This window comes from Phaethon aethereus, assembly GCF_964289735.1.
Source record: "Phaethon aethereus genome assembly, chromosome: 5".
Classification (NCBI taxonomy): domain Eukaryota; kingdom Metazoa; phylum Chordata; class Aves; order Phaethontiformes; family Phaethontidae; genus Phaethon; species Phaethon aethereus.
In genome coordinates, this window is record NC_138579.1 from 66665144 (window position 1) to 66726091 (window position 60948).

A 60948-nucleotide genomic window follows, 5' to 3' on the forward strand; every position below is an offset into this window, starting at 1 on the left:
GAATATACTGGTCTTTGGGGGTTTTTTTTGTGTAGCACCTTTACTCCAAAAGATGTACAGAAAATTAGATGGAAAACTTCTTTATCTTCTATATAACTTATGATCACAACTGAGTGGATTCACCTGAAGATTTTAGTCTTTTTTTCCCAACTGTTCCAGTTCTACACAGTCTTTTGAGTAAAGGGAAATGTCAGTAGTCTGTTCTTAAAAAAATGCAGAGCCGTCTATTCTCCTTCCCCCAGTTACATGACTACAAGGGTACCTGTTATGTGACCAAATGCAGACAGGCACCAGCAACGCAATGCACGTACACCGGGGTGTGCAATAGCAAACACAGTATTGCTTTCATGAATACATGTGTAAAAATGTTCTCATCCGACGATGCTATAAGCACCTGTTCTGGTCAAGGATGTGGCACTTCAGGATCCTGGAGGCCAGATAGGTTGTGTGGTACGTTGTTCCTGGGAAGAAGGAATTGGAGAGCAGGCATTGAATTACATTGGTGAGTCAGAGCCAGCCCACAGCCGGAGATTGGACATCCATTTACTCTTAAATGTTGTACTTCTCATTTAAGTAAAGTTATGCAAAGATATGTCTGAGCAGTCATATTATTTTTGTTGTTTTCTACAGTGGTCAACATCTAACAGTTTTATTTTCTTAAGTAAACATTTTAATAACCAGTGTCTCCTACAACTCCTAATTCTGTCTACAAAATCATGTTCATTTCAAATTCACAAGGAATTCATTTTTGGAGCTTCTGGATGCACAGACCATCAGAATTTTTGGCCCCTACTCTGTTAAATAGGCCCAGTTGGGCAAAAGCAGAGAAGCAATCATGCATGGATACACAATCAGATTTTTAAAGTATTGGCCAGGATATGCTTAACAGAAATACCATAAACCTGTAAAAGAGTTACAGCTATTCCTGGTAGCGACAGTAAAACTTCAAAAGCCGTTAGTCTACCCTTGTCCTATAATTTCATCTTCTGTTTTTCCTTTCTGTATATTTCTCAGACAAAATGCTAACAGCAAAATCATTCCAGACATGTGTCTTCTATTAACTTGTTGAACTCAAGAAACTTGTAACACTCCATTAGAATGATTTCCCCTCTCCCTAAGATGCCCTGCCACAAATCATAGAGCAACTTTAAGCATTACTTGCTTGTACCTGAAAATACTGTAGTCTTGAAAAAAAAATCACTCTCCCTTTCAAAAAAGGGAAGTTTAATTCTGAACTGTGGCCCAGAGGCAGTGCAGGCTTCTGCTCCGAATTATCATAGATGAATTTGATAGCCTGAGGTTGTGTTAGTTGAGATTGATTGAAACATCAGTTGGGCTTAATCCTGCTGCTTGGGAGAAAGGAATATAAATTGCAAGCAGAATGGTAGCCCTGAATGAGATGATCAATAAATAAACTCTCCCAGAAATCTGAGGTATTACATTTCACATGAACTATGAACTTATTTAATAGAAGCTGTGCAAAAATTACTATGATCCATATCAGGAGGGAATGATTAATATTTTATGACATTTTATTATAGTAAGTTTAAGTTCATTTTTCAAAACCATGATCACACTTGCTATTTTTATATGGCTCCTTGAAAGTATTTCCTCGGAATGAATCCCATGAATTTTCTTTTGTGTGAATGGAATTGAGCCTTCTAGTTAAAAAATGATGAACAGTAATTAGGACATAAATTATTTAAAGGTCTTGTAGTTTAAGCAGACATAAAAACTGGCAGGCAATTAAATTCATGGTAAACTCTAGGGGATGCTGGTGGAAACAGGTGGAAGCAAGTATTTTATGAGACCTGAGGACAAGCTTGACGGCTCAGGAGATGGTGGCGTGTGGATGAAAACTGGCATTTTTCAATCTAATGCTGGCTTAACAAGATGTATAGGAAACCTTATTGCACTGGTGTGCGTGTCCCCAGTGGGGCAGAGTGAGGCTAAAGCTCCTCATTTAGAGCTCCAGATGGGAACAGCCAGCCCCCTCTTTGAAAGCTTTCTCTTGCTTCCATCCCTTTATATGCATAAATATCTGTGGTGTGCGCAGGCTTTGGAGACCGGTTTCACAGCTACTGTGAAACCAAGCAGAGCAAAGAGCATTCTGACAAATGAGCAAAGCTTGCCAGCATCTATGAATTTCGTTAGAAGCGTAAATGCTAAGGGCTCTAATACATTGCATTTACCCTGCCCCCATAGAAGTAGGAAACTTAGGATAAGTAAATATTGCCCAAATCTCTCTGCCTAATGGAAAAAACCTACATTTTTAAGTTTCAACCAAAACCAAAGTTTTGTTTTGGTTTATATTCATTCAGTTTAATATTCATTTGCCTTTTTATGCTAGCATTATTCCAGTTACTAAACAGCTTACCTAGAAAGGGATATGTGGTGGAAAACCTGCAATTATTTATAAATTTTTAGATTATGCTTGTAGAATAATCTACATATATTTTTAAGAAATGTGTGGCAATTATGTTGAACCACAAATCTCTTTTTATTACCTGTAGCACCATGCAGTGTGTATAAATCTACACGTCTATTCTCCTTACATATGTTTTACATTTCTAGTAAGTAGCATGAACTCATAGGTGTGGTCAAACAAGCTGGTTTCATAAATATATATGTAATCAGTATTTTCTTTGTACATTGAGAAAAAGATTTGCTTTCATCACCTTATGCTACCTGCCTTTAATTATGTGAGCAAACTGAAAACACACAAGAACTAACTACAAGACTACCGTGAGGCTATACAATGATTTTCTTCAGGTTGCTGAGTCTGACTTGGTATTTTAATATAGCTCAAGACATTATTGGTTGGTTGGTTGGTTTGTATTCTCTAAGACTGGGCCTGCCAAACAAGAAGACAGTCATCTAATATAACATAGCACAGATCTTACGGCTACCCTACATGACAGCGTTTTTGAAAGCATTATCAAGACTCTTCTTGTGTGAAGATGAGTCGTACCATGGATGTGTTACTGCCTTGATGTGGCGCTCTGGTTTTTTCATTCTCCCAGGAGAGTGGAACTTGCAGGACAATAGTACAGGTTTTTAATTGCTTCTCAGCACACCAGTCCAATGAGGGTGTAGACCAAAAATGGTTGCTCTTTTCTGAGGAGGTGGAACACGTTGAATGCTACACAGAAGACAGAAAATCTAGCCTGTGGAAGACTTAAGATTTCAGTAGTTATTCCTATTCCATTTAGGGGAAAACCATCTAAGTTTTGGAATATCTAAAATATATTCGAAATGAAATTTTAACTCATGAAAATTCTGGAAAAAAATTTAAGATGCTTTAAAACATTCTGTTTTGCTTCCACTCTGTGAGTAAGAAAAACTACAGACTTTCAGTTCAGAAGTGCCAAAACAGGATGCTTTATTCTTCACACCTCTTCTCATTTTTCAAGTAAATGATATTTCAATGAAATCAGAGTGTTTCAGCTTTTGGGAGAGCAGTGCATTGTTATGCAAAATATTTCAATTAAATATTTTCTAAACAACAGTTTAATTTTCATTTAGTTTAGTTCTCCTTACCAAAAACTGCCTTCTCTTTAATGTCAGAACTCTGCTATTGGAAGCAAGCTGAAAAGCCTTTGGCTCCGATTCCACAGAAAGGCTCCATGGAAGGGTTTCTTCAAGGGACAGCATAAATTTCTCTGTATTGTTTATGCTTCCCTGCATACACAAAGCTGTAGTCCTGAAGCATCTGTGTATAACTCTTTGCAAATAGTGAAATGCCAGTCCTAGCATTTCTATAGATGACAGTATATCAGATGTCCACACTGGTGGCAGACTTGATAATACATCCCAGTCTTTAGACTCAGCTCTATCAACAATTAAACTGGACGGGGTTCAGTTCTGTTCTCAGGGTAACTGAGAAGGGGTGGAACCCTAATGTACGTAGTCGATATGGCCTGAGCACATCCTCCTTGGGAAACTGCACCGCTGAGGTGACTATCTTTAATTGAACTGTCAGCATTTTAGCAAAGGTGTAAACAAGCTTAGCAGTTTTGCTCGAGAGCTAGCCTCTTAATTCAGACAGTCCAGTGGGAATCACAAATTTTCATTTGAAAAAAAAAGAGCCACTTTCAAGTCCTCATACATACAGAAGCTGGACAGCACGATGTAATGACATTGTCATGATCCAGAAAGCCATAAGAAAAAAAACCACATGGGCAAACAGCTGATTAAACGAAATTTTAACTCATGAAAATGATTATTTTTGTCCCCTAAACCCTCTACACCTTTGGAGCCAGGGATAGACTTGGCCCATGTGAAAACTCTGCTGTGTTGCACAGAATATGCTAATACTATACATGTCATTACAGTAAACTCTGTTACAGCCTAAAATTTTTTACAATAGCTTTCTTTCTGTTTTGAACAATTTAAATAATGTTAAAATCAATGGGGATGCATAGAAGGGCAGATTTTGGCCCTGTGTTATGGAGTGTACACATCGAATTGTACAATTTTGTGGTGTAACATAATACTATACGCTTTTAGGGCACTGTTTTCTTTTTATAATCCACATCAGATTTCTGTACTGCAGAAACATACTTAAAAGTTCCAGAACCCCCTAAAAAATTGATTGTTTTTAGGTCTTTGGAGGGTTTGTGCCCTTTAAATCCAGCCTTATTTCTTTAACTAACCCTGGTTGTATGTAACTGTTAATAAAAATAAACTATTTTGCATACCTGAGAAAAGCTTTCAGCTTGCATTGCAGCTTAGCACAGAATGCAAAGTGCACAGCTGAGCAAAAGTAGTTTTGCCACTAATGAAAACAATCCTGTATTTTCCAGGAATACTAAAAAATAAAATCAGTAGGCTTACCAATATTTTCTTCTTTGCTGAAGAATGAAAATACAGCTAAATACGGAGATCATATATTATCGCTGGGGGAAAGAATTTTGGTTTTAGCTGTTTAGACATCGTCATAAATCTTAAGATACGGTTTTCAGAATTGCACAGGGTATTTGACTATTCCCTTTTTGTTTCAATGGGAAATGAACATAAAAATCCCATAGGCCCAGATTTTCAAAGCACCTTGAGGGACTGCTGATTTTATTCAAGTTTCTTCTTCACATTTAGGGAAGAAAATATTCTGAATGAGTATGCCAGAAGTGGTGTCCACAAATACCACCATTTTGAAAGTATTTTTCTCTCTTACAGAGAGAAAGACATTATAAAAGTAGATAGTGGTGATTAAAAAGGCTCATATATAAATGAAACAGGTGGTCACTGTATTGGCAGAGTTACTGTAGCCCATAACTGTGATTAGGACCCTACTACTTTAGGTACTGTACGTGCAGTATAAAATAATCTGTATCCCCAGAAAAGCATAAAATCCACATGGAAATGAAGCGTGAATGAAAGCATTACCATACTAACCTTACATGTGGGAAATGGAATGAACTGACGTGGAGGCTCTTAAAGTGCTGTATATTAAAAATATCTTACTATGGCTTCATCCTTTGTTTCAATATATACTTCATTTGGGAATTTAAGTGTCATGTTAAAAATATTATTTACTCCAAGATCTTAAAAAATAATTAGCCATTTTATTTCTGTTTAATAGGAGTCTATTAACTTTGAAGATCAGACTTTAGACTCTGTTGAACCAAAATCCATTTGATTAGACTACAGTGGCAATCTTAAAACACCTTCACCCCACCCCTCCCTTCTTCCCGGGCTCAACTTCACTCCCGATTCTCTCCCTCCTCCCCCCGAGTGGCGCAGGGGGACGGGGAATGGGGGTTGGGGTCAGCTCATCACACCTGGTCTTTGCCACTCCTTCCTCCTCAGGGGGAGGACTCCTCACCCTCTGCCCTGCTCCAGCCTGGGGTGCCTCCCACGGGAGACAGTCCTCCACGGACTTCTCCAGCGTGAGTCCTTCCCACGGGCTGCAGTTCTCCATGAGCTGCTCCAGCCTGGGCCCCGCCATGGGTGCTGTCCTTCAGGAACAGGCTGCTCCAGCCTGGGCCCCCCACAGGGTCACAGGTCCTGCCAGCAAACCTGCTCCAGCCTGGGCTTCTCTCTCCACAAGTCCATAGGTCCTGCCAGGAGCTGGCTCCAGCGCGGGTTCCCTGCGGAGTCACAGCCGCCTTCAAAATCATGAGTAGCATGGTGAGCACCCATTTGTCTTTTCCAGCACAAGAAATCAGGACCATCAAATTAGGGTAATAAGGGCTGACAAAAAAAAACCCAATCAAACACCACCCCCCCCCCCAAAACCCCCCAAAATTCCAAAACAAAACAAGAAGGAAGTTGTGTTAGACCTGTGAAATTCTTTGCTTTAGGACATTTTGGATGACAAAACGTATTGTGTCAAGAGGGGCCTAATAAGTATCTGGAAGAGAGATTCACTGGGAATTACTTAATAGAAAAATACCAGCAGGCTTTGGGAATTTTACAAGTTGAAAATTGTTGGAGGCTGGGAGATTATTAACAGGGGAAATACTGGATGTGCCTGCCTTGTTTGTACTCTTCCACAGGCGCTCACCTTTGTTTATTGTTGGAGTCAAAGCAGTAAGCTGCGGTCTGAAGAAGTATAGCTATTCTTGTGTTCTGTAATCCTTCCTTGCATGTGGCACTGCTTCAGCAGTAAAGGTGGGTTAAAAGATTGTGCCCAAACCAAACCTTATCCCGTGATGACTACATAACTGTTCTGAGAGAATGGGAAACAAATCCCCTCATACAAAGGAGAAAGCATAGATTTTCTGCATCATGTTTGAATGATCTTAGTAACATGCACGAGAACATGCAGGAAGCCTATATTCTAACATAGGACTCAGTTTAAATCTTCCAAATCTCAGAATAATTTAGTCATCTCCTGGCAGATTTTGTTAGGGAAGATTCTGTGACATCAATGACATAATTTTGATACCTGATAATTCTGTAGCCTGAAAGTTAACAGCAGTAAGAGTAAAAAATTCTGATGTCCACCCACATGTTCATTGAAATATGTGTGTGTCAAATGATTCATCTTGATCCTCACAGACTTTTTGATATTCTTGAAAGTTAGAAGATGCATTTGGTTATTTAGAGGATAAAAACTTTTTTCACGACCAGAAAACATACGGGGGGGGAAAGAGAACAGATACTGTTGTACCTGTCAGCCTGAAACAGCAGTTATGGAAAACTGCCTGGTATTGCCATACTTGGTCTAGACCTGAAAGCCAAAGAGAGACGTCTATGTTAGCTCCAAAGCACTAGCAGGAGGTAGTTAACAGCATTGTAAGAATCACTTGGTCAGTAACATTTGGAGCAACCCTTATTCAGCCTAATGACTAATTCTTAGCAGTTCTGCCCTAGGAATTCACTGTAAAAGAAAAACAAAGACTATTATCTCTATAACAGAATCCATCTTACTAAAAAAAAAAATAAATGATAGCATCATGTTGTGGATGTGAAGTGATGTTGAGAGGCCTGCATTAAGAATAGTTCCCACAGGTGCTTTTTGATCCTTTAAAAATAATCCTTCATGTTGCAAAGACTTGAGATAAACTTGTGAATCCTCATATGTACTCTGCTGCTATTCAGACAACCACATTGCATACACTTTTCCATTAAATGATCAGGCTTCATCTTAAAAGTATTAAGTTTTCTTCTCCTCAACATCTATGCAGAAAGGTGTTCCAGGATCTCCTTGGTCAGATGATTAAACAATTTATATTCTAATTTTTAGAAATTATAAATAAGTTTATACTTCAGTCTTTATCTTACACTGTCCCAGGCTTCAGCCACTCTCCAGATGCCTGTTACCACTAAAGGATATTGAGATAAATCAGATTTACAGATTTCTGCAACTACAAAATAAATTCATAAACATCAGGAAGTGATTGACGGAGGGTCCAATTTACCCTCATTTTTAACAGGAATATTTCATCACTTTGTCCCCAAAGGCATTAGTACCTTAATGTTCACTGTGGCTCATTTTAAAGTCTCAGTATGATAGTTATAATCTTAAGTGTCTTTGGAATCTCTGTGGAGATTCTCAGATATATCTGTGTAGGGGTTTGGCTGATAGGTGTTTTTTCCATTCTTTTAAGAATTAATTTTGCTCTAGGTGTAAACCAATTGCTGCCAACATAGAGAATCAACAGGCAACTTAACAAAGAATATTTTAAACTTTCTGACATGCCTTCTGTTATTTTTTATCACGTGCCTACTAGCTCCTGGTAAGTTGTGGCACTCTATCTTTCCAAGAGCTAGAGCAAAGTCCATTGTACTGATTATATCTAACTGACGAATCCATGGCATTCCCTCTTTCTTCAGCATTCTCAGTGTTGGAGTTCATATTAGAGGACCTCAAAACGTTCCTTTCTAGCCTCTAGTCAGGCTTTGGATCCATCATATATTCTAATATTCTCAAAATTATCCTTGAACATCACTTTACAATAATAAATAGTTTATTCTTCATCAACATCATTACACTCCATTTCTTTCACAATCTGCTTCACGGTAAAGAAAGAAAAGGGATAAACTCCCAGTGGTTCATTTTTGGTGTTTTTCAAGAGTAAAGCTGTTTTTCCACCTTGTCAACCAGCATTGACTTTATGCAGTGCTTTAGGAGGTGTTCTTTTTATGGACAATACTCTGGTGACACAAACCAGAGCAGCAATGGCAGCAGCAGAAGCAGCTGAGGTGGTAGCATGTTTTTTAGTAGGTGAAACAGAAGAACTTGCCGAACCTGTGAGAATGTGACCCATAGGAGAACTTGTTGCCAACTTTCTCTCTTCTATAACTTTTCCTCTTTCTTTTTCATTATATTTGACATTTTCCTGAGACTAAGTTTTGTTAACTGTAAGTAGCTTATGGCAATGAACAGGAGAAATACGGTTTGCTCTGATATGGAAAGTAGACAAAGAAAATATGCAGAAAAAAACTTTCAAAAGTTGGAAAAAGTATTTGTGAAGTGCTTATGATCCCTCCTTGTCTTCAGATTCTGGTAGAACCTGAAGTTCTCAATTCGTTGCACAGTTGCTTATACACAGAATCAAATGTCATTAATTTCTATCCCTAATTAGAGCTGGTTTATTTTTCTCTGTCTGCCTTCACATGACAAAGAGTACCAGTCTTGGCTTTCAGGATAGAAATTACCCACATTCTCTCAGCTGGACTCCACTATTATCTCTACAATACATTTTGTAACCTTTTTTCCCTGAAAATTAACTAAAAATTGAGGAAAAGTGAAAAAAGGAGTTGTTCAGCAGTGCTTTCACACTAAACCTGTTACATCTGTGTTCATCACACGTGCTGGCTTAAATCCAGATGCTAACTTTCACTTATGTGGCCTTGAGGAGTCAAAAGCAGGGTGTCTAGCAGACTACTTATGCAATACTGTTTCCACTTAGAGAGAAAAAGAAAATTTTCCTAGGCTTTTATGGTGATGGAATCTCATCACTGTTGTTCTTAACCAGGTGACGTGGGGTGAGTACTGCCAACAGCAGTATATTCATGTGGACAGCACAAATGCTGTGTATAGTGTTGTGATTGACTATGCAAGGTTTTAGTAGCTTTTAAGATACTTTTAATAATTTTCCTTTTTAAAATACATTCAAAATTGCTATAGAGATGCTACTAGACCTTGAAAGGTCTAGGATGCAGGTTTCAGAGATGGAATCAAACATCAGTTGTAGACATGAGGTAAATTTAGTTAATTTGGCTGAGGAGCCAATGTCTTTGGGATTAAAAGTCAACCATGGGATCATCAAGAGAAATCTACCAGATTACTTCCGTTTTCAGTAATTTTAAATTTGTGATAAATCCTGATGGTAAACAGTAGTGATAATACCACTTTAGCTTTTTTGTATTGAGTTGTTTCTGTGTGGTAGGCAAGAGAGGAGAGGCCAGGCTGTTGTACCAAGCCCATCTTTCTACACTTTATTGTAAGTCTGGCCCAATTGCAGAAAGATTCCATGAAAAATCACTGTCACAGGTTGTAATTGATGTGAAACAGAAAAAGAAGCAGCCCTATTTGCCTCTATTGTGCAGAGAACAGCAACAAGGCTGCCTAATGGGCTTTGCTGCTCTACATGGTGTGAGCCGTCAGTAGTTGCATTAGCGAAATGGGAAAAATGATGAGATAGAGATACTACCTCCTCCATCTCCTCTCCCTGCTACCCCGCATACATAAGCAAACACCTTGTAATGAAGCGTTTTGTATTTTGTCCATCCTTTCATGTCCTTCCCTAGTCACACACCAGGCATTGCTTTAGGTCAACCTAAATGAGAACTAGAGAGAGAGAGTTTTCTGACAAGAGGGAGAGACTGCTTCACAGTTGAAGACAAGCTGGTCCAAAAGCAAAAAGAGCTCTGTTCTCAGATGTAGAAGCTAAGGCAAGGGCATACTCCTAAACTTAAAATGCTTTTTTTCTGTTTGAGTAACTGGGATATTTTCTTCATTTTACTCTGTTTAGGTTGTGACCAAAAACTAAAACACATGCTGAAGTAATGGAAGCTATTACTTCCATATTTGAAAAAACCCACAGAATTTCAAAATCAGATGCATTCTGCTGTTTCTGTGTGACTGCACGAGTTTAATTTAATGCATACAGACACCTTCTTAGCATATCTATCAAGTGCTCTCAGGATTATTTTACGAAGGAAATAATCAGTTATTTTTGTTATGATTATTTACAAAGTACATGCAATACTGCTTGCACTGTACAAGACAGTAATGCAACTTCTGTCCTAAGATTTTAAAATCTAATCAATCATTTGTGCCCACTGATCTAGTTACAAGCAAATGTGTTTTCACTCCTACAGTTGTCTGGCTTGGGAATTCTTGACATGATCTTTTCTGTGCTAATGTTTTCACACCTGATCTAATTTAAGATGTACCGAACAAGGAAGTTTATCTAAAATTTATTATCTGTTATCTATACGCATCTATGCATGCTTCTTTAAGAAGATGCTCTATATCTCTGCAACAGCTTATGATTATCATGTGATGCAAGAATTACCATGGTAACTACCTGTATGCATTTTTTATTGAACAACACAATGAGAAGGTAAGAAAAACTGCGTAAGTTGTTGGCAACACAAATTACAGCTGCCCTTGGGTTGTGTAGCTCGGTCACTCACTGTGATAAAAGCATTGTCATTGTCTTAGGATAGAATGTTCATATTTTATACATTGAATCCAAAGGAGGTATATTTTATTGGAAAATTAGTTGGACTTCTTCTATATTTGTGATTTATGGCACAAAGGAATATACTTGGTTACGCTTAGGAGTAAGGAAGAAAAGAGCTCTTTTGCTCATTTATCTCAATGATAAACTATTAGGCATTCTGTATTCTTCTGTAACATTTGTGCAGTAATGAACATATTTCTCAAAGGAAGGAATTCACAGGCTGATATTCTTTAAGTAAAATATATCATCAGTGTTTAAAGCTTTTTCAGAAATATGAATGCAGAAAATTCAGTAAAATTGAATTTCCTCACATAGGATTACTGTGCTTGCTCATGCATTTTTCTTTGCAATGCTACATTTTGAGAAGTGTAGAACCTGACATGTAGGTATTGGTTTGTAGGAGATAATAGTTGTATTTAGAAATGCATATGCCCCTAGTAATATAATTCTAATATCTTCCTCTAGAGCTCCTATGTGTGAGTGCTGCCAGGATAGACAGCAGCAGGATGTAGCATGTAATCACATTCACTGGCAATTGCTCTGATCCTTCGAGGAGCCTTTATTGCTCACTCATTGCATGTCTGCAAAGCCAAGAAGCTCAAAGTGGTTTATTGAAATGCCCAGTAAAATTTTGTTTCTTGCAATTCACTGCTTAAAGGAGAACAATAGGATTTTTATAAGTGGAAAAACCAGTCTGTGCCCTTGAAGGGAGCCTCCAAAAGGAGATGAATATTTTTCCCCATCAAATTATTTAGAGCTTAACATGATGGCTTAGTTTTAAATCCTGTGAGTTGCTGAACATCTTCAGTGCCCACAGCCTGATGTTACAGAAGTCCCATTTACAGAAATGAGAGGAAAGAATTAAGTGTCATTCACAGCAGTTCAGCCACAATTTCCAGAGTCTGATGAGTCAGTGCTCTGTCAGAATCAAGAATTAAGTTGTGCTGAAATTAATCAAAATCCTATCCAATTCCAAGTATATCTGTATGTGTCTATTTTTTTTTTCACCAAAGAAGGTAGCATAGTTCAATCTTGCATTAGAGCTGGAAACTGGGTTCTGTTCCTAGCTCTGCCAGTAGCCTACTGGGTAAACATGTCCTGGTCCTTTCAGTTTGCTGTTCTTGGATTTTCCTACCTGTAAGAGAGCATAATGCTTTCTTTTCTCTGTGATGGTCTCTTTGAGGTCACTCAAATGACATATAAACAATCAGTAGCTCTGCTATCATCATCATGAAACAAAATATTAGATCAGTTGTACTGAAGCCACATCTTTCTTCCTTGCTATCTGCTCTTCCCACCATCATGGACCCAGACAAGTGAATCAGCCCTTCTGCATGGTCACAGCAGTGAGATCGCTGGACCGGTACCTTTGCTGGTCTCTCAGCCTGGCACGTTCCGTACGCTATCTCCAAAAGGCGTGCCAAGCGACCGACCATTTTACATAACACAGCAGCTTGCATAATGGAAAGGATCCCCAAGGAACATTTTCAAAAGCAGTGTAAAGAAATAAGGACTACTTACATTTTTCTCAAATATTCCTTTGAGGAAAAACATTATGATAAATGCTGCATTCACAGTGATTTGTGCTTGTATTAGTGTTTTGTATCAGGATGATCACAATTTCATATCTGCAACCTGAAAGAAATTATAATAATAAAATGCCTGGGTTCCAGAGTTGCCACACTTGAGCCTAGAACAATTGCCTCCATGTAAATTCCAAACTGGCAGAGGGCAAAGGAAAATGAAAAAAATATTACCTCTCTCCCAACTTTGAACAGAGAATTCTGACTTTAAAAATAAAATAGCTCTTGCTTCTAGCCTTTCTCCTTGTCAACATCACAGTCTGCCAGCTGCCAGATTTAAAAGCCCCACAAGGCTGCATTATTTTCCAGTACTGAGACACGGACTGACGTCACTCCTTATATAAGACCACAATTAACTGAGTTTTTTCTTGAGTTAGTTCCAGTAATTAAATTGGTTACATTGACAGTGCCTGCTGTACACAGTAACTGGCTCTACTCAAGTGTCTCTAATACTTACCAATGTATATCTCCTTTTCCAAACTTGCACTGAATTTTATTTAGAGAATAAGATACTACTATTAATCTACTAATATTTATCTTCTCCTCCCACTCAAGTAGCCTTTCATGTAGCTTTTGAAAGTTGCCAGATATGATACTGAATTGTCAGGGGTCATGACATGTGAAGTTTTTGAGCATCGAGTTACATACGCTACGTGCTAATGCTTTAAGGAGAAAAAGGGAGTCGGATGTGTCTGCTGTTTTCTACAGTATTGATCATTCTCTGAGTGCTGCAGGGACCTCTTGGCAGGTTCAGAGTAATAGAAGAATGTTTCTCTGGATGTAAAAGCTTTTACCAAATTTCAGTACAAAATACTGCAAAAACTCATGCAAAAATGTATTTTAAAATGTGTTTAAGTAGCAAATAAGTTAGGACTTCGAATATTTGAAGAAGCAAAACTGAAAATAGCTTTAGAACTCTCAGTCATGTTGTCCTTGTGTACGTTGTCTGTGCAAAATGAGTGCAAAGTGTGTCAAATGATCCTTGAAAAATGTTATTGTACACGTACAGAAAGATACACAAATGGAAATTTCAGAAACATCTATAATTCATATATTTCACAAGTGTCAAGTGCTTAATCAAAATGTTCTTTTAAGAACAATTTTGTGTATATTTACTCAGTATCAGGTGTTTTAAAAGGAAAAAGTAAAACTAATATTATATTGTGTGAGATTTTAGCCGACTTCTCCTTGTACGGTGTCAACGGTGTGTGAATCCTTAGACAGTACATAGCTGCCACTAAATATTATATGGTAGCATATACTATATGTTGTCATCCTAAAAGGGGCTCAGCCCGAACAAAAAGGTGCTCAGCTTTCTTTTTCTCTTAGTAAAGGAACTGTGTTCTGCTAGTCTAGGTAAGAAATGGGCTGCTTTGCATATGTGATACATCAGACAATGAAACAATAGAAGTGTTTCTTGATGATCTCATACCATATCCTATTTCCCAGTCTTGATAGCTGCTTCCCAGCAGTTTCCACAGGTTCTCTGTACAATGTCAGATGCTGCTGGGACGATAGTGCGTATCTATTCTTAGACTGTTCATGTAGTAAAATTAGTTGGCTAATTATTATTGGTAGTTGTCAGTATTTGTTCCTGAATAGCAAACACTACAGCAGAAAAATTAAGGTTTAGTAACAGTGCAAGCTTTGGGTAAATATGAAAATAAATTATGAAGGAAAGAAAAAAAATCAGTCTAAAGATTTTCCTCTTCATGTAATTAATGCACTGTCTGATTATAATACATAATATTCATGAAGTTTTCTTTATGTTTATGATTCATAATCTTTTATAAAGATTGCTAAATGCTTTTTCAGGCATATCATGTGTATAAAGATTTTGTCATCTGTATTTTTATAGATACTCTATTTTAAAGAGCACCAAACCAAAACTAAAAAAGTGAAGTAAATATAACAGCATAGCTATGTGGTGAAGATCTGTAAAATACCTTTTGCAGACACGTGTCTCAAGCTAATAACCTTTCACCTCTCCCCATTTCATCTGCACTTTGGCCTCTAATCTGCCTCCACTGGGACTAGTATTCATATTCCAAACCGCGTAGCAGCTGTCAGAGAGGTCCCATTATTATAATTTTATTTTTTAAAAGGCAACTTGCCATAAAACATGCCAAGTATATTTGAATTCTCACGTGAAGGGAGTGATGAGTAGCAGACGCATGGTTTGAAGACACCTCTTTTGTAAGGAATCCTTAGTTCTCCCTTGCTGCTCCAGTGACTAATCCCTTCCCCTCCAAATGCTGAATTTGTCAGCAGAGCATATGACCAGGAGGAGGGGGAGGAAGGCACGCGTGCGCACTTATTTTTGTTGGTGCAGATTAAAAATTAGGTTGCTATGGATTTGCAAGGTCTTTTTATGCCAGAGTCCTGATAGTAAGATTTTGAAACGGAGAAAAGGGAGAAAGATTGATTTGATTTATTTCTCTTCATACCGATGTAGTCTACCTGAAAATCTTGAAAGGAATTCAGCTTCCTAAAAGGAAAATCATAATAGTTGTCATGTCAAGCTCCTGTCCTTACTGTATATGATTCTATATCTAATCAACTTGACATAGAGCAGGTAGACTGGCAGGTTCCAGGAATCAGAAATGAAGGATCAGAGACACATGTCAGAAGTATGCAAAAGTAGGAGTAGCTAGAAGCATGCAACCACACTTTGAGAGTTTGACCTTTGGCGCGTGGTGTTGCCAGCTCTCTTTTGCTGTTATCTCAGATAGTAGCCACGCTGCTGGTTTTTGTATACTTAAAAAATGTGGCTAATTTTTTCTCTTCAACAATAGCTGTTTAGAGAAATAGGTATTACTAACTAAAAGATGGGGAGGCAACTCAGAAACACCAGGGACAGATAGATGACATAATTCATGCCTCTAGCATTTCATCCTTTATGTAAATAAAGGACAGCAACTTCAAACTATACACTTCACCACTAGATTGGCAGCTTTGAGATAGAAAATGTTTTCATATTGTCAGTTACTCTTTATTTTATACTCAGTATTTCTCTCAGTATTTGGATGCCAAAATGTTCTTTGTCAGTTGTACAGTATGTACAATTTTCCCCCTTTGCTCAGAATCATTCATAATTCATTGTCTGGATTTGACTAACTATATTTCTCATGAATTTACAAATAAGTGAAATTTCTTATACTCTAGTGGCTCCTTGTGGAGTTGCCCTTTTTAGACTGAACTCCAGCACATGATTCACTGTTTGTTGAAGGGTTTTTTCTATATTTGCTTTAATGTACTTACAGGTTTTGATTCTTAAGTAAATAGCTATGAAAAATAACCCAGATATTTGAAGACAGAAGTCCTTTATAAAGTAGTTCAGCAGTTTCATTATATTCACTTTCAAACTGATTTATTTCCTGGAATTTTGCCTGACTTTTTTTTCAATGTGTGTTAACTCATAAAAAATGCACATAATGAATTCTTCCAAAATTTAAATGGCAGATGTATGGGGGACGCTCTTACTCTTATTGAACTGGCCTGAGTCATCTGAAGGCACTAGAGCTCTCTACCAAAGCTGAACGATTGTCCCGTTGCAACCCTGTTGCTTTGTTGCTATCAACATATCCCATCCACTTCTGTCCATTTCTTCAATATGCATGACAAACTGAAAACATTCTTTCACACACTAAGAAGCAAACCTTCCAGAAATTCATAATTACTTAGAATTAAATCAATATGCAATACTTTAAACTTTGAAACTTTTGCGAGCACGCTTTCAAATATTTGGGCTCCAGAGTAGCGTGGACAACCATTGTATTTGTCCACTGAAATTGAGCAAAAGATGCACCACTTCATCGTACTCAAATGTACAAATATTTATCTGCATGCACTGAAATAAATTCCATGTGGGGTTCCAGCTCATGGAGAATCCCTGTGAAAAAGATTCCATGGGTGATGTAGACCATAATGGGTGCTCTTATCAACCGCATGAAAGAGTTGGCATATGGGAAGATTAGGTACAACAGTGTTGTTATCCAAATTGTCCCCTGGACTAATGAATCAGACAAAACCGAGATGATAGATTGGGACTGGTAATTGCAGGTTGCAGATTTGGACTGATGGAAAGTGAGGCAAGGAACACAGGCTGGTGATCAGGCACTGCTGTTCTCATCAGATCATTGACTAATTCATTACACAGAAAACAGTTTCTATAGATGAATAAAAGTGACTTGCCGCATTAGTTGAAAAATGTGTGGTGACGGAGGCAGAGGCTTGCTAGCAAATTCCTAGCAAGAGGAGATGATGTCTTATTTGAGACTGTTGAATGCTGTCCCAATGAACCGATTTCCTTTTTTCTCATTCCAAAACTTCTAGATTGAAACTAAACAAGTTATTAAAAAAAGCGCAGGCAAAGCTTCTCATAGATATTAAATAACTGTATTTCTTATTTCTAGGAGGATAGCGTGAGATGATACAGTCTAATTATGGTCAGATGATACATCTGATTGATGGCATTAGAGTATTTTTAATACTGCAGCCGATATGAGAGGCTATATTATAAACTTAGGTTGTCTTATTTATCACCACTTGTTCTGAAAAATCAGGATTAAAAACTCTCAACCTAGTGCCCTATAAATTAGTTATAATTTTCTTTTTTTGCTCTAATTCTCTACCTAAGCATATAGTCAAGGCTCTCTTATATTACATAGGTGCTGAGGAAATGTGGATCAATGTCTGAAGCACTAGGGACACTGTAGTGATGAGTATTACTGAAGAGTAAACAAGGAAATTAATCATTCTGTCTTCAAATTAGGATTTAAATGGGGTGATAACATTGAACAAGGAGGAGAAAACAACATATTCAATAGCTGCTCATTAGTTTATGTTATTCATTTGTGTACTGAGCGACACGGAGGTCTCATGGAAAAATACATTAGTTCATCGTGCGTTGTTTCAGAATGTATGTGGAAAAGGAGCTGATTAGGGTTGTAGATGCAAATTTTAATTCTCATGTCTTCTAACTGTTAATACTTGTCTTTGCAATCTTTAATCTTTATACGCACACGTATGTATATACATACGAGCATACAGTGTAGCAACCAGAATTTTTAGCAAGTGTATGTTGCACGTGCTCAGTTTGATGTCTGAGCATCATCTGGAGGTGGTAGAAGGCAGAAGAAATTACAAGGAGGGTTTCTTCTTCTGTCTGTGGACTTAAACCTGCTTCTAAGTCTCAAGAGAAAAAGGAGATGATTTTCTGATTTTCTGTTCTTTAACGTATAATAAATCTAACGATACCAAGTAGTGAGGTAATTGTGAATGTTAATGCAAAACCCATAATGTGAATTTAATTAGCCTTAATAGAGTTTTAAAAGTAACAAAGATAAACGAATTAGAACTTTTATTTTATGTAGATATCTTAATTTCTTCCATTTCAGATATAGATTATGTCATTTTTTTTGTGTTATATCAGAGTGAGGGATCATCTAAAACACGTTGCCTTTAAAAATAATATAACAATGAACTAGTAAGAGAGGACTCTGCTGAAAACATGATGCTTTGCAAAGTCTGGTTTTGCTTACCTGGAAGTGTGTCACCATTACAGGTTACTCAAAACCTGAGATCAAATCCTAATGCTAAAGTGTGACATGAAATTTGTGCTGGCAGGAAAGGCAATCAGGGTCCTTATTTCAAACTGTCTATGACCAAAGCTTTTCTTTGAAACCGTTGTTTCTCATGCCAAGAAAGGAGCAGCACTGCAGCAGCGCTGCCCACGCAGCTAACGACGGCACGGCCTCGGAGGAAGCCTTCAATGGAGCTTCAGCTTTGCCACCATATAATAGTAAATGTTGTATCCCAGGCTCACAGAGGTGAGGCAGGAGAAAGGAGAAGGAGAAAGACATTGTCAGTGTGTAGTCTTATGCTAATTCACTATTTTGCTACTATAAAATGTCAGGTTTTTTTCTTTTTATCTGGTGCAAGTCAAATATTAGCATATAGCTAAATTTACCCCAAGCCCTGCCTTCTGTCAAAGTTGTTACTGACAATCTGTGTTCTTTCTACAGATATAGAATAAGGAGAATGATGCCTGCAAACCAAAATGTTAATTTGTAAATGCCTTATTAGGAATATAATGCTGATTTGTTTTTATACATTCACTTAATCACAAGAACAACAGAGGGCAAATTAAATTTGTTTTTGTTTTTATTGCATACAAGATAAAGAGTGCTTTAGAGATTAACTGTAAACCTGTTCTAATTAGTGCCCAAAAGCAGATCAATAATTATCTCTATGTATCTTCCTGTACTTTGCTAGTAATCACAAATTAAATTAATGGCCATACACAACAAATTAAATGACGGACTCCAGCATTTTTCCCTGGGAGATCAACACCATTTCACTACAGATGACACAGTCTCCGTGGGTCCTACGCTGTTTTTTCAGCAACAGAAGCAAAGTCACACTTAACGGGATGTCAGGCTTCAAGCCACTCTATAAACACTCTTTGTCCATATAAACTCTAACATATGCACATCAAAAATGTTTTTAAAAGGTCCTTTAGCTCCTAATAAATATTACATGAACCTTTTATTTTGGAAGCAATTGAAGTTTCCCGAAAGTGTTTGAATACATGACATGTCTGTACTCTGTTATTAGGACAGTTAACTTTCAAACATCAACAATACCATTTTGCTAATTGATTTTATTGTCTTTTCTGATGTTTAGTTTTGCAGCCTGTTTTGATGATGAGCTTTAAATCTCTCCCTTTAGTCAGCTGGAGGATTCTTTTCTGTCTCATTCTTTCTCACACTTTCCTTTTTCTGTATGCCTTCTTGATTATTTTTATGTGATTATTCCGGCATGAATCACATGATTTGTGATATCATTGCAGAAAAAGAAAGCCAAAGTTTCTTGAAATGAAAGAAACAAGAAAGGAAATCCCACAGGGAATGATTAAGTCATGCTACCAACATGTTGCTGTTAATCAGCTTACATATGATCCACTATTTCATTTTTATAACATAATTGAAAGTGATAGATTCACAAGATTAAATGAATCAATAACAAAAGAGGAAACAAGCATTTCCAAGAAGCGTCTCCAGGTTCACTTAGTCAAATTGGGGTTTTTTTCTGATAATGTAATGCCTCTAGGTTGTTTCATTTGTTATTTTATGGGATTGTCTTTCTTGTGTGACTTACCATTGTTGCTACTGACAGAAACTTAGGTGTGCCTTAAGGTGTGTTACCTAACTGATGCTGTAATCAGAACATCCAGAAGATCCGCCGTGTAGGCGCCGTGGCAGACGGATACGGATACATCGCTCGGTGTCCAGGAGCTGTACTTTCCCCAGTCCTACTCCGAGTCACAAAGACGTCATTTCTCTTTGCTTCAAATACTCTTACCAACTCATGCTAAGTAAAAAGAAGAGATCAGGAGGTTACAGAAGATCAATTCAGTGACAGAAGCATTTGGACATTTCCCTGGAATATGGGAGGCTTACATTTGAGACTCTGATTCACTGCAGCAGCAGCAGCCATAGCCCAGGACTACTCTGGGGCTGATTCGCTTTCGTTGCAAAGTCCTGTGAAGATAAAGCTTTCATTCTGACAGAGACCTAACAAATGCCAGGAGCTTTGAATTTGAGGAAAATATAGTTAGGACTTTCTCTCTGTCTCAGTTCTTCCATTCTGTTAAATGGAAATATAGACTGAAATCTAGTGAGAAGCAGCACTCCAGATAATCTCCTGCCTGGTGTGGCTATTCCAGAGCAGAATTTCAGTGCTTGCAGTGCGGCTGTTACGTAGCACAGTGTTCAGTCACGGGTGCGACAGTGGCGATTTTGAGAAACTTGGTTTATCTTTCTTGTATTGAAGTTAATGTCTTCAAAATACATTGCCTCCACAGGGAGCAGAACTGAGTGTTTTGGTAGAGGATAGGACCCACTTCTCCAAAGTTTCGCGCTCTGTGCATTAAAGTATCGGTTAGGGAATAGATGTTAAATGAGTGCCAAATTAATGCACAAGAACAAATAAACCAATGATGGCCCAAAGGATTTTATTCTAAATAAAACATTGAGTATTTACATTCAGTAATATAAACACTAAATGATGGTAGCAATAAGGCTGACATTGTATGAACAAGTTTCTAGGCTAATAAAGATATTCTAAGACAAGAAAATAGATTAACTAGGAAATGTTTTTCAAACATATACCCTTTCTTTTTATTCGTATGAAACACAGACACACACACAAAAAAATGTCCTTTCAAATAATTGGCCTAAAGAGGTAATTCTGGTTTTTTAGATTTTAATTTGTCTCATTCATTACAGCATGTGTTCAGTATATAGAAATGATTATTTGATTTGACAGAAAACATATATTGATTTATGAAAAAGTCAAATTTTAAGTTTCCCGGCATGACCCAGACTATTTCTGAAAGAGAGATATGGTTTTAATTGGGTATGTATGATTGAGATATAAGAGAAATAGGGGGAAAAATCAAAATCATGTTTCCTGAAACACATCTTTTAAAAAATATATTTAATGTATTTCATTTTCAGGTTGCTTAAAATGAGCTGAAGAGTTTTTGGAGGATGAATACATACATATTACATATAACATCATGTTATATTAATTAGCTCTTCTTTCAGACTTTAGGCTGAGATTATTATTATCTTTTTATTACTAAAGGACATATGTCAACTGTAATTAGGATTTGCGTGTTCGTGCAATGGAGAATACTAACTCACAAAGCAACAGCCAGACCACTTCTTCAAAGTCCCATCCTAATATACAGCATCACACTACCAGTCAAGAAATAACTGTGGTCCATTGTCGTCAGGACTCCTAGAGTAGAGCTAAATGGTCAGTCTTCACCTTACAGTACTGCCTTGTGATTTTCTGTGTAAGACTTGTACATACCGACAAGCATCTTTTCATACATCACATTTAATTTGGTGCTTCATCAGTACATGGTAAACAGTTTGTGCTTTATTGATCCTATGATCACACATAACTGCACAGAAAAACACAGCTGAGAAAAAAGTTGAGCTTTGGTTGACCTTGTCTTTATTTGATTCAATTTTAATTCCACAAAGCAACGTTTACAAAAAAGAAAATAACACAGTAACTTTCCAGATTAAAACTGAAAGCAGTTCTGTTGATTGTTCTGATGTTTACCTTGAAGAAAATTATCATACCCTCCTCAAAAACTTGTTTAGTTCATGGCCATCTATGGCAATTATCTAGTGTTGTCACATATAATTGATTATACAAGGCAAATTCTAATTAAATGGCAATCTTCCAATTTTAACAATGCTATCTGTTATTTTTTAAATACTTTCTTATCTAGTTAATTTTCTGCTTCCAAGCATAATTTTTGATTCTTTTTTTTACATCTGTTTTGGCATAATAGTGGCCTTTGTCTTTGATTTGCTGGCCTTCCCAGATGTTGCAGAAAGGTGGAGAGAAGTGAATAAGTGAGTAGGGCTATCACACATGTATCTGGATTCTTCTAGATATGACTCCTTGTATCACACAGAAATATTTTTCAAAATATGAGGAATTTTTTCCTCTCTCTGGATCCTTGGACATCTAGCCATCCACTCATATCTTCTGAACACTGATTTAAACCAGAGACTGTTTGCGTGGAACTTGACACATTTTTACAGTGCATGTGCTATTCATCTGCATGGCATGGAAATAGTAAATCCAACACTTCCTGGTACCATTTTTACTGTGCATGTCCTACTGTGGTGGGTTGACCCTGGCTGGATGCCAGGTGCCCACCAAAACCGCTCTGTCACTCCCCTTCTCAGCTGGACAGGGGAGAGGAAATAAAACTAAAAGCTTGTGGATTGAGATAAGGACAGGGAGAGATCATTCAGCAATTGCTGTCATGGGCAAAACAGACTCGACTTATGGACATTAGTTTAATTTATTGCCAATCAAATCAGAGTAGGAAATGAGACATAAAATGAAATCTTAAAACACTTACCCCCACTCCTCCCTTCTTCCCAGGCTCAACTTCACCCCTGAATTCTCTACCTCCTCCCCTCAAGCGGCGCAGGGGAATGGGGGTTGGGGTCAGTTCATCACACATTGTCTCTGCCGCTCCTTCCTCCTCAGGGAGACGACTCCTCACACTCTTCCCCTACACCAGCATATAAATTATATATTGAGTGTTTAAATTAGATATTAGGAAAAAATTCTTTACTGAGAGAGTGGTCAAACATTGGAACAGGCTGTCCGCAGGAGTAGTGGAATCACCATCACTGGAAGCATTCAAAAAATGTGTAGATGTGGCACTTTGGGACATTGTTTAGTGGGCATGGTCGTGTTGGGTTGATGGTTGGACTTGATGATCTTAAAGGTCTTTTCCAACCCTAATGATTCTGTGAATCTGTGATTCAGGGTGTCACGGTCAGAGTAGATGTGAATGAATTCATACTACTTAGTATGAATTGGGATCCTGCTAAACCAAATACAGCTGTACTATTTGTCCATGTCAAATGTTCATCTCATTCCCTATTCTTTCTGCACAGAACCCACCATTTGGTCCTCAGGGTACAAGCAGCACCTCACCATAAACTCCTTGACAGTCATACAAGGTTGTGTTACTCTTTATAATGCCTTGATTGCCAGTTTTGCAAACCATCAGTTTTAACTGCTGACCTGGTTAGTACAAAGATCAAGAACATCAATTGCTTGTACAGTTTTGTGAGCAGACAGGATGCCATTGTGCAACAGTCCCCAGCCAGAAGTAAAGATGTATCAGTTTTGAAAAGCTAGTTAAAGTGCAATCAGCTTCTGAGCCAACTTTTGATTATACCTTAGGTTCAGGATATATGGGTGGACCATATATTTAGGACTTCATATTCAGTTTTTTTCTTCTCACTACTGCCATGAGCAAAAGTGAGGAAATTGAGCAGCTCTTCTATAAGCTTTTCCTTGTATTTCCTACAACACTTTATTTCCTGTAATTTCTAACTTATCCTTAAATTTTATGTTTGACTTTACATCTGCCTTTCATACTTATTCTCTACTTACTTTCTTATAGATAAAAGCCTGCCAGAGGTTGGACTGTTGCTCAAAACCTTATTTTTTATTGTTTTCTAATGCCTCACCCATGGCACTTGAGAGAAAGCGGCTTCACCTAAAACATAAATTGCAAGGATTATGTTTCTAACATTAAAAGCCTTACCAAGGAGGCATTTGCCAACAATCGTTTTGTAACATTGATTCTCAAACACGGAAGATACTGTCCAAGCACTTGACCTCAGTATAACTAAGTACACAGGCTTCAGTAGTTGTACATATGTAAATATATAATACATTTCATTCTTTGCCATGCTGTGGGTTACAACAGACTGAAAAAGTGTTAAGCAAAACTAGAATGGCAACATCAGCCACATTAGCTGGATCAGAGAGGATATATGTAGATATCTAATTAAATTAAAATATCTGACTGTAGTTCTCGGTCCTTTGATTATTACTCTTAAATCTCCCAGTGCAATGAAAATTATTCAGGAAAAACCACAGACACATTTAAAATAAGTACAAAAGCAGCTGCTATTAAGTAGTTAATCTAGAATTAGACTAGCCTTCAAACTCCTTCACAGCTTATCCTGAAAGGAACAAAACATTTCATCTTTCAGAGGCAGCAACTAAGACTGTGATGTTATCTTTCTAACAGTACGGCTTTGAACTGTGACATTTATTCTGACTTCCACATTCATTCCTATTGCTGCTTCATGCTGAAAGAGGACTTCATTCATATTTGCAGATATTCTTTTGTCACTGTTATTCAACCTTTACCTTGAGGCTTTCTTTTCCCCCACAGAAAAGTGTTTTTATGAAATTTGGTCCATTGAATTTCATGATCACTTCTGAGAGCAAAGAGCACTTTATGATAGCTTTATCTCTGCAACAAAGAGTATGTGTTAACAGAAGGGATCTGACCGATGCGGATTCAAATATTTAAAAAATTGTCACTGGTTGAGTGATACTATCTATATGAAATCATTTGAGGACATAAAGGTGAACATTTGAGGTGATATTCTAGCCCATCTAAACTCAAAGCTTTTCTAACAATTTTAATGGACCCCGCATTCTGCCCCTTCCTTCTAGTTATCGTTCTTCACTGAAAAAGATAACTAACTGATAAATAAAAATGGGAGTAACAATTCCTTTCCGTTTTTTCAACATAGTAAGTGAGTAGAGAGTACCAGGTAGGGGAACAGAACAGAAATAGGTGACAGGACAAAACGATCAAGTGACTGTGAACACAGCCTGATTGATAAACAGGGATTTGAGCTGCTAAGAGTTCTGAAAGGGGAACACTGAGCCACACAAGAGCAATACGTCTGCAGAGCTAGTCTTCGAGTGCAGAAGGGAAATCTCTGGGCAGAAAGGGCATGGTTCAGAAGAGGCTGAAGAGGCATATTTTAGCAGTGCTACTTTATAAAAATGAAGTAGCAAGGGAGAAACATCAATGTGTTTACTGAGAAGAAATGTAGGAGTTTAGACAGAGGATCATGTCCCCTCAACTCTCCTTTTCCCTAAAGCAGATCCAGCTGTTGCTTCTTTTCTTCACTTAATCATCCTTTGTAAGAACCCAGTTAGTTTCTCCATTTCCCTTTCTTCTTTCTCAGTCATGTTCCTGATGATTGGTTCCTGTATTTTTCTGTGAATAGCAGTCTGTGAAGAAGTAAAAATCTTAAAACACACCACGCTCCTCTTCCTTCCCAGAAGAACAGATTCCTCTGCACTGCCATTTAAAGAGGGAGTAAAGGAGTCAAAGCAGAAGCAGAGAGCTAGGAAGGGAATGTGGGGGATCTTAGAGTGGTGTAGCATTTAAAGGCAATTGTTGCGTTCCTGCCGAGTTGTGCATGGCTGACCAGTGCAGTGTCTAATGCCTGGATGAAAGCCTCTCCTTTGCTCTAAGTAATTAAAAGGTGTCAAGCTAATATAATTTTTAAAAACCTCTATACTTAATGAAAGTATATTATTGAAACAATTCCAGAAGATAGAGAACCTGTAAGAATAGACTGAAAACTAAGAACAATTGATTTTAATGTTGTTAATTAGTTTTCATTTTCTGAGCTGTCTACTTACACCGATAAATACAACAGTACTTTTACAGCCCCTATTTATCCCACTTTTGAATCTTTCGGGAAGTTTCCATGGCAACATCATGCCAGTCCATCAAAGCAATTAGCGGTAAGTTGGTGTGTTACCTGACTCAGCATCTCATGATGACTAGCCTATTGGTGAGAAACACTCGGCCCATTACTGTTCTGTCTAGTGTTTTGCAGCCTTTTGTTCAGTTTGGTGTTTCTATATTCTTCTACTTGATGGAAGGAAATTATTGAAGAGTAAAAATTCTATTAGAAAGACTCACATTTGTTATAGGATTTCTTGGATTTACTGATTCCTGCAGAGTCTATCTAAAGATGGACAGAAAGTAACATTTTATTTCAGTTAAGGAGTCTTGTTGCAGGAGCAAGAAAGGAAACAAATTCCAAGAACAGCAGTCTGTGATGCTTTTCGTTTTCTTTAGAGAACGCTGAACCACGCCAGCTCTTTAGCTAACGCAGATTGGTCTGCCTTTCCCGGTTTCGCTGCCTTGGCTGGCACACTGATCCTCCTTCTCATTTCTCTCCCATGCCTACTCCAGCCATCCTTATGAGAGGAGGAACAACAATCTTGGGTTAGGCTCCTCTCCCACCACACACCTGTGCACGGTCAGAGGAGAGCAGACAACACAGGATGTTGGGTATTCAGCATAGCTCCCAGATGGAACACAAGATATTATCTCCATGTCGATAGCAGAATTTGTTCTGCAGCGACTATAATTTTAGTCATTTATACTGAAGCGCATCAAAAAAAAAGACAAGGAACTACAATGGTCCTTTTTTATATAAAAGGATAAATAGAGCATTTTATTAACACTTTTTGCAGCAACAAAAGTGACACAGTCCACATCTTTTTCATTAAACACAGCAAAAGCTATGGTCACATTTTACATCACTTTGAGGCACAAAGCAAAATACTTTTTTCTTAAGGTCAAGGTATGATTTGCATTAAAAAAAAGGAGAAGAAACAATCCTCAAGTTGTATATTGCAGTAGCAGGGTTTCCAATCACTAGCACAATACAATGAACAGACCAAGAATCCAGAATGGATTATTACATACAATAATAATCATTTGATTGAATTAAGAAATGGATCATTGTTGTCTTTTTAGAGTATTAAGAAGTGGTCTGGTGTTGCTAACTTCAGTTGGTTTGGTTTGGTTTAAGCCCAACAACCCCAAATATATACAACAAGCTAAATGAAGGTTAATATATAGTCTAGAAGATTATGCACTTCATAATGCATTGCACTTATTGCTTGGTACACTAATGTTGCAGTCACTGTTGAGTTATGCTAAAAAGACAAGCATGATGCTTGTTGATTTCTTTCAACCCAACACTAGTTATTTACCACTTTGGTTTATTGTGAGTTTATATGTTTCTCGTATTCAGTGTCCATTATTATTAGGTTTAATCGAAAGACAAATACATTTTTTATTTCAGGGATTTCTAAAATAGCAACATTTTCTATAATTACAGTATCTTCAATAAACTTCTATCTATGTATACAACTGTGGTACGATGTGTAAAAATATGAAAGCTATTAAGGGAAGAATAAGGGTTAAATTATTCTCTGTTTCTTCTATTGGCTTCAAAATATTCTGCAAAACAAATACATCCTTTTTCATAGGGCTACTTGCTCATAGTAAATTTCTCTTTGGAATTTTGTAAAAGACTATATCTTTTTCTAGGTTATATTGGTTTTTTCTCTCTCTAAAGACACCAGTACAAAGTTGGAATATACTGCAAAGAATAGAATAATAAAGCTTGTTTTTTGATAAAGAGATTTGACAGTCTGCATGAAAAGTCAGACTTAACATTATATATTGTTTTTATATTAGTTGAGAAATGCAGGGAAGAACATGACAATGCCTATAAGTTCCTACAATTCTGTAAAGAATAGAAATAAGAATTTGTGCCCAAACATTAAGTATAAAACTCCTAAATAATTCCTTTATTCATCACAGAGTAGCCTGCAGCATGTAATCACGATAAACATACAATATGCCCTATTTGTTCTTTACGCATGATACAGTTACCATTAAGGGAACTGGATCGATCCTCTGTATATAAATGCCTAGGACTCAACCTTTCTTCCTTAAGAAAGCTCTTGTCTTAGACGAACACACAATTCCTACATCGCACTGAGTAAACGTGTATTTAACACAATCTCTTTCAATACAGTGTAACAAATATATAAGTGCATTTTTAATGATCAAGTAATTTTGGCTTTCTAAAAAGAGCATTAGATGTGCCAACTTGGTTGCTTAGTTGTGCTTTAATCCTTAGTTATGAGTTTTAGCTCTTGTATACTGTAAGTATCTAATTGCCTCTAAAGTTTTGACCAGTAAACCCTTAAAACTCTAATGTTTATAGAACAAATATAACCTAATGAAAGTGATGACATGTCACAACTCATACAGATTGCACTTCGATGTTTTTTTTTACAGTAAGACCTTCCTGTTTGATATGTGTTTACATATTTATACCACATTTTATTTCTGTGTGCAAACAATCACAATGAATTTAATCACAAACACTACAAAATATACCCAATATTTAGGTCTGTTATGAATAATCTCTTTCCTTGTAGTTGTATGAGTCTTGTACTTCCTCTTGTACAAATTCCTCTTTTTTCTCCCAACCATTAGGCCAGCCACCATTGACCTGGGTTGTAGCACCATAAGACTTGGTGGTACCATAATTTACATAATTCTGAGTAATGTCCCCTGTCTCTTCAGCAAGTTCATCTTCATGAATAAAGCCACATTTCTCTTCACTTGTCTGTTCAGGGTCTGCCCAGGGTTGTTTCTCTCCTGAAGCAAATATGCCATAGAAGATAACACCTCCGTAATGAACTAAAGCAGCAATGAGGAAGACATACTGCCACTCTTCACGTGTCTGTAAAGAAGAAATTTGCTAAATCAGACTAGTGCATAGACTTATCTAACTCTTCTGAGCTGACAGATTTAAATTCAGGATTCAGGCTGTGATAGTCAGCACAGCTAAAATATTTACGTGTCAAATTTCCAATTATTTATATCCATCTTTCTTCGAAAAATCACTATTCATTAACCTACAAAAGCACTGACCTGGTGAGCATATAGTGAAGCATGCTTCAAATTTACAAGTTCCTGAATGCTATCCCCGGAGGTCTCAGACTCTAATATGTACATCCTGGCAAGTTGTACTATGGAAAGGTATTTTTCTTGAAACCAGTAGTATTAAACTGGAAGATTTGAAAACTGCATTGCCATTTACCTTGTTCTTTGTCATTGCTCCGACAATTATAGGGCAAACCATTCCAGACAAGGTCCCGACTCCATTAGAAATCCCCATTAAGATGCTGGCATACCTCGGGGCAATGTCTAAATGGTTGACATTGAATCCTGCAATACAAAGGTCAGCAAACATTCATACCAAAAGCAGAGCATTACTTTAGCTCTGAAAAGTAACGCTCTCACTTCACCATTTTACTATGACATATTTGGGCTGTTTAATTGCACTTCTTTTTCTCTAAAGGGCTTATAATGGTTAAAGATTCCTAGAGGGTCTCTGAGTTTTCATTTTCTTTTAAAAATATACTATAAAAGGATACCAAATGTATTTTCTTCCCAAAACTGCAGTTCTAAAAAAAATCCCAGTAGTGACTATGATGTGGAGTGGAGAGCCCAGAAGATATTTAGGCAGGGAGAAAGTTCATATTTTGCAAGACCAATTCATGCTGTAAATAACATGTCATTTCTTCTTCCAGCTTGCACCACTTTCCTATTGCCCACATTTTTCTTTTTGTCACACAGACCAGCAGAAGGGAGTTCCCTTCCCTTCTTGAGTTGTAAAATGGAGTAAAAAGACAATATCTATAAAACATTTATTAATTATTTTAAAAATATTTGGTTGTTCTCTTGCATTTCCAGCAGCTTAATCCTGTTGAAATTTATGCAGTAACTATTTAAATAATCTTAGAAAAAACACTTGCTTCTCTGAAGTGACAGAACTCATTGTCCCCAAAATAAGCGCCTAACTAAGTGAAAACAGAAGCCAAATCTTTGGATACAGAAAGATAATAAAAGGTAGAAGGCAGGCAGTATGACATGGATAGCTGTTAGAGAAAGCACGATGCACTTTTCAAGTTGTACAACCCAGGCACGATGCCTTGCAGAATACATGGGATTAAGGACAGATTTGATTAAGGAGAGTTTAGATGTTTGGCACAAAAGACAAGAGAGCCTGTTTTAGACATAAGGAACCAGCATGGGAGAGGATACAAGGATCACAGTGGGAAAACAAGGGAAGGCCAGGTGACTTGTGTCTGGGGAAGGCAAAGGCAAAGGGATGATATGTCAGCAGGAAAGGGGAAGAGCTGATTTTTAAATCAGAAAAAAAGTGCTAGTAATTAGGCCCCAAAGTAATAAAAAAATTCAACACTAACAAAGTGTTAACTAATATACAGTGGAAAAAAAATAGTAAAAGGCCTATATTTAAGCAAAGATATATAAATTAAGGCATCATTGTATAGTATCAGTCCATTTGTGTTATACATTTAATTTCAAGAAAAAACTATGGTGTACATTAACACCTCACTGAAAAGAAAGTCCAATTTGCTGCATTTGCAAAATGGAAAAGGTTGAAGTATTTGAACAAAAATAATCTAATCTAAAAGATGTGGTACAGATTGTACTTTCCTTTGTAATGATCATAAATAATGTCATTTGGAATTCTGAGGTTTGTTTAAATTACTATCAACAAATAAAAAACAAATGGGATGTTCTATCTCTTAAGAAAAAATAATTTACTAATAATAGTAATACAATCTTACCAGATATGGCGAATCCACTAAAGCCTACAGCAAGCACTAAGAATGAAATAGCCACTCCTTTACTGTGAGAATATCCCACCACAAGAAGAAGAGTTGCTTCCATACCAAAACCTGGGGAAATCATAAAGAAAACCAGGCATCAGATTTAATCCCTTCTCAAATATTGCAGGCCTTAGGATATGGTAATATTTCATAGGAAGACAGAGGCAAAACATTACCTCAGAGTGGAATATAATCAGTATTTCTTGCATCCCTAAAAAACACATGTTCTTGCTATCTCAAATAATCCTTACTTTATTCTTTGTATGCTAATTTATTGTTACTTCCTGTCAGTTTGAAGATGAAAAGAAATACTCGTGATTAGGTTAGGTTGTTCTAGCCAACCCCAGTGGGAATATACACTTAACCTGCTTATGAATTTTCCAGCCTGTATCACAGCCAAGATTCAGTTTATGTGGCTTTAACCTCTCAGAAGTCAGATACATAATCTCAGGTAGTTGTCTGGGCTCTCTTAGTGCAGAGGGTGTTCAGATGAGGAGCTCAGGTTCAGTAAGTAGCTACGGGTAGGCAAATTACTCCCCAAAACCTCATCCGTTTCTTTAATAGCCTAATGCTTTTTCAAATACCAAACATCTGTATTGAAACTGGGAATAGGAACAACTGTGTTCACTTTTATTTAGTAACCACCTCTGTAATACCGAAAAAATGCACCAAGTATTGCTTCGTAAGTACATAAACCCATGTAGTTTGTTTGTTTATTGTATACAACATACTATAAGGACACTGAATCTGTACAAGAAGCTTTTTAATAAAATAGGAAGACTTACCTCCACAGTTCATTATCTTTCTCACAGTAGTGGTTGAAAGAATCTGCCTGCTTCTTAAAAAGTCTGCGATTTGTCCCCCAATAGGAACAATAATTGTCATCACTAAATGCGGCACAGCAGACAAGATACCCACCTAAAATAATCATTAGAAGTAGCAGAGTATAAACCATAAGAAAATACTGATTTTTCATTTTCTGAAGCTTTCAGCAACGAATTAATTGTTTCTTTTCAATTTCAGGCTATGTGCTAAAACTAAAAATCTTAACTTGGTTTATTAAATGAAAAAAGCTCATGATCTTAAGTTGTCATTGTATTTTATGAAGGGCAGCCAGAGTTTTTAAGACCCTCTGATGACATGATACTTTCTGTTTATAGATTGTTTTCAGAGTTTATATTTAAGCTAATGGCTTTTCCCCCCTGACTTATAGCACCTCTGCCCTTTCTTTTCAGAAAATTTATCATCAAATGTGTCGAACTGAATTGCTACATTTCTCTTGGTGATGTGTTTGGCGTAGCATCGCCCAGCAAACCTAACATGTCTAGACAGATTCCCTGTGGATCACCCTCACGTGCACCATGGCCATTTGCCTTTGCTTTTGACCATCCCTCAAGCTTCAAATTTCATGTGGGCAAAAGATATATCTGAGAAACTCTGTACGTAATGAAAGACAGCATACTAATATCCATCGACAAAATTCAAAATGTAATGCATACAAGCAAAGTAAGACATAGTAATTTTGTGATGACTGTTCCAAGAGATGATAATATATTTGAAGACCATTCCTTCAAAGCAGGATAGGGTATCTGTGAGCGTGGCACCAACTGCCACCTGCTATCTACTGTCAGCATAACTGCCTTGCAGATCGTTTGGTTTAGTACGCACAGCATTTTGTTCCAATAGGGAATTCAGATCATTATGTATATCTGAAAAAATACTTAAGCACAGGGGTTTTTTTGCATAATTCCTGTCTGAACAGTGTATCAGCTGGCCTGACATTTGACTTGAGTTTTGAGTTGACTTCAGTCTCACAGTGTGCAGAGCAGACGGACTCCATGACAACAAAAAGAAAACAAGTTTTCTCTATTCTTCAATTAAAGTTGTGAAAGTATGTATTTCACGGCAGTTTATATATGTGGCAACTATATTGTTACAGCTAGCTTCATGTTGATAGATTCATGTTTCTCCCAATGAGCCAGATGTTAACTATGAGGTAGCTGTGGTATTGTGGTTACTGCTTTGAGGTGTTCCTGACTAAATCATAACTATTATGAGCATCCATACCCACAGCAGGTGACTTTGCTGTCATTATTTACAAAGTTCCACATTTCTTTGAATATGCTCGAAGAAAAATCTTCTAGAACAAAATGATCAGGTTAATTCTATAAAGTGTGACCATTCTTACTGCAGGCATAACAGATGATGCTTCAAGTATAGCAAAGCTTCTTAAAATAACTCCAGCTAAAGATGGAAGCCTATCTTTAAATGCAGGATGGCATGACATAATTTTGACAATACTCCACAATATGGCAATTTGGAAGCCACTTGTCTAATTGTCACTTACACCACAATTTGGGTAACAACACCCCATGGAACAATATCAAAAGAATACAGGTCTCTTAAAAACACAAGCCCCCATCACCTTCACAGGAAGGAAATCAGTATTAGTAGAAAGCTTACTATACACTCTGAGGGCTTATTTGCATGTACCCATATTTACATTACAGGTCTGATCCAAAATTTGTATGAATTATGTGGAACCTTAGATCATCCCTATGTCTCATATTTTGCCACCATCTCTTTCGCTTCATAAGTGAAAAGGGGGGAGCAGTTCTCACCACATTAAAGGGGGATATAGAAAAGTGATAAATTGTACTATCTTTCCTAAAACCAGGTGGTCCTGCTTTATAAAATGCACCTGGAAAAATAGAACCACTTGTCAATGCCTTCTTTACAGCTTCAGTGAGATCCTCATTCCCTGGGGTGTCAGAGACAGAAATGTAATGGGTCTCTCGATCCTTTTCTAATACCATGCATGGTTTCAAGCACTTAACTGAAAGCCTTTTTGCAGTATGGCCCCAAGTAGATCATCACTAAATCTCACCCTGCCTTCACCTTCCCCTATGCAATCCTTTGTCATTGTTGTTACTTCACTTATATGTGCTGGTCAAGGGAACAGTAAGTGGGAGGGATAAGATTTAAGGCTTGTAAACCCATGATAAAGACACAGAACACTTTCCTTCTCCTAGTAAATATCACAAATGTAGCTCTGATAGTTACTTAGCTAAGGTAAGGATTTTACACTATTTTTACATACCTTGCTTATTTCAAATCCAAACACCTCCTCAAAGTAAGCAGGCTGACTGATAAGCAGCAAGTAAAAAGTCCAGCTTCTACAGAAGTTTGCAACAATTATTGCATAGACTGGCATAGATGTAAAAAATTTTCTCCATGGAGTTTTGTATTTCTGAAATATAGAAAGGGGGATTCAGTCAATATTTTGATCACTATCAACTGTCTATGTTCCCTTTTCCTACCTGTAATTTTTACCTATACTCCAACAAACTCATATATGCACAGCTTTATGTAGCTGAATTCCAATGAATTCGATTATCATAAAGTACATGCATCCACATTTGGATGATCAAGATTTAATATAAAAACATAAGCAAGTAAAAATTACTACAAAATGCACAAGTGGAGAAACTCAGTGATACTTAAGTATCACAGCATTCATGTATAAGTGCCATTATCTCAATCATGTAAACATGAGCATGCTAAATCCAAAATAGTAGTATGTCTTTAAAAGGCAATGTAGCTGTATCTAAGGCAACAGTCAGATTTTACACTGTAAGTACACAATTTCATCCAGATTTATTTTAAACATGTAGTTTAGCACTTAAATCTTAGTCCCAGCGTTCTGAGTAATGTTTTTATCAAGCCTCAGCTGAAACTGCTTGGTCAATATATTTTTTGTTTGGTTTATTTTATTTTTAAAATAAATTGCACTATGGAAAAAAAAAAAAAAAGACAGATGGACAGAACGACAATCCTGCTGAGTCCCAGCACCTCTCCATGAGCCCAGGGTTCTGCCCATCTGTGTTGATCCAAATACAGGATCCAGACCCAGATGAGTGTTTGAAAATCACTTCAGCAAGGTTTCAGGCTGAATTTAGTCTATTGTTGATTTGAGTACTGGCTTCTCTTCAAAGAAAAACAGCTCATAGATGGATATATGCAATACCTTGTATACCTATTAAATTACACTTAAGTGAGAGCTAAGGATGAAGTGTGACAATTAATGAGAAGCCAGCCAGAAAAGCTAACGTGATACTATGGGAAGTATTTCAGCCTAAATAATTTAGAAGCAACTGAACTATTGATACAAACTAATCCCTTCCAAAAATTGTTTAATTAAAAAGCAACAGTAAAAAAGAGACAGAAATTATTCAACCCGTTAGAATTATATGGACATCCTTTGAGGTATCTCATTTCACGTCAGATTTTCAAAAGCACTTATAAGAAACCATGAACACTGCTGCATGCTATTGAGTATGAACCCAGAGACTCCCTCAAGAACACCTAAAAATGTCAGCTACTAAAGAAGTGACTCTGTAATATTTCCAGTTCCCTATTTAATCTGGATCAAAGTTTTTTTACTAAGAGAAAAATAATTTGCTCCCAAGTTCAGTCAAGAACCTATGTTCTGACCAATTAGAAAACACAACGTAGAGTGGTAGTGAGAGTCTACTGAGAATGGATGGTGTAAAAGCTTGAGCAGATAAGGCGAGGCTTAAGAACCAAATTTTTTTACTTTCTTGAGTTAGAGGGCATGGTGATAGTTTCTTTAAAGCTTTTCAATAGTTAGAGAAATAAGAAAATTATTATTTAGCATGATGGGATTATTAAGTGGCTAGAAAATTCTCTGAGTTCGTAGCTCATTTTTTAGGAATTCTTGAGAATAATCCAGTACAGAACTAAGTCAGATTATGAAAGGCTTGATAGCATGTTTCCAGCAAAGTTACCACGATAATGGGGAATGTTCCTGTGGCTCTGTTGCACTTTACAGCCTTTCTTGCAAATGAAACAGAGACAGTCAGGATTTGCTTTTTTTTCCTGATGTTCTGAGGACCTCAGGAAACACTGAGTAGTTCTTTTCCTCCAGTCTACTTTTAGGAAGAGGAAAACCTTCCAGAAGAGATTATACAGGAAGGAAATTAACCACTTGAACTCAAGGTACTGTGAAAGTCTCAATAAAGCTGCAATTTCAAATGTAGCTGTAGGGGCTTTTTTATACTTTGAAGTAGAAAAAGAGACATAAATTCCATGAGTGATCTGCTAGAAGAACTGGCGACCTTATTGCGGCCTTTCAGTACTTAAAGGGGGCCTATAAGAAAGATGGGGACAAACTTTTTGGTAGGGTTTGTTGCAATAGGACAAAGGGTAATGGTTTTAAACTAGAAGAGGGTAAATTCAGACTAGACATAAGGAAGACATTTTTCACAGTGAGGGTGGTGAACCACTGGCACAGGTTGCCCAGAGAGGTTGTAGAAGCCCCATCCCTGGACACATTCAAGGTCAGGTTGGACGGGGCTCTGAGCAACTTGATCTAGCTGCAGATGTCCCTGCTCATGGCAGGGGGTTTGGACTAGATGGCCTTTAAAGGTCCCTTCCAACCCAAACTATTCCATGATTCTCTTCGTGCAGAAGCAATATCCACTCAGAAATCCATCAGCAGTTTTCGGATCTCCTCACCCCCAAAACATTCCATTGTTTGAAACATGCTTTTTTTCTTAAACAAGAAGGATGTTTGATTACTTTTTTTTGTTATGTTTGGGTTTTGGGAGTTTTAAAACTATCTGATAGGAAACAAGTGTATGAGTAATATTCTTACTTCCATTGCACCTAGGAGGTTGGCACTCTCTCCAATGCTTTCTTCTATGTATCTCCTTTCTTCATCTGTGATCGTAGGATGCTTTGCAGGACTCTCATATGAAACCAAAAGCCAAAACATGTACCATACTATACCAAAGCTCCCTTTGGAATGTAAAGAAAGACTTTCAAAAGATGCACAGTAAAGTAGCAAACGAGTTAAAAATCTGTGAATAATTATAACAAAATTAAATGGCAGTTGTTGTTACTAATCTTCTACCGAGTCATTCTAACAGAGAGTCAGATCCTGCAAACAATATTTATGCAAAATATATGCCGAGCTGGACCACACTGAAGTTTTCTTTGTTTCATTTACAGAATGATTTCATTGTAAGTGAATATTCACTGATATTTTAACATCAATTTGTACAATGCAAGGCAATGAAACAGCTTCCGTTTCATTTCACCAAACTGTAAATGAAATCCCATTCTGCTTTAAGCCACTGTTGTTTGATTACTGCACTAGTTTTTTTTACCTGCAAAATACAAGATTGTGACATTGTTTTCACCATAGCAATGCAATTCCTGAGTAGTTTATTAAATTTCTATAAGGTTTCGCCCTAATATCAGTTTTACACTGCAGAATGAACTCCTTCGGGACATTTTTTTTCCATCAGTGTAAGTTGAGGTAGCACAACTAGTGCGAATGAAGTTATGTAGGTCTTCAGATAAAAATCAGGACATCTTAGTCAGGGCAGGTACTCTAAACTTCCAGTAGTAGAAATGAAAGAGCAACATTAAGTGATTGGAGATTCTATAGATCTGCATACCAGTTTGCACTTCTTGTACTAGAAGTGATGAAGGTTTCACCATGAACTAGCTTCTCTTCTTTAATAATGTTGCTTTCCTACTCTCTCCTTTAAATTCTGTTCTTTCATTGCCCTTTTCTCTAGACTCTATTTTTAGCTTAACCAATCCACTTCTCTTTTTTTTGGCCTCTTAACAGTAGCTTTTAGATTTTTAGAAAGGGTAGAGTAAGGTGATACAATATTGGAATGAGATGAGCAAAAATGCATACCATACACATAGAACACAGAAGACCACCCAGTATATTGCACTAGAATTCCAGCTAAAGGCATTGCAATAACAGCTCCTGCATAGGAACCTACAAAACAAGACAAGTGTGGATGAAAAGGGAGAAAAATTCAGTCTCAAAATACTTTCATGTTACAAATGAAAGAAAGAGGAAAACATGAAGTTACTTACCACAAAAGGAAGTGGTTGCTAACCTACTTCTTTCTAATGGGGGGGCCCACTTGCTCCAAATACCATGGCAGGCAGGGTAGGTGACCCCCTGGGGAATGGGTGTGCCACAAGTTAGCTAATGCTGATCAATCACTCAGTTCATTGTCTTTGCATGATTTATTTTTTTTTATTTGCTACGAACAAGAAGTTGAGAATGCTTTGCATTTCTATAGTCAAGTCTGAGCACAGCCATAGAGGAACCTCAATTTCTATTCAAGTTGAAAGGGGTTTTGTATATCACTCCAAATCATTAAAGAGGCCTTATGAAACAGATATAAAGCATAATTATTTCCTTTTGCTCCCCCTCCCCCTTCCAGGAAAGAATTGCAGAGAAACAAAAAGAAAGAATCTTAATGCACAAGTACCAGAGTCCAAGGAAGGCTGAAAGCACAGACACTCTGGAGTCTTTCTAATGCTGGGCTCATTTCTCCACCCTTCAGTTTTGGTGGCCATCTAACAGTTTTTGATCTAACATTTCAAGTGTCATTTAGGAAATACAGATTATTGCTCCACTGCTCTAAAACTAGAAAATAAGATCAATAAGAGCTTAAAAAAATAATGTTAAGAGAGAAGTTTTTCACTATCTTTGTCTCTAATTAACTTTCTTGAGCACTTAAAGCAAATAATTGTCTGATATTAGTTGGTTTGATTTTAAACCGGTTATTTCTATGTAGGTCTCTCTTCAAAAGCAGCCTTTAATTTTACAACAGGAAAACTACACAGAGATCATAGCATCTTGCAGTGTTGAAATTTTAGAAAAATTAATGTGACATATACATGAATTTTTCACAAAATTCTTGTTTAAAAATCATTATTAGGAAGTATGCATAGTTATACAGAGTCACTTTTCTCTTAATTTGATGGTTTGTTTCCTATGCAAGAAGTAGAGAAAATTAATATCTTTCGGCAAATGTTGAGATTATCATAAATGTTGCGATTATCAGCCTCAATATACAAAAAAAGGTTGTAAAATGCATTCTTCTGTTTTGAAAGAAGATCCTATTACCAATTTCATGTTCACTTCAGTCTTTTGTTAATTTTTCAAAAGAAATATAAAGATGTAATCTTAAGATTGTCCTGATTTATTGTAAACCTGTTTGAGACGTTTTGCATTCACATTTCCTTTGAGCAGTATCACAGAAATGAGTGGGTCTAAAATAGCTATTTTATTTTGTAATTACCCACTTGCTTCTGTTCCTCTCCTCTTTGCAGTTAAACACACCTCTGTACATGCGGATCACTTTTCAGGAGTGGTTCCATATTTATACACATAGAGTTTAAGAATGTGATGGACAGTTACCTAACTTTCAGGCACATTCTGCACCCTCGTTTGGAGTCTTTTTATACAGTAAAGTGCATGAGTTAAAATCAGCTCACATAACAGAAGTGTGTAGCCCTGAGGAACAAGGAACCAGCAATCTGTCTTTCAGTAAAGAAAAAACCAAACAAATCAATTTAGAAAGCAGGGTCAATTTTTCTCTCTCTTAAATCACAGTAAATCTCTCATTCATACCAACAAGAGCATGGGCAGGGCCTATGGTAGAAGCTTAATTCTTTATTATAGATTTAATCTGTGAGGCTGGACAGCAAATAACTGATGAGAGTAGCACCAGTATAAACCCTATGCAGTACTGGATTTCAGTGAAGCTGCAGTGTTAAATACATATCTCACTGGCTTCTCAGGATGGGAAAACTTTGGGATGTAATTTCATAGATGAAGGAAAATCGAATAGTTGTAATTCATACATTGAAAGCCATTACAATGAAAATCAGTAATAAACTGAAAGCAATTTTTGTTTTCCCCTGAAAAGTTACAATTGCTAATTAAAAACTAACAAACATCTATCACATTTACTGGTTATTGTATAATTTGTCCGTACCTCTACAAGGCCCTGCAAGATCCTAACGAAGATGACACACCCGTAGTGCACCCTGGCTGCAGAAGGTATTAACATGTTGAGGGAAGATGTCAGCAGTATAGCAGCACCAAATACTCTGCAAAGGTGGAAAAAAAAAGGAAAGGAAGTAACTTCAGTGTTGTTCCAATTGACTTATTCTATATATGCTCAGATACCAATATAGATGTATTTAAACATATGTTCTTTAGGTAGGGAATATACTAACTGCTGGACTGGATTACTGTCTACTTCCATCTAGTGTAATAACCTGTCTGATAAGACCCAGACCAAACATGGACATATACATCTATTTAGCACAATTTCCTAAGGAAATACATCTTATATAATCAGAGGTATAGATCTTATTCTCCCTATAAATCCCCATTCTTTCCTTTAATTTTCACATCTGTTTTGACCAAATCTGATTGAGTTCACTACAGTCTAGAGAAATTAGAAATTAGATTTCCAAATGGTTTGCTAAAATAGGTGGCCAAGTGAAAGATAGATTTATGTTTCATTAGTGCTTTAATTGTAAGAAAGTGGCACCATGCATTCACTATTTAGAAAGCAGAAGAGAATCCACTTTTATAAATGCCAAAGCAGCAGGAAGAATTTCAAACAGAGCTGGGATTTTCATAGACACAAGAGTTAATCAATCTGGAAACACATATCCATAGAAAACAGATCATTCTTTCTGCTGTTTTTTCAGAGGCTACTCACTGAATATTGCTGATTTTGACTCCAACAGCACCCTAGGAATTGCTTCAGGTAAGGCACATTACAAGGTCCAAACATAAGTGTGAAGTGATGATTCATTTTCAAAATTCCACTGCTTTGCCTGAATTTCAATTTGATTTAATTAATATCTGGCCCTGGTAGGAGGAAGCCTTTTCTCCAGCATTATTGTGTCATTTTTTCATGTTCATTCATTCCTTTCTTGTGGAAATAATCCATTTTTTCCCTCATTTTCCTTTCAGTGGAACTATGCAAAGGGATGAAGCCAGTAGCAATGACTGGCCGCTTTCTTTATACAAAACTATGTAATGCTAAGACAAATCCTGAAGATGTCTTAACATATGACATCACGGTATCTGATGTGGAACTGATTTGACAGAAACCTTTAACCTTAGCATGTGTTCTTCAGAAATTGGTACAGTGCCATAAGTTAGTGAGAAACAGACCATGGGCAGGAAGCAGCGATAATTTTCAAGACAAAAATTCTTCCCAAAGACATCTATGTTTCACATTCTCTATTTAGAATTACAGCCTGATACGAATCTTTAAATAGCAGACTGAGTATACTCCACTTCTATTTGACAAATATTAAAGGGCAGCAGAAAAAAAGCCTCTTGGCACGGTAGGGAAGCTTTGTTAAATAGCTCTAAATCTGGTCTCCTCGTTGTGTTCCCTGTGATCCCCATCTCATGTTAAACAAGATCTAGCTGGCTGTGCAGCACATTTCTGGCTTGCTTTGGCAGCATGTTTGACACATTTACTGGGACTGACTGGTGCATGTGTTTGTGTTGCACTGTGTTAACTATTTTGGCCTGAATTCTGTCTTTACTCTTAACTTCTTTATGTATAAGTTTCTACTCCAAAAGTATGTGCAACTCATTTCCTTACATTTTAATACCCCCCATATGTTCACATAAACCACAGTGGTGTCTTGGTTTTAATTTGCTTTTTTTCTTCATTTATTAATAAGAAGAGTTTCGACTCCTAGGAGCTTTGCTTGTGATTTTTACAAATTCCTTTAAAAAGTTAGATGTTCCCGTTAGCGATTTTTGAAGAGCAATAGACTGTAACTGTTCTAAAGGTTCATTGAGAAAATCCTTATTTGCTTGAAATCAGGAAGGAAGAACTACTTGGTTTGTAGTCTTTCCTTTTCTGAATAGATACTATTTAGCTAAATGCCTAATGCAGCAATATGGTTTTAAATTTGTGATTGTGCACAGACTTGCTGGAGCAGATTCTTAGCTGGTGTGAATCAGTGCAACTCCTTCTAAATCACTATTCCTGTTAAAATCATGCTAAGAGAAATTATTAGGAAATGCCATCTCTTTCTAAGGTTGAGATTTGAAAAATTGTTCTGGTATGTAACTCTTTCTTGGAGGAAATTTAGTCTAGTTTTTCTATTCTGTATCTGAAATCAGCTTCCGTTTGCCACAATTGAAAGCTGTGTTTCCCAGAATTGCCTTTGTTCTCACGATCACTAAAAAGAAGCTGTTTCCTTGAGTCTGTTCCTTCTAGAAGAGAAAGGAGAATGCAATTTAAAGAATGATCAGAAACATACATCTTCCAAATGAAAATCTTGCCTGTATTTAGACACACAAGTACCAGTGAATATTTAGTTACATCAAGAAGCAAATGATGAAATAATTCCACAATGTCACTCTAAGTCAGTTCTCTCTCAGAACTATGCTTTGTCGGAATAGCCTTCTCGGAAACAGATCAATTCTTCCCCAAAAAAGTCTATGGATTTAAGGGTAGAATAAATTAGAGTTAATTTATGATTCTTGTCAGAAATGGCTTTTTTATGCTTTTTTCCTGAATGCATAGTAAAAGCGGTACCATGAATTTAGTGCATGCCTATTTTAGTGAGTTGGTTTCCTCTTAGTCAAGAGCAAATACATCTTCCTACATTTGCTTTGCATCTCTCAATGCACGTCCATAAATATAATCAGCATTTCTCCTTTGTGCTCTTTTGTCTTGTTACATTTATTTTTACCTCCATAAATACTGAATTCTTCTTCCTAACAGAGTATTATGATATAGTTCTGGTTTTTTGTAGAAATTTCCCATTTTATTGTTTTAAATACCTCAGCTAACTACATTTATTATGATTTAGATCAAGTAAGAATTATTTTCAGCTACAATAAATCTAAATATATTTGAATGCTGCTCACATCCTAATGTATTTAATTGGGAAATGGAACATTCTGATTGTTTCTAAGGCGTTTCTAAGGTGTTTTACTGACCCAGACACCAAACCCCAAACTTGTGTTGTTCTTTTTTTGTGCTTACCTTTTTGTTATGTTTATTAAGGTAGTGATTTTATGACTGTTATGCTCTTTAGTTTCATTTCTGCTTCTCAAACAATTCTCGTTTGCTCAATTTTGCTGCAGTGTTATCTCCAAGCATGCGTTAGAAACTGTGTTTCTAGATCCTTATGTTTCCACGGCCAATTGACAGTATGTGGGGTTCCATAGTTGTATTTATTGCAACTGAAGATGGATTATGTTCATTCTCACACAGACATGGTTCCCTGTTTAAAATAAGACTTTCAGTCTGTTTAGGAGTGTTCACTCCTACCCATATGCATTCTTTATACATGTGTCTGTTTCTCCTCTTAATATTCCGATACCATCTGGAACGGATAGGTGTGGCCCTTATGGGATACACAGTCTTAAAGCTGCCATACCTTGTTGTGCATTTCTTCAGTCGTGCTTTCGGCAGTGGCATGGGCTTGTGGAGAAGGCTTTATACCTCAAGCACAAGCACCACTAGAGTTCGCTTCTCTTTCAGGGTGAGCCAAGCCTTGCTGCATGGTGTCCCTTGGGTTGAGCTCAGCCAAGGAAATCCATGTAGCTGTGCTGTTGAATTCTCATTCAGAGATATCCCTGAACATCCCTTTCATGATGGGCACACTCCAAACCCCACAAAACATATTTTAATGCCATGGCACAAATGAAGAGCTTTAATAGATTGACAGTAAACTCTGGGAAAACTGCAGGATGCCACAGAGACAGAGCAGGAGAGGCCAATGACATTGCCATCATTCTCAGCCCTGGCACTAGGAGGGAATTAAAAATGCCCTGACATGCCTTCAGCAGTCCTTAGACTTGGGGGAAAACTCCTTTCTGACCCGAAATCAGCAACTGTGTAACCATATATAAAAAAAAAACCTGTATGTAGAAGACAACAAATTAATAAATACAGTAGTAGTATGTCAAGGAGAGGAAAAAAGGTAAATCCTGGTCCTCCTCAGTGACCAGAATAACCCCTGAAACAAAGAATTATGCTTTGCTTATCTATTTCTATTTCTAGACTAAGTAGACTCAGTCCCGAAAGACAGAATCTAACATTGATCTTCAGTGTTTTACTGACATTGGCATTATATGAAGGTCATGAGCTGTGACTTAGTCCTCCTGTAATACAAGTAGTAATAATAGCAAAATCATATTTGACTAAGAGACGTTTGGGATGGGAGCAGAGGAAGGAAATGACTCTGACAATTCAGGAAAAATGCTTAGAATGGAATGAGGTTGCAGGAGGAATTAATCTTTTTGGGGTTCTATCCAATTGGCTCTTTCTTCTCTTTGGGGACAAACTAAAGATAAATAAATGTATTTATTTTCATCTCTGGATTTCTAATCTCTGCATCTGTGCACCCCCGCTATTCTCGTCTACCTTTTCCAGGCAATTCATATTACATGAGCCTTCTGCATGGAACTGTGTTATAGATCTTGTTACTCGGCTGGAAGAAGTGCCAGCTCAAAGAGCGAGCTGAGAACAGTGGGAGCAGAGATGCATGCCAAATGCTGAATGCCAGATGGGTGACGTACTGGGTTACACATATGATATCTGAAAGCAAGGGGTCCTGGTCGGAAGCATCCTTTTACCCCAATGACTGGGGAGTGAAAATTGCTACGATGGCTCCATAAAGCTAAAACCCTTTTCATATGTCTGTGGGGAGAAGTCAATTCCTCAGCTGTCTGAATCCCTTGTATTTCGATTTATGTAATTTTTTAATATAATTGACAAATTCAACAATTATCTATGTGCTTATTCTCTAAATAAGTAGCCCAACTTTCTGAAAATGAAACTGTTATGGAAACCAACTAATATGTTTGTTCTAAAGCATATGAAGTACCTTAACTAAAGTTTATCCTTTAAAAAAAATAAAAAACAAAGACTAAGTCTGTATGTTCAAACCAGCAGTTTTTAGTATTTATGTAAAAGAGAAAATACTATAGGTTTAAGTTGCTTAAATATATCCCATATCAATGAATTATGAATGCCATTTTATTAAAATCCAAACTAACTAAAGAATAGTGAGTGTTGGTCATTGACAGCTACAAAACAAGATTGCAGATATTTTAATGGATTTACACAGAGAACTATGAAGGCATAGAGGGTTTCACATCACTCTTCATGATAACCTAGAGAAGTTTTGAATGACTTCAGTAGAAAATTCTTTCAGGGCTGTAACTGAATAGTTTTCATCTCCAAAAAGCCACTAATCATCATTTTGTGGAAGACCTATCTACAGAATAGGAAAGCTTGATTATTTTGTTAGTTTTCTAGGGCATCGGGGTGGGGGGTAATAGCATTTCTCACTGCTACAATAAATTAAATCAAAATATTATAAACTGGTTTATTCTGACTGTAAACAGGAACCTATGGAAAATGTAGCCCATATTCTTTTCTGGGACATACAACATCTGCACCTAACAATTTTACAGTAATAGTGATCATGTTATAAAGGACATTATTTTAATCGGGTAAAGTATCTGTATTGAACAAATACCTTATTTGTAAACAGAGATAAAACATTTTTCCTAGTCTTAGACGAGAGTCCTCTGTTAGGTAAGGGTGGAAACCAAAGAGGTGTGAAAGCATGAGTTTTCCTTGCAAAGTTTTCCCAACCTAATTTAAAGGTGAGATGAAAATTCTGTCATTAAAAAAATGAAATTTATTTGCATTCAAGTTGGTGAGCTCGTTACTGCCATTCCTTTTCCTTACAGAAAACGCATAAAATACGTTGAGCAAAGACTTATTTTATCAAATATATATAAAAAATAAACTGAGTCTTGACTATTCTTTGTTGCTCTTTCTTGAACAGTGCTTGTTTGGGAGAGTCCCAGAGCAGCTGCTGCTTTGAGCATCTGAACATGTATTGCGCAAAGCACTTTTTAGACTATTCTGTCAGCTCAAGATTTCTAAAATTTATTATCTTTTACTCTGACTCTACCTACAATCATTCATCTTTGACACACCTCCTCCTGCAAAAGGCCAACAACACAACATAGAACTGATTATGTTATATTTTTATGCAACCGGAAGAATTTCTTGTCTGAGGGGAACTGCAAGGCTGAATGCTGGAATAAATACTTAATTTTTTGAGTAGAACATAATGTCTAAGGAGAAACAGGACAGGAGTTAGCTGGAATGCCTGTAGGCATGCAGCAGTTTTTCAGAATCCTTCCTTCTGCAAATGTTGCTAGCAATGACAATTTGTGATCAACCTTTTTAACTTATTTTTTTTCCTTTGAGTTATGCAGTGACTGAATATATAGAAATTTCAGGTGTTTAGCTGCCAGTTAACACTTCCCTTCTTACAAAGCATATCTCTGCCCATATCAGGTGAGATGATGATGTTCTAAGACTTTAATACAGAACATGAACATTTTGAGAACCTGAATCTGCTGCGGTTTGATATGCCAGCTTTGAACATAAATAAATCCCAAAATATTAACAAGTCTTTTAGCAAAACCGACCATGCAAGGACTGGATTGAGCACCAGAGTGAAATGCCATGCAGAGAATAAGTCAATGTGTATCAGTAACACAAAGTCCCTTTAGGCTTCTGCCTTCTCCAAGCCCCACTAATGCAACTGACTCATACCGGTCAAACCAAGACCCTAAATAGTTCTTAGGCTGCAGCTTCCTTTGCCTGTTCACAGACCTATTTTTGATATGTCAGTGCGTATTTTATGAAAAACTTGGGCCCTGTTGGATGACAGCACCATTGCAGTTGATGCTGATGTAAAAGACTCCTGGGTCATTAAATTCCGATCGTTGCTCTTCCCAGCAAGTGCATTACATCATCCTTACATTCATAAGCAGATCAGGTTCCATCTCAGAAGTAATTAGCATTTGCCCTACTTACTTTGAAGGCCTTTCCAGCTTGCTACTTCCTATATGCAGTAGATACCTTGTACCTATGCTGTTTTATTTTAGTGGTTTTAATCTCTGCAGTTTACCCCAATAGCAATCCCATCTTCTTTCTTTTGCATCGCTAAGCAAGCCAGGCCCTCTTCATCTCATCTTTATTCTTCATTTGATCGCCTTGCCAGTCCTCTCTCTCTCCTGTTTGAATTCAGCTGGGGAATCTCTCAAACCTGCAGTTTCATTTTACAACTCATTATATCTGTATATGTCTAGATAAAACTCTGACTCTTTCCTTCTAGCTCATTAGCTTTGGGATGGCTTCCTCTTTAAATATGTAATCTGCTAGATGATGTTTCAAACCAAGACCATCTCATTCAAATTACCTTACCCAGTTCCAGGTCTTAGGCTGTGATTCAACTGTCTCTGTTGATTTAGAGATATATAATAAAGTTATCGAAGAAATCATCTGGTTTTAACTTTGAAATATTTTGTGGAGCCAATTGGGAGGATAATTGCTATCTGTTGGAATCAAACGCTGTATCTATACTGCTTTGTGGAGTGTTTTCTGACATACAGGCCATGTGTTACACCTGATTTACCTGGACTGCTCAGGATAAATGTAGATTCTTTCAGAGCAAAGTGACTGTGACATCAGTGGTTTTAGGCAACCAGCTTGAAGAGCATTTTTTTTTTCATTAAATCCAGTGTACGTATTGTATCGGGGTGAAGTATCAAAGCAGGTACAGGTGACTTCCTGGTGGAAAGAGTGTCTGGAAGTAACTATCCCAGAAGCATACGTGAGGTTTTTTTCAGAGGATTGGGTATTTTTGCCTCTGAAAGGAACCCTGGTTATGAGGTATCATACATGCAGTAGGGATTCATGGAGGCTCAGGACCTGGGAGAGAACTGGGAGCAAAGTTATTTGACAGTATTGACATAACTGGATGATATATTCCCAATAAATAATATGTTTCTTTATAAACTTGGTCTGAAAGTGTCTGGTGTAATTTTATGTAAACTGTGGGACAATTTTTCTACAGATACCAGTTTCAAAAGATTTGGATCAATGGAGGATGGAATGCAAAAATAAGTCCAAATTTCAGACGTAATCCTACACTTGCTGGTTGCATCTGAACAATCAGGGTCAAATTCTGAAATTTTTATATTTGATTTTTAAATTTATATTTATATTTACATTTTTATATAGTCCTGAAAAAAACTCATCAGAGTAAATGTAGTTCTCTGCATTTAGTATCTTGAGGATCACTGCCGTTGTATGTCCAAAAGTCCACATTTGTGGACTTGTACTACTCAACTGAGAGTCATACAGGTGCTTCTCAGTAACATAGAAAGTAACATTTTAGGGTATAATGTACTTGCTTGAGGTTGCTGGGAAACGACAAATTTCACACCATTAATAATGGTTTACTTGCTTTCAATTTATGTAAATGTAAACAGTGCTCTTACTGACTTCTGAAAAGCTTATTTTTCCTTGGTAATAAATTGTGACAATTGTTTTCATTTTTTTTCAGCTGTTCCCCTGTGCATCAATGGTTACCTCCTTGGCTGTGAACTGTGAGTAGCCACTCATTTGGAGTATTTACATTACCTATACTGATGTTTATTAAGTGTGTACTTATTATGTCACCTGTTCATCACCTTTGTAACCTAAATAATCCTGGTAATATTTCTCTTACTCTAGTTTTCTTTTTGAGTTTGTAATCATGCTGATTACCCGTCTTGGGACAATTTATAAATGGACTAAGTGAAAAAGAATCCAGTGTGGGGATTCACACTGTTTAGCTACTCTGGGACATATATCATCATTCTGACTTTTCTGTAATATAGGCTAATTTCCTGATGCCTCTGTTGACCCCTCTACTGTAGACATACTCCTGTGAAATGCCCACCCTGACAGTTTATGGCTTCATAAATGGTAGACAGAATGTAGTGGGTTTTTTTCTGAATTGGGCCTTTAATTTGCATAAAATGGCATAGGGCTAACAAAGCTGGGATTATGCCATGAATATTAGAGTGGTTGATGAACTCAGCTGCCCAGCAAAACAGATAGAATAAGCTACCTTTGACATTAGAGGGGAACACTTATTCCCAAGTGCCAGTCTCAGGTTGACCGTGCTTCATGAAAGAATCGCTTAAAACGGATCCTCTTTAATAATAGTTTGTGGCTAGAAGCTGTAGTGTAGCAGCTTTGTTCAGCTTTTTAAAAACGTGATAAAACAGGTTATTTTCATTCATATGTGTACAAGGGAGGAGGGGGATGTGTCTGTGTGCCCTTCATACTAAATCCTATTACAAGCCCTTCATGAAGCATTAATATGTAAAAGCCGACCTCCCGCCATCTAATCTAGTATAATAAGGGCTTGGATACATTATTAATTTTTGTCACACATCTGAGGCCCCCTTTTATCAACCAAAACCCCCATCCAAATCCCTCGTTGCATCATTAAATTGTGAAAACAGCTTCATCATTCACGACAGAAAAATGGAAGGCCCCTGAGCCATATGGCAGAGGGACCAGCGGTACCAGCCACCCATAGATGTTTCCCCAGTCCCCTTCCTGCAGTGACTGGTGCTTAAAAGACCCTGCGATGCAGTAGGGTGACAAAATCATCTTGGTTTTTTAGTGCAATATTGGTTTCTTTGCTTGGAAGCAGATGAACCCAGTGCCTGGGATCGAAGCCCATTTTTTTCTGCAGGGTATTGAACTGAACATGAAAGGTGGGGCTGGCAACTTCAGGGGTTGTTTCTTACAGTGCAAGGTCAGTTTATGTCTTCAGAAGTTGAGAAGTTGGCTCTTGTCTAACCATCCACAAATCCCCTGGTCATACATTGTTTGCAAATCAGAAAAACACACAATATGTCTACCTGCTAATGGAGAGTGAATAATTTCTCTCTTTAAACAAGGAAAACGTAAAGATGTGAAGTTCTAGGAAATCTTTGGACTTGCATTTATTTTTTTTTATGCTTGTTGACATTAAGGCTGAATTAGGGAGAAATGTTCTGATTTCACTGACACACTAATGACACAGTTTCAGTGAAAATCTTTGGGCCTCTGAGATGAGATGCATTGACATACAATTGTCTGAAATATCGTTCAGTTTATTCATGCAAATAATCCTATCGGATTACTTGCTGGGAAGAAGGATTTAGCCCTTAATAACAAGATGAATGGCACTTTAAAAACACAGATGAATTTGAAGTGAAAGGTTGATTTATATATTTTCATTCGGGTTGGAATGCGACAATGATGAAGAGTTCAACATAGATGAGAGATAATTGCATTGTAGAGAAATTTAGTATATTTATGTAGTGATGATCCTTAATATGAATAGTGCCAGGTTTTGCTGTTTAACAGGTAATGAGAAATATGTGTCATTATCATCGAATTATAAGGTGGCTTTAACTTTTAAAAAAATGTCATTTTATTCTGCCGTTTCTATTTCTTTGTGTAAGAGAGTTCTTATGTTTGAGTGTACACAAATGAGCTAAAATGCTCACTCAGCTTTTTTACCAAAAAAAGTCTGTGATTATTGCAGATCTATTTCTGAAACAGTGCTTGGCATGTACAGTCAAAACCTGCATTTCTATTTTAAATACAAAACTACAAACTCGGGAATTATTTCCTTATCCTGTGTAATCTAACAATGACCCATTAATTTCAGAGAATCTTTCCTGATTTACAGTAACTGCTTAATCTGTTCACTTAGGAAATCAGTGAGCAAACACTGCCACAGCATTTTGGTAATGCTTTTGATAGGGCAAGGGGTTTATTATAGATTTCCAGCATGTTTTTTAATGAATTTCTAAAGAGTGTATCAGAAGTTAAAATATAACAATATTTAAATTAACCTGAAATGAGGTGGTAAAAACCAGTACAGTGTCACACCTTTCTACATACGTGTGACAGCACAGCAGGGAGTTTATTCAGAGTCAACTGCACCTTTGCAATAGCATGAATATGGAATAGGAAATATTAATTTAAATAAAATTATTACATTTCTAGGTTAAAGATAAAACAAGTGCTTAGTTTTAAGGCCATCTAACCTGATATTTGCTATGGCATTAGCCCTTATGTTTCACTTTATTATCCCTTGTATTTTGCTTGATTATCCCTATCCTGAAAACATTTGTTTATAATAGCTAAAATATAACTTCCAATATAGGAATTTAACACCCAAAGAAGAATGTAGCATATAATTTCTCTGGTTGGACCAGTGGTGACTAGTCATTATTAGTAGTATTTATGCTTTTTGAATTTATGTGGTTTCATTTACTGATATGTGTTATATCTTTCTATGGGATGAAAATACACATTTATACCCAGCAATTTTTTCCAGTGGAGTTGCATGCATACTTTGTAATCAAATTACATACTAGTAATTTTTTTTATATACTGACACACTGACTACGTAGTCCTTGCTATTTCTTTCACTATGTGACATTATACACTATCATCTTTTAAGTAATTAAAAGTTAAGTAATTAAAAATCTCTTTAAAAATCTCAACTTTTTCAACAGTTGTATTAATCTGCATGTATTCAAATTACCTACAGCAATCCAAAGTCGGTGTCATTGACCTAAATATATTCACTGCACTAAACCCAGAAAAATAAATATCCCAGGATTACATCCACTTCCTTATTAGAGCATCCTGTTGGAACTTCATGGTGGGTTTCCAGTTCAGCATGGCTTAAGATTCCACTCAGCGTGACTGCTTTCCAGGGTGGTTCCCAACTCCCTGATGTTACTTTGCACTTGAGTGTCGCATGTATTGAACAGAACCCAGTTTACCAGATGGTATTTAATAGATTATCTGATTGTCTGGTCTTTTTTGTACCCACAAGTTTATCAGCATTTATATGTATTCCCAAAATGGCTGATGAAATGTGAATATCATGGTAGATCTTGTTTAAGGACAATTCAGCAGTATCATATATTTGACAGGTTCATAAATGCTAGCTGGTTAATCATCAGTCTCCCAGTGTGATAAATATCACTAGTCCAGATACAGACAGTCACTTGATTGTGCAAAACACAAAAAGAAGGGGTTTCATCACACCATGTGATGACCCAGGCAAATACCCCAAGTAACCTGGGGTCCCTACATAGCAGACAGGCAGAGATATGCATTGTCTGGGAATGACACAATACACTGAGGTTTGAAGTGCTTGTTCACTCACCCGCTTAGTTAAACAGTATAAATCTTCCTGGAGGAGCTCAAAGTCAAGAAAAACTGCACCAGTTTCCAGTTTGCTACTTTCAAAGCATCAAAACAGCAAAATGTGTTTATAATATAGTTGTTAAGATACTGCAAAAGGATGTAATTATTACATGAAATGTCTGAATTTCGTATCAGAATACTGCATTCATTGCATTGTTTCAGAACATTTAAACATCTTGGTCATTGATATTAAAATGCATGCCACTTCAAATTTTGAATGATAGAGTCGAAGAACCACCAAACCACAAATTTATTTTTCTTTCTGTTAGCATGATTTCAGTCCCTGAGAATTATGATTTTTTTCTAAAAAAATGTAAAGATTGGATTAATTCTGATTAGCCCTAGCAAAACTTCTATTCATGGACTAAGTAGAAATTAAGACTAGGTGGGGTTGGAGGACTGTCAGCATTTTATATCCTTTCTGTTGACAGCACATTGTAATCGTATAATGACAACCCCTCTGGTGGGAGTTTCTGTAACACTGATATTAAAACCTGTAGTGTAAAAGCATTCAAATGAGATTTATGTGCTTTTAAATGGCATTAACTGCCATTATGAGTAATAGCTCAGATGATTAAATAATGTGGATACATGGTATAAGGGCATCATACTTGAATTTTCACGTTTTCTTGTATTTTTCAAGGAAAAATACTTTTAAACAATGCAAAAGCAACTCAGTTCCTTCCTCCTGAAAACCCTGCTCACACTAGTCAAAATCCACTGTGATTTAGTGAAAAACATACCACTGAATCCCCAACAATCTCAAAAGAAGAAAAATCTCACTCTATTCACTTTTTGGGGAGAAAGCTTTGCTAATACTTAATCAGACAGGGTTGTAACCAGTAAACAATCGGTTTATAAAAGTCCAAAGTATAAACACATTATAAATCCAAAAAAAATATTATTTTGGATTTGTCTCTGGAATCTGCTTGTCTATTCTTGCCCCGACAATCTCAAAAGCTCTGAATCATAGTGAATTTTCTCTTGATAAGGATAGTTATGTAAACATCTCTGTGGGGAACATGAATTCCACTCCCAGTGTACTACAGCCTGAGGAGAAGGGCACTTTTTTTAGTGTAAGGCCGTACGTATGTTCAAATAGGAGAAGTAACTTAGATTAGTTGCAAACCTGGATGTCCATGTGACAAGATGCCTTCTCTGAACTACTAGAGCCTGCTCAATACTCTCTGCTATCATCGTGTCATGCTTAATCGATGGCAAGGTTAATTGTTCATTGTTCATTGAGAACTTAACCCTGAGAAAAGGTATAGCTGTAATAAACCCTACCCATGGGACCCTGCACGGTGCTTCCTTTGTTCCTCCAGTCCGCTGTGGTTGGTTGCACAGTGCTTTCGTACCAGCATCTTCCAGAGGCAGATCCTCCTCTGGGAGAAGAGGTCTCTAGCCTCTTGTGGCAAAAGGGAATCCTCTTCTATTTTCACACACTACTCAAGGGATGCAAGTTCAAAGCTTCACTGATAGCAAATGAGGGGGCACTTGCGGCCCAAACCATGTCTTTTGAAAAATGATGTTGTCTTGCAATGTACTGAAAGTTCCCTAGTCCTGCAGAAGCCAGCAGAGGTTGAAAGCGTTCAGGAGCGCTGACCTTTGTAACAACTTCTATTGACCACTTGAGAGGTAAGTGCTCAGGAGATGTATTGTTTCTGAATGTTCTCTGAAATTTTTGAACACAGTTTTGTTTGACCTTGTTGGTACTACAGCAGTGTAAATACACCTCTTTAAATAAAGCATTTTTCTTAGTGTTGGGCTGAAAATGCTCTGTAACAGAAAATTCTCAGTGATGCAATATGAGATAAATTGAGATCCAAGCTATCAAGTGCAAATTCCTGGAGAACTCCATTTACTACTTTTAAATCTGTAAATCACTAAATCTGATCTGTCAGGAGTAATGGGGAGTATGCATGATAAGAGCAGTGGGTCAAGGCAGAACAGAGTAACCATGCAGCAGCAGCCTTGAGTTCTACAGTTAGCAAACGATCTCAGTAAAATGCTACCCATTGACACACTCAGTTGAAGAAAATATGTTAGAGTTCAGAGCTCAGGGTTGCTAATTCTTGATTGGCAGTAAGCATTTAAAACAGGGGCAGAATCAAAATAAAGGGTTTCAGCCCAGCTTGAAATTAATGCTTTGTGTGTAGAAAGGTTTTCTTGACACCACAGGAGGGTCATTTCTTCTATATTTTATACCTTAGCAAATCTTACAAATTATGTCAACCCAATCTCTGTAATTGGTTGCTAGACTGAATCTTAATGTCAAGCAAACTGCTGTACACTCAGTAACTCCCTGTCAATAAGAAATGAAGTGCACAAAGCACACCTTAATCCTCTTCTCAATTTCCTTCCTCTCAGCATCTTGGAGTAAGTTTTTCATTCATGCTATCTTTTCCATGTAATCATTACCTCCTTCCCTTCTGGGGATGGAACCTCTTGAAAATCTCCCTTTTTCTTGACCTCAAGACTAAGTTTCTCACGGATCATCTTGAATCTGGTGATGCTATTCTACAGTCTATTGTTTTTTATGTAAAGCACATCTGAACTTCCTTTTTCTGTGTACATTCAGACTTACTCTGAATGCAAAGGAAACCATTGACACCACAAGTGAGGCTTGTAAAAAAAAAAAAGTTACTTGACTGTCATCCACGGGGTGTGTGAAAGGACCAGCTGTGACTGTAGCAGGAGGCATGTAAGTCAGCAGAGGCTTTGAAAGTAGCTCATATTCTATTGGTGCTCTAGTCCTCTAGGCCTGCATGCTCACTTGTCTGACTTCTTCTAATGCCAACATCAAGGCTTGCACCCTATTTTGGGTGCCACTTTACCCTACAGTCATCCTGTTCATTTAAAATTGCATGTGTATATGTCAAAATCTCTTTGTAGCATTCAGGAACTAACTTGTATTTTCACCACCTCAATACACTGTTACTCCAACTGCTACATCTAACCACTTGGCATTCTATTCTCTGCCATTTTATCAACAAACTAAATATAAATCACAGCCACTATCAATATTTTACTGCTTGCAATTACTGGCATGTATGCTGTAACTTGTTCCTTAACTGAATCTATGATTTACATTGTCATTCACCTTGTGTTGGAGGTGTCTCAGAGGCTTCCACAACAGTAATAACTAACCACTAATCTGTGAAAATTGCCGAGTTAAAATACACCCAGATTAATAACTGCAACTAGTCTTCATTTACTGTTGTAAATGTAAATGTTTGTGAAAAGGAGGAAAAATTGATTCACATACACCAAGTTGTGTGCTTCTACTACTGAGTTTTCCTGAGAATGTCCCTGCCATTGTCTTACAAATCTTTGTAGTTGCCCCACTTTAAATCAGGATTGATTCAAATGACCTTACTGAAGTTGATCGGTGAAGAAAGACAGATTTTTGATTCTCTGAGTCAAATTCTGCAGTCTTTACTCAAGCAAAACACCAATTAAACCTGAGGAGTTACAGACTGTGTAAAGATACAAAAATGCTCGAAGGAGGAAGAAAAGGGGAAGAACCCTTTAACTGTCTGTTAATTGTTATGTGAAATAGCTTTTTACATTTCTGATCCATTATCAGAAAGATGACACTTGTAAACAGATAGGCAATGGCTACCCCACTTTAATAAATGCTGCATTTTGTTTCATTTGGTTTAAAAGGAGGGATGTTAGGGTTGTCTCAGTTACAGAGCATCTCTCCATTAGTAAATACTCATTATTGTTAATGTAGGTCTCTGTATAAAAGATATTTCCTTTGGAAAGAGCATTTTTACTGTAGTTCCTCTCTCTCCTCCCCCTCTTTCTCAAACACAAAGTAAGCTTGCTCGCCAGGCAAACCATCTCTGCCTCTCCAGGCCTACCTTTGATGTTCCACACCCCTGAGAAGAGTTAAAGGTACATATTGTTGATTTTAGTATCCATTTGCACTTAGTTTGTTATTAAGAGTGGCACTAGGACCTTCGCTACTTCGGCAAAGGATGAGCCCATGGCATTGAGCATGGATGTGAAAGCCTCATGTGTCTTGAATACTCAGTGGATCTAATTAACAGGTAGAATCGCACCCAGGGTGCTTGAAAAATTGCCAGACACCATAGAAACGAGTCCTTAAGTCCCCGCACCATCTGCACTTTCTTTTCATTGTGGAAGTCTCATTGAAAGATGTTTTTCGACCATTCTAAATTCACTTGTGCGTTAATGGAAAATTCCTGCTGATGGTCTTCCTTTTCATTAAAACAAAAAATCATAAGATTCTTTCGTTCAATCATATTAAAAAACAACCTCTCAAGCTTTAATGAAACAAGGAATCTTTGAATTTGCCTCTGAAGACGGGTTGTTTGAATATCATTGCCACAAACCTCCTTAAGTGACTTACAAAAGGGTCCTGGCGTGCCCCGGCTCCCGGGGAGGGGGGCAGTGACTGCGGCCGACCCCGCTCCCCCCCGCCGCCGACCCTCGCTCGGACTCATACCCGACCCTGGGGCTAATTTAGGCCATCGTTACCTGTTCGCTGCCAGCCGGGACGAGATATACCCGCCGGGGATTTGGGTGATTATGTATCCCCAGAAAAAAGAGCCGTGGATCATGCCGACTGTTTCAGGATCCCAATTAAATTTCGCTTTCTTCCGGGGCAAGGGACCGGGAGAGAAGGAGAGAAAGAGAAGAGGAAGGCTGTAATCGTGCCAGATGAAAGCGCTCACCCGCAGAAGCTTCGAACCGGGCGGCCGCGGGGGGTTCTAACGCGGCGGGGGCACCGGGCGGCGGGTCGCCGGGGTAGGGACGCGGGGCGCCGGCTCGCTCCGCCTTAGCCCGACACAGCGAGTACCCTGGCTGCTCGGCAGGGAAATAAGCAGCAAAACAAATTCAGTAACAGCAATAAAACCAGCACAGTCTGTGCCTCTGCGGGGCATGAGAGGGGCAGGGTCGCTCCTGAGTGACCGGAGTCCCGCGTGCCCTCAGCCGCTGGGCCGGGCGGGCCGTGGGGCCGGAGAGCCGGCGAGGCGCTGGCACCCACGGAACACACCCCCGCGGGGCCGCGACTCCGGACTTGCCGATAGTACAGCCCTGCGTGGCCGGGCTTGCCGATACAGCTCCACGCGGCGTGGCGGCGGAGGGGCGGAGAGCCGCGTACCCTCCCTGCCCGCACGGTCGTAGCTGTAAGCACCTACCCCTTGCCTGCGCCGGGAGTAACCTGTAGGGCTTCTTTTCCCTCCGTACTTGTGTATTTAACACTACTCATCTGTATTTAGCATTCACCTCTTGATCACTGCGTCTTAGCGTTTAACGCCGTTTATCAAAGCAAATTCTTCCACCCTGGTGTTTTCAGACATTCCTGCACAACCTCCCCGTCTCCGTTACAGCGCGGCGCACCCGCTGGCAGCCGCTTATTCGGCGCCCCCCTTCCCCCATCCCCTACATTTATTTTACGAGATATCTGCGTTTTTCAAGGTTGTGTGCAAAAGGAACAGCAGCAACAACAAAAACAAAAAACCAAAACAACCTGCCCGCAAATTAATACCGCAGAATTGCTTTGGGCTGGAAACCGAAAAGGAAAATAGGAATAATCGGTAGAAATTGTTTCTCCTCCGGGAATGAGGCTCCCGTCCCAGGCCGGGCCGGGCAGCGTGGGGTTGCCGGGCCGGGGCACGGCGGGCGGCAGCGGGGCAGCTGCTGCGAGGTCGCCCGAGCCCGCTTCGCCTGCGCTAAGGTGCTTGGGCTGGGAGATGTACTGGGAGGACATAGGATTTACGAGGGAAGCGTTCCCACCTCTTTAATAATTTTTCCTCCTCGGTGTATGGTGCTGTTATTGACCATATCCACGATGGCCACTCCCAAGTTACATCGGATCCCGAAGGAAATGCAGAATCCCAGTCCACTCATGATGGCAATGATGTACCTCCGGGGCAGCCCGAAGCAGGTACAGTCGCACAGCGGGGCTTTCTTCTCGGGCATTTCCATGGGCTTTCCATCTTCCGTCAGCTCGATGGTGTCCCCGGGCTTCTGCCTCTTCTCTAGGACTCTGCCCGGCACAAGAAGGGAAAGTCAAGCCCTGACCGCTTCGACAGCGGAGTTCACCACTCCCCCCGCCCCTTTGGCTCGCTTTGGATTGATTTGAGGATTTATTCCTTGTTTTCCATTCACCTTCAGCTGTTCTTTAGCAGTGACCTGTGGGAGTCAGGATTAGTCAGCCCCAGCTCCCCCCGCCACCCCGCCGCAGAAGCCCTGGGAGGAGCTCTAGCCGAGAATTGCTCATCTATCATTAAAGACTTCTGCTTAAATATGTAGGACGCATTAAGAAGACATCATCTGTAACCACTGCAGAGGCGCCATGTTGGGTAGCCCAAGAGGCATAGTGTGGAAACCGACACAGTCTTTTGGAGAAGGTTTTATTCCCTCCTTGCTGTATTAGAAACACCAAGGGGAATGATCCTGGTGTGCAGCTCGCTTCAGGTCTGGGAACAAAAGAAATATTAACAGAAAGGGAGGGGGGGCGATATTGCTACTTATTTTAGATTTGCAAAATGGCTGTCACATGCAGTGGAAGAAAACATGACCGTCTTTAGAGAACTGGCATCTCCGGAGAAGTCTTCCCAAAAGATCGTATCTGCTCAGCCACACGTTGAGAGCCTGTGATCGCTCAGCAGGTTTAACAGATCAGCTTTAAGCTAAATCTCATTGCCCCCGCTCCCTTGTTTTCACATGAGAATCTTATCTCCTAAAGAACAATGTGCAGGAATCTGAAGAGGACCGGTTATTTGCAGCTATTTCGAATCAACAGAAAAACACCGAATAAAGCCCGCCCAACCCTGCCATCCACGAAAGGTGGCTTAAAATATTTCATTTTATTTCTTCTTTGGTGGAAAGGCTTTAAAACAAGCCGTGTCAGTAGTAAGAAAGATCGGGTTTATCGAGCAAGTGTCCTATGTTGAATCTCTTAATCTTCTTTTGCAGTCACCGAGATATGTAGACAAAAAACCTAACCGCTTCCATCCTAGCTCCGTCGTCTTGAGGAGCGAATATGTGACCATGTCCCGACACTCTGGACTCTCCTACGGCTGCCCTCACCCCTGCTCTAGGAGTGTTTTCTCACGTCAGAAATTCTCCTGCGAGGAGCATCTCTTTGAGGTTAACTCAGCCGGCTAATGGTGCAGTAACAATTAGCAGAATAAGGATCAAAACGTTCTCCGTGTTTGGGAGAAAATACAGGGATTTTTCCCAATAGTTAGTCAGTTGAAATTCTCACGATTTTTTTTTTTCCCTGGGACAATTATTTCCATGCTTAAAGACAGCAGCATTAAGAAACGTCTTCAAGTTGTGAATAAAATAAAACACCGTGTTTTTGTGTTCAAAATTCGTTCGTGCGAATAAAGGATGATGTAGGAGTGTTTTCTCCCTGAATGGGCTTCTCGTCTTCGGGAAGACACTAGAAATCAATGTGTAAGCCACAAGAAAACTGTTTAATTCTAAGAATCGGAAACAATATGTCAATCCCGTGCGCTGAAAAAGATGAGTAAATCGCGCATTTGTTAATCAAGGGGAGAGTTCAAACGGAGTGTTGCTGGAAAATACAAACACCGTTTCTCCATTATTCCCTGTGTGACTATATAAACAGTAGGAGACAGGATCGTTTTATTTATACGTTGTAGAGTATTTTAGGGCGAAAAGGAGGTTTATTTCCTTAATGATATTTTTAGCAGTTATTCTGGATTATCAGTATTTCTTTGAAGCCACTGAAAATGACTTAAATATGACCAAAAACTGTAGGATAGTCACTGCGTTGTTGATGGCTTTGGTTTTGCTTTTGGCTTTTCAAAATCGTACCCTTGCTACTAAAATGGAAATCTTAATTTTGTCTTTATCACTTCACTGATATGTCCCCTTTCCTGAAAATGGCAGCAGAAGTTGTGACTCATGCTGTGGAACAGCCTTGTGCCTGTGCCCAACACTGCCGCATAGGTATGGAAAAAAGTGACCTACCCTAGGCAGATAAATCCGCAGTTACCTTTAATCTGTAATTTGCAAAAAAACAAACAAACAAAAAAAACCCCCAAACCAAACAAAACAAAAAAACCCCAAACCTTCGAGTTTATTTCTAGCAGAGGGGACAATCGAAAATACATTGGAATTTCACAGACTATTCTCAAACGTCCTGGAGGTCACTGAAGTCGCCAGGTTGGATGGAGCACCATGTGTCAACTTCAGTGCATAGACTTTTTAGATGTGCGAGAATTTGGGCTTGTTCATCTGTGTGTACAGGGCTCAAAGACGATCGAAATGTTCTGCACACACAGAAACATACCGTTGAGTGAATCTTTTCAGTTTAGCCATTGCAGTTGTGTATTAGTTATAAGACAAGTGGATGCTTCTCAAGGCAGACGGATAAATAATTAAACACATCCCTCTATATGTTTCAGCTTTAGGAGAAAAAAAAAATCGTTCGGATATCAATTATTTATACACCTCCATGTTTATCTTCCTCTGACGACGAATTACACAAGGGACAAGACTAATCGAAACCAGGAAAGATTATTATTATTATTATTTTTTAATGATTGGTAAGGGCAGGGGGAAAGATCCTGTGACTGCATTGCAAAATTAACACAGAACAAAAATACAGGGAGCTGCTCTCTCCTGATTATGATTTCAAGATGGGATCGCGGTTTTGTGGGAGCAAGATGGGGTAATCTTTCGCTCCATATTTACTGACACCATCTACGAATCATGTAGAGAAGTTACGAGGGTGCCATATTGAGAAGCTTCAGCACTAGTTTCCAGGATCCAGATTATATCGGCAGTATTGCCACAGCTCCCAGCCCCTCCACCACTAACCTCCACAAAGCATCCGACCTCCTGCAGCAGCTGTCGGTTAAGAAAAGCTTCCAATTATTTCCAGGCGGTAGAGTCCTGTAAGAGATCTCAGTCTTACCTGTAGAGCTGTCCAAGCGATTTTCCCGCAAAATTCTTCAATCCCTCCTTGCCAGGGGTCAAAATCCTTTGTTTTACCGACTCCATTCCTGCAGGGGTGCTCGCTGGATTCTGCTCTGCTCTGAATAGGGCACTGCTACGAGCAACGATGGTTCATATTGGTTTCATGTCTTAACTTTTCCCCCTCATTCAATGGCTATCAGTGCACCTCCGGGTAAGAGGACAGTGAAGGGAAGCGTGCGCGCCTGTGTGCGAGGGAGAGGGAGAGGCGGCGTGCGGAGCCGGGGGGGCGAGGGCGAGGGAGCGCGCCTGTGTGCGGCAGCGAGCGGGGAGCCTGAGCGC

General features: G+C 38.1%; 1 protein-coding gene across 1 annotated transcript; it reads right to left on the bottom strand.

Annotated features, from left to right (window-relative positions):
- Positions 1-28389: 28389 nt before the first annotated feature.
- On the bottom strand, positions 28390-60693 carry SLC17A6 (solute carrier family 17 member 6; the record flags this gene model as incomplete). Its single annotated transcript, XM_082001113.1, has 12 exons — positions 28390-28722; positions 29083-29210; positions 30641-30751; positions 31468-31600; positions 33783-33932; positions 36360-36502; positions 37416-37502; positions 37604-37691; positions 39523-39637; positions 56185-56303; positions 57448-57700; positions 60608-60693. 12 exons carry the CDS (start codon positions 60691-60693, stop codon positions 28390-28392), a joined length of 1746 nt encoding a protein of 581 aa, XP_081857239.1.
- Between the last annotated feature and the right edge of the window lie 255 nt (positions 60694-60948).